The sequence below is a fragment of the Nicotiana sylvestris genome, chromosome 12 (genome assembly GCF_000393655.2).
Source record: "Nicotiana sylvestris chromosome 12, ASM39365v2, whole genome shotgun sequence".
NCBI classification, from domain to species: Eukaryota; Viridiplantae; Streptophyta; class Magnoliopsida; order Solanales; family Solanaceae; genus Nicotiana; species Nicotiana sylvestris.
Window position 1 is genome coordinate 19,748,089 of NC_091068.1, and position 72,089 is coordinate 19,820,177.

At 39.3% G+C, this 72,089-nt stretch overlaps 2 protein-coding genes across 2 annotated transcripts; both read left to right on the plus strand.

The window, feature by feature from the left end:
* The first annotated feature begins 5,979 nt into the window (after positions 1-5,979).
* LOC104229444 (putative late blight resistance protein homolog R1B-14) lies at positions 5,980-8,677 on the plus strand. Its single transcript, XM_070165135.1, has 2 exons — positions 5,980-7,168; positions 7,270-8,677. Exon 1 carries the CDS (start codon positions 6,136-6,138, stop codon positions 7,150-7,152), a length of 1,017 nt encoding a protein of 338 aa, XP_070021236.1. The 5' UTR covers positions 5,980-6,135; the 3' UTR covers positions 7,153-7,168; positions 7,270-8,677.
* A 32,156-nt stretch (positions 8,678-40,833) lies between these two features.
* On the plus strand, positions 40,834-42,053 carry LOC138882761 (uncharacterized). Its single transcript, XM_070163391.1, has 2 exons — positions 40,834-41,299; positions 41,344-42,053. Exons 1-2 carry the CDS (start codon positions 40,834-40,836, stop codon positions 42,051-42,053), a joined length of 1,176 nt encoding a protein of 391 aa, XP_070019492.1.
* The last annotated feature ends 30,036 nt before the right edge of the window (positions 42,054-72,089 follow it).

Below are 72,089 nucleotides of genomic sequence, written 5' to 3' on the forward strand. Positions count from 1 at the left end.
ATTTATAGCTCTATTCAGGGAGACAAGATCCCCAAATCAAGCTCCTCTTGAATGAGAATAAAACTAACATTGATGGTTGCATAACGGTTGGCTATAAATGCAGATATTCTCTATAACGGTTGCTTATTGAATATTACCCGATGCTAATACTTTGAACCTTTGTCGTCGACTACTCTATCTTCGGGACTCATCCAGCACTGGTCACATGCTGGCAACTGCTATTGACTATTTGCTGACTCGCATCTTACCCGTCTTCAGCTCCACGTGTCATCTCTTCATTCGTCTAATTGTTACTAACCAATTTTACCGTATACAATTTTTGGCTTTGAGAGAAAGCACCACTCATTATCTATAAATAGAGCAACCTTGGAGAATTGTTCTATGCTCATTGCCACTGGTATAAGCCTTTGAAAGACTTTAGCACATAAAAGTGGTTTTTGATAAAGCTTTTATCAAGAGAGAAGAGAGAAGAAAAAAGTGCTTGTTTTGCTGCATATTTTGTTCTAACCAGCCAACTTCAAATCATATTTTCTGATTCGTTAACCGTTGGATCGGGGTGAATTGAGTGTTCCCAACATTTCGTTTTTTATTTGAATGGTGGAGATCGGATTTGAAGACCCGTAACATCCGATTTCGAGCCCCAAACAACAACTCTATTTTTGTGATTTCTCCTCTTTATTCAATTGATTTGTTGTTGCTATTATTGCTCCGTATTTGACACTTGTTATGTAGCTAATTTGGAGAACTTTTATAACCCACATATTATTAAAGTGAATCTTTTTTTTATCTTTATGATCCTGTGATTTTACTTTCAATTTAAAAAGTTTTTCACGTTAAAATTTAATATTTTTTATCTTCATTATTTTCGAGTTTATCCGAGACATAATAGAAGAGCATAGCATGGATGTCACTGGTATTGTGGAAAACATAAAGCAACACGATTGCATTAAAAGCCTAATGGAAAGAGAAAAGACAAGAGTGTTGGATTCACTACCTCTTGTCTATTTCGGTACTGTATTTTTCTCCTAACACTAGTATTAATAATTAAACAAAGGGTGAAACAAGTGAATTAATAAGTTGGCAAGTATATTTGTATGTGTTTCATTCTAAAGTGAGAAAATCTTTATATTTTGGTATTGGATTCTCCTTGATTTCACTTTCAGTTTTCATTATTCACCATATATGTATTGCTTCTCCTAAAAAAACAAAAAGAAAACTGTACCAACGATTTTGAAGAAGACACTGAGATGCAACAAACAACAACAACAACAACCCAGTATAATCCCACAAGTGGGGTCTGGGGAGGGTAATATGTACGCAGACCTTACCCCTACCCCGAAGGGTAGAGAGGTTGTTTCCAGGAGACCCTCGGCTCAAAAAAGCAATAGGAGATGATATATTAGTGCCATAAAAATGCGTAATAAAAATAACAACAACAATATATAAGAGATATGAAATATGAAATACAGGATACAAAATACGAAATACGAAATAGATGGCTGGTATAGTACAACTAGAAGGGAAAGCCCTGCATCAATAGACGACCAATGACATTCCTAGTCTAACTCCTAACTGGATAGTCTCCCTCTATTGTGCTGTAGAAATATTCACTCTCCCCTAACCTACAACCTTAATGCTCGACCTCCATAATTCCCTATCAAGGGCCATGTCCTCAGTAATCCTAAGTCGCGTCATGTCCTGTCTGATCACCTCTCCCCAATACTTCTTAGGTCTTCCTCTACCTCTCCGCGTGCCCACTACAGCCAGTCGCTCACACCTCCTCACCGGTGCATCAGTGCTCCTCCTCTGAATGTGCCCGAACCATCTGAGTCTTACTTCCCGCATCTTGTCCTCCATGGGGGCCACACCCACCTTCTCTCGAATATCTTCATTCCTAATCTTATCCATCCTTGTATGCCCGCACATCCACCTCAACATCCTCATCTCTGCTACTTTCATCTTCTGGATGTGTGAGTTCTTTACCGGCCAACATTCAGTTCCATATAACATGGCAGGCCTAACCACTGCTCTATAAAACTTACCTTTTAGTAACGGTGGCACTTTCTTGTCACACAAGACTCCCGACGCTAACCTCCACTTCATCCACCCCACCCCTATACGGTGTGTGACATCCTCGTCAATCTCCCCGATCCCCTGAATAACCGATCCAAGGTACTTGAAACTACCTCTCTTGGGAATGACTTGAGAGTCAAGCCTCACTTCAACTCCCGCTTCCGTCGGCTCAACTCCAAATTTGCACTCGAGGTATTCCGTCTTCGTCCTACTCAACTTGAAACCTTTAGACTCAAGAGCATGTCTCCAAATCTCTAGCCTCTCGTTGACGCCGCCTCTTGTCTCGTCAATTAGAATAATGTCATCAGCAAATAGCATGCACCATGGAACCTCCCCTTGAATATGATGAGTCAGTGCATCCATCACCAGGGCAAATAGGAATGGGCTGAGCGCAGACCCTTGGTGCAACCCCGTAATAACTGGAAAGTGTTCAGAGTCGCCTCCTACTGTCCTAACCCGAGTCTTAGCTCCCTCATACATGTCTTTAATCACCCTAATATAGTTACTCGGGACCCCTTTATCCTCTAAGCAGCTCCACAAGACCTTCCTAGGCACCTTATCGTACGCTTTCTCCAGATCAATAAACACCATGTGGAGATCCTTCTTCTTATCTCTGTACTGTTCCACCATCCTCCTAATAAGGTGGATAGCTTATGTGGTAGATTGTCCCGGCATGAACCCGAACGGGTTGTCTGAAATAGACACCGTCCTTCGCACTCTCATTTCTACCACTCTCTCCCAAACTTTCATGGTATGACTTAATAATTTGATGCCCCTATAGTTGTTACAGCTCTGGACATCACCTTTGTTCTTATACAGCGGGACCATTGTACTCCACCTCCACTCTTCAGGCATTCTATTAGTCTTGAATATAACACTAAACAATGCAGTAAGCCATTCCAAGCCTGCTCTACCCACACACCTCCACAGTTCAACCGGAATTTCGTCTGGCCCGGTAGCTCTGCCCCTTCTCATCTTACGCATTGCCTCCATGACTTCATCGATCTCAATGTCCCTACAATTACTTACTTCATGGTGACTGTCGGCATTCCTCGATTCCCCAAGTATAGTATCCTGATCCCCTTCTTCACTTAGAAGTTTATGAAAATAGGTCTGCCACCTCCTCTTAATCTGGTCATCTCCCATCAAAACTTTGTCGTCATCATCTTTTATGCACCTCACTTGGTCCAGATCCCGAGTTGTCCTCTCTCTCGCCTTAGCGAGTCGGAATAACTTCTTCTCCCCACCTTTGTTCCTTAGTTCCTCATACAGACGAGCAAAAGCTGTCGTCTTAGCCTCCGTCACTGCCATCTTCGCCTCCTTCCTAGCTACCTTATACCTTTGACTGTTCTCTCTCTTCTCCTCCTCGTCAGTGCTCCCTACTAACCTTAGGTAAGCCGCCTTCTTTGCTTCCACTTTACCTTGGACCACTGTATTCCACCACCAATCTCCTTTGTGTCCACCATAGTGGCCCGTAGATATCCCTAACACCTCTCTCGACGCCTTTCTTATACAGTCCGCCGTCGTCGACCATATTGTGTTTGCGTCCCCACTACTTCTCCAAGCTCCCATTGTCGATAGCCTTCCTTCCAACTCTTTAGCCTTATCCTTAGTTAAGGCGCCCCACCTAATCCTGGGGCGTCCTCGTACTGACCTCTTCTTCCTCCTTATCCTAATACAAATGTCCATCACCAAAAGCCTATGCTGCGTTGAGAGGGTCTCACCTGGGATAACCTTGCAGTCCTCGCACAACCTTCTGTCGCATCTCCTGAGGAGGAGATAGTCAATCTGAGTCTTCGCCACCGAACTTTGGTAAGTAACCAAATGTTCATCCCGCTTCGTAAAACTCGAGTTTGCAATGACTAGATCGAAAGCCTTGGCAAAGTCCAACAGCGCAATGCCCCCTCCGTTCCGCTCTCCGAAACCAAATCCGCCATGCACCTCAGTGTACCCACCTGCAGATAACCCAATATGACCATTGAAATCTCCTCCTATGAATAACCTCTCAGAAGGCGGTATACTACGAACAATCTCATCCAACCCCTCCCAAAATTGCCTTTTAATATCCTCATCCAAGCCTGCTTGTGGTGCGTACGCGCTAACGACATTTAAAGTACCCTCACCCACCACCAACTTAATAGTCATTAGCCTATCATTCACTCGTCTGACCTCCACCACGGACTCCCTACGATGGCTATCTACCAGGATACCCACTCCATTCTTACCCCTCAGGACACCAGAGTACCACAACTTATACCCATCCACATTTTTCGCCCTCGATCCGACCCACCTAGTCTCCTGGACACACGCTATATTAATCTTCCTCTTCTGCAGGATTTTTGCCAACTCTATGGATTTACTCGTTAGTGAACCTATGTTCCATGACCCGATTCTCAACTTATAGGCTCCATTGCCCCCTCTACCTCCCCTGCTACCCGACCCACCCCCTGAACCCCACCCCACACTCCGCCCCACCCGAGGACATGCCCTTATTCTATCATCCCAGACTGCAGCCACTACACCTACAACAATCTAGAGAATACTCGCTAGTACACAACGTATACAAATCAAACTAGAAGGAAACACGTGGTAACTAGTATCCTAGTTTAAAGGTTTAACTATTGTGAAGTAAATTAACAGTAATTTAGCTAACACCAAAAGGGAAACAGTAAAACAAGAGGTACCAACTCCCGATAACAAAACCTGTGGCTGATTTGTTGTGCTCGATGTAGTTGTATGCTCCCGCCCACTTCCTACCACCCTTGCTGACACTCGCCCAGGTTGCTCTCCTTAGCCAGTGCTCGTGCGCTCAACTTGTCTCCAATACTCCGAGAATTCCTGAAAACACAGAAAATACCACGACCCAAAAACCAGAAGGAGCTATCGCCGCTACCACTGATTAGCAAAGAAGCAGAGCAAAACGATTGCTCTTTTCAATTAAACAAATTGGAAAAATCAGCTAGATAAATCAAAGTAAAATCAAGTAAGAGAAAAGGATAATAACTTTGATCTGAACAAAGACACAACAGATCTGAACCAACTTCGAATAGATAATATCTTCCCTATGGAAATGGGAAAGTGGGAATTGAAGATCTGTCGGTGCTAAACCAGAGAATCCTTGAATTGCTCTGAAGAAATTCGGAAATGGGAGATCTGTGCTATATCAAGATCTGTCGGTGCTAAACAGATCTGTTGCTACTTGTGCAATAAAGATTCAAAAACAGCCGACTTCAAAACCAAATACACAAATCAAGGAAGTAAAGTTTTATGTATTTAAATTGACACAAAACAGTGCCCAAAAATCGAGAAAAGAAATGGAATGTTTTCTTGTATTTTCTGATTTTTTGATAACAATGGATTGAAATCAGTTTTTTAATAATGTGTAGCTTCACAACTCAAACAACTTTCAAAATTCCAACAAATTAAAGATTTCAGATTTCGGAAATTCAAGACCCAAAAGAGCTGCAATGGTGGTGTATCGATTTCACGGCGGCGAAATGGGGGTGGTTCGGCGGAGCCGCTGCGTGTGAGTGAGCTTTGGTCCAAAAGAAGAAGGGCAAAACTGAGATGCTTTAACTATTTTGACTTATTGTCTATTTGTCCAAACTTTTTCCAGACAAAAGCACTTTCTTTTCAAAAAAAAATATCTTTCTTTCAAAGTTAAGAAAAAAAAAAAGTGATTAGCCGAACATAAACTGTTTTTTACCAAAAATATTTTTGAAATAAGGTGATTGTAGAAATTTGGCCAAACAATCTATTAATTTGGTTAAAACTATGGCCCCGTCACCGGTCTCTGGCTCGTTCCCCCATGGGATGGTTGAGAAAGACATTTGTTGAGAAATTATAACGAAATTGCTGAAGAAATTTGATAAAGTTTGTCGGATAGTATCTATTGAGTATCTCACTCGTGACTTATCACTTTCTTCTTTACAAGCAAAAGGTTCCCTGTTAGACTTTGCCAACCAAAACAAGAAACAAATTCCTGAATTTTCATTCTACCTTCCATTTGTTCCTCATTCCACCATCAGAAAGCACATCAACTTCATCAAAACAAAGGAAGCAATGGTCGATTTTAATGAAGAGATTGAAATGCTTGTAGAGCAACTTGTGACAGGACAACGGCAATTAGATGTGATCTCAATTTTTGGAATGCCAGGACTAGGAAAAACAACTTTGGCTAAGAAGTTGTACGATCATGAAGCTATTTCAAATCGCTTCGATATTCGCTTGTGGTGTTGCTCTTCCCAATCTTATGATAAGAGAGCTCTCTTGTTTGAATTATTGGGTCATATTTGTGAGCTTGATGATATTACCAAAGTAAAAAGTGATGATGAGCTAGCTGAGAAGCTATACAGATATCTGAAGGGAAAGAGGTACCTTATTGTTGTGGATGATGTGTGGAGTTCTAATGCATGGGACGATATAAAGAGACCATTTCCAGATGATAATAAAGGAAGTAGAATTATTTTGACTACTAGACTTGAATCAATCGCCACATATGCCATGATCGATTCGAGTCCTCATCACCTTCGCTTGTTCACGGAAGAAGAAAGTTGGATGCTAATGAAGGAGAAGGTATTCAAAGAAGACAATTACTGTCCTCAAGAACTCGAGGATATAGGTAAGCAAATAGCGATAAAGTGTGGAGGATTACCCCTTGCAATTGTATTGGTAGCTGGTCTTCTTGCAAAAAATGATAAGGAAGTAGTTCACTGGCAAAAAGTAGGGGAAAGTTTGAAGTCAAAAATGCAAGGTTGTATGGATATAGTTGAATCGAGTTACCAGCACTTACCCGTTCATTTGCAAAATTGTTTTCTCTACTTTGCTTCATTTCTAGAGGGTAAAAAAGTTCCCGTTCAAAGGCTGATACGGCTATGGATTGCTGAAAACTTTGTTGAAGCCAGTACTATATCGAAGAGCTTAGAGATGGTTGCAATGGATTACTTGATGGATTTACTTAGGAGCAACCTAGTGATGGTGGCTAAAATAAATTCTTCAGGGGAGCTTAAAGCCGTACATATTCATGATCTAATACACGAATTTAGCTTGATAAAGCTAGAATTGGAAACTTTTTGCTGAGGATAAATGATCAGCTGTAAGTGAAATCAATTTAATTATGTTTCCACCTTGTTTCTGTTATCATGATAATTAATTAATGGCTTGTGGCTCTAACACATGTTCTCCTTGTTGAACCAGTATTTATATATTTCCATCATCTAAAGGTCGTTCTGGACGTCTGAATATCTTGGTAACTTCTGGACGAAATATCAACACCTTACGATTCCTTCCAAGTATAAATTATCCTTTGGTTGATTTAGATTTGGCTAAATCCTGGAAATGCCTGAGAGTATTGGATTTGAGTTTCGTAAAGCTGCATAAGACTCATGTAAATGCATTACAATTTCTGATTCATTTGAAGTACTTAGAGCTGCGGCTGTATTCTGATTACATTCCATATACAATATGCAACCTGAAGGAGCTAGAGACATTTATAGTGACCAGAATCTATCGTAATGCCTGCTTTCCAAATTCTGTTTGGGATATGACAAGCTTGAGACATTTGCATGTAAGTTGTCTATATACCTCTCAACTATTTGAGGATCTTAACAACTTAAGAACATGTTCCGATCTAGTTATTGATCCTGGAGTGTGCAACCAGAATTTTATGAAAAGATTACCCAATCTTGAAAAGCTCAGTTGCCAATTATATGGTTCAAGAACCCCTTCTAACAATTTCTTTCCTAGTTTTGACTCTCTCAGTCAATTGAAATCTCTCAAGATTGGTGTCTTTGGGGAATTGGTAGATCCCTATGGTTTTGAAGACTTTTCATAACCGTCAAACCTCAAGAAATTAACTTTAGCACGTCTTGAACTCCCCTGGAGTAGAATCTTAACCATCAGCAGATTATCCAGCCTTAAAGTTCTGAAACTAGAAAGAAATGCCTTCAAAGGGAGACAATGGGATATTAAGGATGGGGAGTTTCCTAACCTTAAAATTTTGAAATTGAAGAAACTAGGACTCTCAGAATGGACTGCCTCTGATGACTCGTTTCCCAACCTAGAGAAAGTACTAGTGCAATGGTGTTGGAACCTAGAGGAAATCCCCGACAGTTTTGGAAGCAAGTGTACAATGCAACTGATTGAGGTAAGATCATGTCACTACTCCGTTGTAAATTCTGCCCTCAAAAAACACAAATTGAGGAGATGGGGAATTCTCAATTCAAGGTCATCTTCCACAAATCGAGGAGATGGGGAATTCTGAATTCAAGCTCATCTTCCATAAATCGAGGAGATGGGGAATTCTGAATTCAAGCTCATCTTTTTTAAGTGTTAGTCAATTGTCTTGCTCAGAAGGGTTGTTCAGTTAGGCATGCAAGGCCCTCTTGTAACTGGCTTCATCTAAGAGTTTAATCTCTACCATTAGATTTGTCTAATAGAAAAGTTTTCCTTATCAGACCACCTCTTTAAGCTCAGATGTATAGAGGTAAGGATCACTTCTTTTTCCTTTTTTTTTATGTGAAATATTATTCATTTGGTGCTATCATTTTCTTTTTTTGGCCGGATTACCGCTTGTTTGGATGGTTGTTACCTATTGTATTATATCATATTGTTACTTCAAGTACAATGTTTGTTTTGAATGTTACTTAAATTTTATTGTATCGTATCGTTTAAATCGATCGTTACGTAACGACGAAAAGTGCCACTGTATGGAACGGCCGATTTGGTGTGGTCGCATCGTTTCCTTATTTTTTCCCTCATCCTGCCTTTTTAATTATTAAATAATCCTATTTTATCCTTTACCCTGTCTTTTTATATAATAATATTATTTCGTACCTTACTTTTTTTTATAATAATGCAAGTTAATTCTTAATATTGTAGGTGCATGACATCATAAAACGACGACAAACAATACAATCTATCCAAGCATTGTATATATCAAAATAATAAAGTACAATGCAATACAATACAATATAATATTATATGATACATTATGAAACGATACATGATAATAATCCAAACAAGCTGTTAGTAACTTTCACACTTTGTGAAAAAGAGGTACAGAAGAAGGGAAAGACTAGTCGTACAAGCTAATTGAGTTAACATCTTGCCGCTCAGGGGCGGACCCATCTTGACCCATATGAATCCGCTTCATCGAAAATTATATAGGTTATACTATTTTTAGTATTTTATTAGTTTTAGTGTACGTGTGTTGCACATGTTCTTCGCATCGATTAATAAAAACTAAACACAAGAAGAACAAATTAATGATAAATAGCACTTGATACTAAAAGAAAGTAAATGTCACATTTGTATTAGATATAGTTGAAGGTTCATACGCACAACACTAACCGAAAGGTCGTTCAGTCATTAATCAGTTAAATTGTACCTAATTTATAAAATAACAATAATTATGTACCTTAAAATCTAAGAGCAGTTTCAATCTTTGTTAACGTACTCCTTTGTTCTAATATTCTAGATCTTTCATTTAGGAACTGTAACTTGACCCATATTATTTATTAAACTAGTAAATTTATCCGCGCTTTCACGCGGTAGTATAAGATAATATTAATAAATTTGAAAAGGATTTATTTTTATAAATTTAATTGAGATAGAAAATGTAAAAATAAGTTCTTAATATGCATACAAATATTAATTCCTTAAACTTTATTAAGCCACAAACATAAAATATTTTTAAAGTCATGTAAGGGTATGATTCTATAAGAACCACACATATCCGTGCATACGTAAATCTGATACAAGCTGATACATATTTAATCAAAATTAATGAGCTTTCCGGTTTCTTAAAAATTGAAAAGAAGTTTCAACAAAATTTGAACTATTATTGATTTTAGACATAATAAATGTATTTGTCTAACATTTGTTTGACCTGTGCATCCCACAATTATATTTCCATATAGATTTTTCGAAAGTTCCTCCTGTGATCTACTTGTAAGCATGAAACTTAGGTTGTTATTCTCTTCTTTAGCTTTTTTTCTTTTCGATTCTCCTCTCTTTAATAATATTTTATAGCGTTATCTCAAAGAAAAAGTCATCATTTATGGAGTATATGGATGGAGAGATGGTTTTGGTCTAACAATTATTATCATCACTATAAAGAACTGATACATAAAGGTATTATTAAATATAGTAGAATGTTATTTTTTTTTTAAATTTTATCTTTGATTTATTTTAGTTCCTCTAGAGTACTAAAATTTATAGTTTTTCACCTTCTTATTCTTGGAATCAAACGATCATGTTCATATAATATCCTATAATTTCTGCTTTGTTATTCCATGAAATACTCTTTATTTTCTGCAAAAACTTAAAAATGCACTTGTTACTCTAAATAACTTCTAGCAACATGCACCCGATCAGTCCCTTCAAATTGAGGGGGGAATTCTTTTAGAAGGAGATATATAATCCAATTCTTTCTCTCTCCTTCTTCCCTAGTGAAACAACCTCCATTTTTTGTCCAAAACGTTTGCAAAATCCTCAAAATTTTACTTTTTTCCTCTAGTATCTAATCAATACTCCTGAAATGTTTGTATAAAAATTTATATGTATGAAGATAACATGTATTTCGTGATAAATCACACAATATTAATAATTTTTACAAGTAATCACTTGAAAATATTCTCATTAATTACATATCAGGAGTTGTCATGTGTTACTCATTCACGTTCAAAATATCAACAAAATTGTTTGTTACACTATTAAAAATTATTGGGGAAAAAGGGGACAAATTTTTAATAAAGCTAGGAATAGTGGAGGCAATAAAGAATCGAAAGTACTCCATCCACGATATTGAAAATAAACTACTGCTACATCCTAAGAAATTAAAGAATAATAGACGACAACTATTTGATACAAAATTCAATAAACAAAATAAGGCAAAAAAAATCTCCTTTGGTTTGGGATCTGGATACCAAGGAAGAGAAAAAGTTATACTATATGATAACATTAATGCAAAATTCAAAGAAGTTTAAAAGTTCATCTCGGTAATTTTACTTATTGGTCAATGACGAAAGGGATATACATAAAAGCAGAAACACACTTTTTAGAGAAAAAGAAGTTGAGAAGTCGTTGTAGGACAAGAGGGAGAAGAGCAGTTAATTAGCAACTAAACATACATCTGATTTACCAACTAAATTACTCTGATCAAACATCTTTGTCCAGAACATAGAAGTCCTCGTTCTCTTTCTCAAAGCTTTCTTATTTAATTTGTTCTACTCCATTGGGTATCTTCACCGGTTAAAAAAGAATAGTTTCAAGGACAGAAGAAATGTTAAACAAAAGGAAAATACAATTGCACGCAGAAGAGGAACCCAAAAGAAGGGAATATATGGAATTCAGGAAGGCTGCATTTACAAAGAAGAAGAGCAAACTATGAAACGTTTTTAGACGTGGTAACATGTAACGTAAATTTTCTAATATGATTTAAAATAGTTGAAGAAACAACAGTTCTTCACTATAATGCACAATAACTAATAAGTAATTACTTCTTGTAAAGACTTTAATATATGGGAAGTGGAAGAGATATTTTATAATTAGGAAAAGGCAAAAAAAGAAGAAAAAAGATAAATAGGGTGCCAAATCACTTTGTCTGTTCCCGCAATTATATTTATATATAGATATAGATTCATCTTATAAAAATGGATATTAAGATTTTAAAAACAAGGGCATGCGTATTTTTGAATGTTTCTCATCTCGAATGCCAATTTCGAAAATTGGAATAAATTTTTAAAAACCTTAGAAGGATGTTTAATGCTTTTCTTATGACGCCATATAAGAAAATAATGAAGTAGTTTTATTAATTAAAAATTACCTATTCCAATTTTAACCATACACGTATATGATAAATTTCATTAACTAATTATAAGAAGACAAACAATGAATACAATTTTTTTTAACAAAAAAAGACTTCTAAACCTAAAAGGAATACAATATATTAGAAAGTTTTCTAATATGAATTTTTAATGATCCCCCCAATTTTTATTTCTTTTTCTTTTTTCTTTTTTTTTTCCTCTTTGCAATTTTTGGTTCTTTTTATTTTATTTTATATTTGTAACCTTTTTTCTGTGAGAAAAACCCATAAACTGGAGAATAAAGAATCCAAAACCAAAAGGAGTTCAAAATGCTTTTTTACCTAATATATTTATTTAATCTGTCAAAATTTTATTAACAAAAAAAAAAAGCTCCTAAACCTAAAAGGAGTACAAAGTCTTCGAAAGTAAATTTGCAATGTTTTTTAAAGCTGATATCGTTATGAAACTTCCCCTTTTTAATCAGTCTTTCCTTTCCTTTTTACTCTTTGTAATTTTTGTTTCTTTCCTTTTTCGTCTTTGCAATTATTTGGATGAAAAAAACCCACTAAAATGGAGAAATAAGAAATTTATGTGAACTTTAAATTTTAATTCCTTCAATCATTTAATTGCGCATGTCCGACATTTCTTGGAAGTTCTAAATTTATAACAATCCCCATGAACAATAACTCTATATATGATATTGATATCAATGCAATTATTGAGAATAAATACGCACATAATTTTTATACTCCCCCGTTTTACTTTTACTTGTCCACTATTAACTTTGCGCGCCTGTTAAGAAATAATAAATAAAATACATAATTTACCATAATACCAATATTTATTGGTGTATAGTCTTAATGGAATTGAAAAATGATTTGGAATGAATAATTAATGCTAAGGGCAAAACAAAAAAAATAAATTATTTTTCTCTCCGTTATGCAAAAAATGACAAGTAAAAATAAAAATTTATTTTTAGAATACTTGACAACTAAAAGTGAACGGAGGGAGTAAATAGTAAGATATAATGGCAAACCTGCTCAATATAGATATTGCAGAAGCAAGACACTATGAATAAAGAAGACTTAGAACTTGCATAGTATTACAACAAAGACACGATAATAAACCTATGAAATAATAATTATTTTATTGGTAGATGAGACTCCTAAATCTAAAGTACGTACGTTGCGCGTGTATCCTATCTCGATGAATAATATTTTTTATTTCTCAAAAATATTATATTAAAAACTATGATTGACTCATAAAATAAAAAAATTTAAGCTTATGAAATTGATGAACATTGATCCTATATAGGTAACTCAATAAATTATGAAATTCTACCATATAGAAGTCCTCAATCATCATTCCTTATATTCAACTTAAAAAAAAAACTTAAACTAAGTTTTACTTTTATAATTTCATCTGCTCAACTTCACAAGTAACCATGTGTAGACAATAAATTTGCGTCAAGAAAATAAAATCAAGACCGAAAAATATCGCAACACTCGTAGTATTTTATTTCGAATATTTGAGTGTACAATCTCTACGATTCCTCTGATTCTACTTTTCTAGTATAAATTCAAGGGCCTTTGAGCTTGATCTTGAATTGTAATTTGATTTATCTGTCGCGAATACTTTGATTGTTGCCACGAATTTTATCACAAACAAGTAGCCTTGATCTTGAACGCCTTGTATTTGATGTGACTTCGTTCTTGATTCTTGAATACTTGAATTGTTCTTCGTTCTTGAGCTTGAACTTAATTGCTTGAACTTGAACTTGATTTCTTGAACTTGAACTTGGTTGCTTGAAGCCTGAAACTTGTAGAGAAATTTGCGGTGTTTGATCCACGAGCTCTCTCTTGCTTCTTGTTATAACTTCTGGTCCCTTTTCTGAGTTATGAAGACCTCTATTTATAGTTGTGGAAGGGAGGAGTTATGATAAGAACAAACTCTTTCCGACCAATCAAATTGCAGTGTGACATGGCCGCATTCGATTGGCCAGAACATGTCACTTGCACACGTGGCGCGATTTCATTGGCTTTTTAGTGTGACTTGGTATGCCTTGTCATTTTGACACGTAGCATGATCCTATTGGCTCTTCCATTTGACTTGGCGCGCCACGTCATTTGACACGTGGCACCAAACTGGGCCTCTAGGAAGATGTCATCTTGGGCTTAATGAAGTGGACTCATCACTTTAGCCCAATTAAATGGGCTAGTCCAATAGATTAAGACCTATTTATTTAATCCATATATATTTGATTTATATAACTAATTCAATTATATTAGCCTATAATATTTATTTGGACCAATATTATCTTGAATTTAAAATATAATCCAAATTATTTTATGGATTTAATTTTAAGTAAAATTCATATGCCTACAAATGTCCCCTACTTCAAGACTTGTCGGGCATAAATATGTCGAGTTTCGAAGACCAGACTTGAAGTATCACGAACTAATATATTATACATAATTTAAAGTTCACTGTAGATGTACTCATGCATTACTTCAAAAGAATTGAGACAGTAGATTCTGCATGAATGAGCTTTCAATACATATGGCCAAATATCCAAACACTTGGTTCGTTTCTAGAAGGGTTCACGTAGACTTTGGCAGAATGTCAATAAAAGTCATGTTCTGACTTGTAGGCCAATGTAGAAATCACAATCCATCTAGCCAAAGATATTGCATTCCTTATTTAAGGAAGTATATACTTATAAAGCTATATTCACGCACAGTGTCTCGTGAAAACATGGAAAGCCGAATCGTTTGCTAGCAGCAACCAATTAAATTGGAGATAGAGAGCCAAATCATATTCCAATTGAAATTATAACAAGAAAAGGATTCTACTCTGCCTAGGAAAAGGAGAACCGCCTCAATAGACTTCACATTCGTTTCGGGGATGGATTACTAATATCCCACATCGAAACAAATCCTTGATTGCCGACCTCCGTCATCTATAAATACCATACACCTTTCATTCCATCAATATCAATTTCAGCGTTTGCAAATTGGTTTGAGTCTACTTTTGATGATTTAGAGGCACTGACGCGAAGGTAATTTCTTCTTCCTTTCTTGTGCTTTTCTTCCTTTGTTATTCTTTTTTTTGTAGGTCAAGCGATAAAGATATGCTCTTGTTCAACAAGATGATCTACGCATGAAGAAGACAATCTTGGGGTATGAGGGGATGGGTACTCATCCTTGCCCGATTCTTGGAGAGATTACTCTCAATGTGGCCCCAATTCATGGAGAGATTACTCTCAAAATGGCCCGATTCTTGGAGAGATTACTCTCAATGTGACCCAATTCTTGGAGAGATTACTCTCAATGTGGCCCAATTCTTGGAGAGATTACTCTCAAAATGGCCAGATTCTTGGAGAGATTACTTTGAACGTGGCCCAATTCTTGGAGAGATTACTCTCAAAATGGCCCGATTCTTGGAGCGATTACTCTCAAAATGACCCGATTCTTGGAGAGATTACTCTCAATGTGGCCCGATTCTTGGAGAGATTACTCTCAAAATAGCCCGATTCTTGGAGAGATTACTCTCAATGTGGCCCGATTCTTGGAGAGATTACTCTCAAAATGGTCAGATTCTTGGAGAGATTACTCTCAACGTGGCCCGATTCTTGGAGAGATTACCCTCAAAATGACCCGATTCTTGGAGAGATTACTCTCAATGTGGCCCAATTCTTGGAGAGATTACTCTCAAAATGGCCCGATTCTTAGAGAGATTACTCTCAATGCGACTCAATTCTTGGAGAGATTACTCTCAAAATGGCCCAACTACTGGAGAGATTACTCTCAATGTGGCCCAATTCTTGGAGAGATTACTCTCAAAATGGCCCCACTACCGGAGAGATTACTCTCAATCTGACCCAAACTATCGGCGAGGCCAACTTAAGGTGCAAAGGAACTCATATGTCCACCTTAAGATCGGAAAGTTATAGTCCCTTTTAAGGACAAACCCACGAAGAAGCCAACTTAAGGTGCAAAGGGACTTATATGTCCACCTTAAGATTGGAAAGTTATAGTTCCTTTTAAGGACAAACCCACGAAGAGGCCAACTTAAAGTGCAAAGGGACTTATATGTCCACCTTAAGATTGGAAAGTTATAAAGCTTCAACTTGAAGACGACATCGACTTGAACACTTGGAAAAGTTTGAAGATTTGGCGGACTTTACAGACTTCCACTCGAAGATTCAGAGGGCTTAAACAATTCAACCTTAAGATCGGCGAATTTGAAGACTGAAACTTGAAGACCGACGAACTTGAAGACTTCAACTTGGGGGGTTAAATATTTTAACTTTAAGACCGGCGAATTTGAAGACTTCAACTTGAAGAGCGACGGACTTGAAGACTTCAAGTTTGAGACTTGGAGGGCCTAAATATTTCAACTTGAAGATCGGCGAATTTGAAGACTTCAACTTGAAGACCGACGGAGTTGAAGATTTCAACTTGGGGACTTCAACTTGAGCACCGAAGGACTTGAAGATATCAATTTACCATGGAGGGTTGCTCTTTTTAAATCAAATGAGATCAAAGTTCCACAAGAGGATGGCATTTCAGCTTGATTTTGCATTCCTCCATACTTCACTCGGACAACAATTGGGACAATATGTATCTTTTGAACTTGTGCGACTGAACTTAGAATGAAACTTTAAGCTGCCTACGTACCTCGGTGAAGAGGATCAAGTCATTCCGTAGTTCAGACTGGGTGATTTTTTTATGTCCTAACTTTTGCCTAGGCCACCTCTTTCGAAGTTTTCAACCTAGCGGACTTTTTTTTTTAATTCCTAACTTTTGCCTAGGCTGCCTCTTTCGAGATTTTCAACCTAGCGGACTTTTTTTTTTTTAACGTCCTAACTTTTGCCTAGGTCGCCTCTTTCAAGATTTTCAACCTAGCGGACTTTTTTTTTTTGGGTCGTACACAGTTTATACTCTTGTGGGCCAGGAGTGTAGCAACATGCAGTTTAGGCTCGTGTGTCGAGGAGTATCATGACTTGCATTTTAGGCTCGTACATCGAGGAGCGTCATGACTTGCAGTTTAGGCTCGTACGTCGAGGAGCATCATGACTTGCAGTTTAGGCTCGTACGTCGAGGAGCGTCATGATTTGCAGTTTAGGCTCATATGTCGAGGAGCATCATGACTTGCATTTTAGGCTTGTACGTCGAGGAGCGTCATGACTTGTAGTTTAGGCTCGTACGTCGAGGAGCGTCATGACTTGCAGTTTAGGCTCGTACCTCGTGGAGCGTCATGACTTGCAACTTCATGGATAATACTTCTTCAAAAACTTGCCGTTGATAGGGCCGATTCTCATACCATCTGCATCAACCAGCTTGTAAGCCCCACTTGAATAAGATTCTTGTACAACATATGGCCCATCTCATTTTGAAGTGAACTTCCCTACAGGTTTATGGGAAGTAATTATGGGTCTTCGTACGACAAGGACTTGATCTCTTACTTGAAAGGATCTCGGACGAACTCTTTTATTGAAGGTGCGAGACAATCGAGCTTGATAACATTCAAGACTTTGTTGAGCTTCCAATCTCTTTTCATCAAGAGCTTCCAACTCTGCTAATCGAAGTCGAGCATTTTCTTCATCAGTGATCCCTTCTTGAATAGCCAGTCATAATGAAGGTATTTGACGCTCAAGTAGCAAGACGGCTTCAACTCCATAAATGAGTGAATAAGGAGTCGCTTGTGTTGGCGTGCGGTGAGTCGTCCTATATGCCCATAGAGCTTCTTCCATACATTCATTCCAATCTCGTTTGGATTTGGAGACGACTTTCTTTAACAAGTTGCATAGAGTTTTGTTGAATGCCTCAGCTAGACCATTGGCGGCAGCATTGTACATCGAAGAGTTACGTTGCTTGAAGTCAAAGAGCTCACAAATCTTATTCATCAGCCTGTTGTCGAACGGCTTGCCATTATCCGTTATTATGTAACGGGGAATGCCAAAGCGATAGATGATGTTTACTCGGATGAAACTTGCAACATTTTCCTTCTTTACCTCTTTAAGAGCAACAACTTCAGCCCATTTTGAGAAGTAATCAGTTGCAGCCAAGATGTATAAGTGGCCACCAGAGGACTTTGGTAGTGGTCCAACAACATCCAATCCCCAAGCGTCAAATGGCCAGGATGCAACAGTCGGGTGCAACACTTCAGGAGGTTGATGAATAAAATTCGCATGGAATTGACAAGCCTTGCATCTTCGGGCGTAGTCCAAGCAATCGTTTACCATCGTTGGCCAATAATATCCCATCCTTTTTATATGAAAGTGGAGCTTTGGTCCAGACTGGTGTCACCCACATACTCCAGAATGTTCCTCTTGCAAAGCTTGGAGTGCTTCGTCTTCTCCTAGGCATCGCAAGAGTACTCCCTCGAATGACCTTCTGTATAGAGTATCCTTGTAGTGAAGGAAGCGAGGTGCGCGACGACGGATTTCAGTCCTTTTCCTCGAATTTTCTGGAAGTATCCCATAACATAAGTAGTCGATAATGGGTTGTTGCCATTCTTCTTTCTCAACTTCAGAAATAGCAACAAGATGCTTGAGTTCGTTTTCTTCACCTTCAGCCTCATTTGGTGGCGGTACTACCCATTTTTGGCAGACGGTAACTTGCGCTTGGTCAGGCAAGGCTAATGATGAAGCTAGAGTAGCTAAAGCATCAGCCTTCTTATTTTCTTTCCTTGGCACATGCTGAATAGTTACATCACCGAGCCACCCCATCAACTTTTTATCGTAATCATGATATAGGCGTAGTTCAGGCTTCTTGACCTCGTAACTACCCAAAAGCTGATTGACCACTAACTAGGAGTCACCAAAGACTTGCAATTGCAATTGCTTCATATCAACAACAACATTGTTGGAACAGAGTTGTGTCAAGGTGAAAGAGTAGGGAAAGACTTCACCTTGAGGAGTGACAAATACTACGCCAGCCCCGACTCCTCCCACGATGCGCAGCACCATCAAAGTACATCTTCCATGGAGGTTGAACTTCAATGACCATTGCGTCCTCATCAGGTAGTTCATCAGTTAGCTCCCAGTCATCAGGTATCGGATGATCTGCCAAGAAGTCCGCTAATGCTTGTCCTTTTATAGCCTTTTGAGGAATGTACACGATTTTAAATTGTTGAAACTGGAGGTACCACCTTGCTAGTCGATCACTAAGGACAGGTTTTGACATCACGAACTTGATGGGATTTGCTCTAGAAACCAAACGAACGACATGAACTTGAAAGTAGTGCTTCAACTTTTGAATTGAGAATACTAGCGCCAAACATAACTTTTCAATTGGTGAATAATTCAGCTCATTTGGTGTCATCATCCTGATCAAGTAGTAAAGAGAGATTTCTTTTCCCTCACTATTTTCTTGGGCCAACAGTGCTCCAACAGACCTTTCCTGCGCCGCAATGTATAGTATCAACGACTTTCCAGGTATAGGAGCTGCTAAAATTGGAGGCTTCATCAAGTAGGTTTTGATACTTTCGAAGGCATTGCTACAAGCTTGGTCCCACTTGAAAGGAACGCCTTTCTTCATGAGGTGACTAAATGATTGACACCTCCCAGCCAGGTTTGATATGAATCTTCTAAGGTATGCTAGCTTTCCTTGCAGACTTTTCAATTCATGGATATCTCGAGGCTCAGGCATTTTCAAAATGGCATCCACTTTGGCTTGATCAATTTTGATCGCTCGATGTCGGACAATGAAACCAAGGAACTTTCCAGAAGTAACTCCAAAGGCACATTTCAATGGATTCATCCTAAGTTGGTACCTCCGGAGCAATTCAAATACCATCCTCAAGTCTTTCATGTGGTCGCCCTTCTCTCTTGATTTCACCACCAAGTCATCAACATAGCATTCGACATTCTTGTGGAGAAGATCGTCGAAAATATTCTACATAGCCCTTTGGTAAGTAGCACCAGCATTCTTCAAGCCAAAAGGCATTACCTTGTAGCAATAAATACCCTTGGGGGTGCGAAACGCAGTAAGCTCTTCATCTTTTGGTGCCATGCAAATTTGGTTATAGCCCAACGAACCATCCATGAAAGACATTGCCTCGTAACCAGTAGTAGCATCGATCATCAGCTCTGGAATAGGAAGCGGGAATTCATCTTTGGGACATGCATTATTGAGGTCCCTGAAGTCAATGCATACTCGAATCTGACCATTCTTCTTCCTTATAGGGACAATACTTGAAACCCATGTCGGGTATTTAACTTCCCGAATAAATCCAGCTTCAATGAGCTTGTTAACTTCAGTTTCAATCAGGGGAACCAAGTCCGGCCTAAAACGCCTTTGAGCTTGTTTAATAGGGCGAGCACCATTTTTGACTGCAAGGTGATGGACTGCTACTTTCGGGTCCAAGCCAGGCATCTCTTTGTAACTCCAAGCAAAGACATCCCTGAATTCTTTGAGTAACTCAATATAAGTGTTCTCTTCATCCGCTTCTAGTAAAGCACTTAGGTAGGTGGGTCTTGGTTCCTCATCGGTGCCAAGGTTAACTTCTTTTAAGGCATCAACTGTCGTCTTCACTCCTTCTTCAAGTTTAGGTGGAGCATCTTTCGCATCTTCATCTTCTTGAGGGTCCCCATCATTGAAGGATATGTGATAACACGGCGAAACATCCTCCAATTTCGCATTATCTTCCATCGAAGACGAAACACCATTCTCGCCTTGTACAGTGACATGATACGAAGAACCTACACTTTCTTCATCTTCGTCACATTCCTTAGTATAGACCACAGTATATGGCTTTACCTTCAGTACTTCTTCACATGAAACCACCAGTTTTGTTTGTCGCCTCATTCTAGAAGGAACCAAACTTTGGAAATCCTTAGAGATCTCCTAGATTTTGGGTGAAGCGGGTGTTCTTATGCTTTGAAAGTTTCTCTGGAACTTGTTCCCCTTCTTTAGTGGACCCAATCTTTCAAACACAGAGGTCCTCACAGGTGATTTTCTAAGTCGATCAAAGACAGAAGGCTTGTTAGAACAGGCTGATTCATCTTCTACAGTGATATAATTGATGCTCGCCCTTCTTATTGAGATGCGCACTGGTGACGGTTGCTTATATCCCAAACCTTTATGTGGTTGCCTCGTTGCAGCTTCTGATGGGAGCTTCCCTAACTTTGATGGCTCATTGGGATTGTATCCAGCTTTTGCAAATAGCTTGTAAGTGTTAGGGTCAAAACCTTCATCTGTTCCCTTTGTAGGGAGTGCCACATTCTGCAAACGATTTTGGGCTACAAACCCTGAAAGCGGTATTGAGGACGACTTTACTGCCTCAATTCGTTTGACCGGAAACGTTAACTCCTTTAGCATGTTGGATTGGCGATTAGATGATTCACTTTCATCTTTCTTCCTTTTAGGAATATATTGGAGTGCCAGACTCACTTTCTTGCCATAAGACGTAACATTCCCTCTATAAGACTTATTCGCGTTGGGTTGTACCTCCTTACTAGCAGCTTTGGCTTCACCAGTAGTCACATCTTCTATTTTAGTTGAAGTATTTTTATTCTTGCTTTTCATGCCATCATCAGCTTTCAGCTCCTTCACAATACGATTCTTCAAGTAGAACTTTGCATCGGCGAAGTGTGACTCAGCCTCGGTGAATGGCTCATTATCAGCAACTACCTTCTTCTCGACTTTACCCTCGTAGTATTTTAAACATTGATGGTAGGTAGATGGAACTACTTTATTCTCATGTATCCAAGGCCTCCCAAGTAAAACATTGTATGAAGTCTTCGCGTCGATCACATACAGCCATGCACTTGATTGCATATCTTTAATAGTGATTCTCAGCCTGATCGCACCTATGGTTCTTTGCCCCCCTTGGTTGAATCCTTGGATCATCACATGACTTTCTGAGAGTTCGTTCATGGGAATACCAAGTTCTTTCACAGTGTGGATTGGCAAAATGTTCACTGAGGATCCTCCATCAACCAAAATTCAATTTACCCTTTCATCGCGCATATAGCAAACCAGGTACAATGGGCGGTTATGAGGAGTGTCACCTAGCAAAAGATCGTCATTTGTGAACGTGAACTTTTCCTCACAAGCATTAAATTCTTGAGGAGTAGACTCGATGGGCTTTTCCGAAGGTGGTGCCACCGGTAGGTCATCACTCTTTTCTTCCCCTTTGTCAGCATGGCAACAAGAGGTATCAATGCCCTCATGGGAAATCTTCGTGCGGAACCAACTTGGTAAAAACTCCTCCAAGGTCACTGGATTTCGTGGCTTTTGAGAATGGTGCATCTCCACTTTTGCTTTCTTCAAATGCCTAACTGGATTCTTTTTCGTTGGTCTTTTTACCATAATCTTCCTTGTCAGTTGTTCTATTGATTCTTTTCGTGGGCTCCTTTTGTGGTGCCTACGACGAGTCACCTGTGTCCAACCTTCATCATCATCAGGTTGATTGACTTCATCTTTGTCTCTCTCCAGTAATTCTTCATCTTTACTTTCTTTAAAACCACATAAGTCATCCTGACTGAATGAGCCAAAGGTGATAGAGACTTGGTTTGCGCTTGCTTTCTTATCTTCAAGCACGATCTTCTTTTCGCGAGCCAAATCCATGACTTTACCCTTGAAGACAAAGCACTTCTCCAGAGGGTGGCTTACAAGTCGGTGATATTTGCAGTAGTTTGGGTCATTTGTTTTCCCAGCTTCATTTGGTCGCTTTATCTCCGGAAGCTCAATGAGATTTAACTCGAGGAGTTCTTCGAAAATGGCTGGCACATCAGAATCCAGGAATGGGTACTCTTTTTCCTGCATTTCTTTTAGAGTCAACTTTCCACTTGGCTTGTCTTGAAAAGAAGTGGGTTTCATACTCTGCTTCTTGCTCACCTTCGTCGTGAACTTCATAGGTGACGTGTTGACATTCATAGCTTCTTTGCTTTCAAACTTGGGTACGAACTTGTTCCACTTCCTGACTTCTTGCTTGTCATTCGCATTGCAAGGTTCATAGATGGGTAGCCTTTCATTTCCAGCGGAGGCCATGCTCAATTCCATGTCATGGGCATGAGTTGCAAGTTCTTCAAATGCGCTAGGCTTGATACCTTGCAAGATCGCAATCCCCAATGCATGCCTTGTATGCACATCTCTATGCCTGAAGCTTCACTAAGCCTGTCTTTGCAGTTGAGGCTTGCGTTCCTCCAACGATTGATAAAGTCGATGATTGGTTCCTCCTTTCGTTGACGAGTATTTGTAAGCTCTATCATACTCACCGTGCGTCTTGTGCTATAAAGGTAATTGAGGAATTCTTGCTCTAGTTGATCCCAGCTGTCGATAGATCCAGCCTTGAGGTCCGTGTACCAGTCAAAAGCATTTCCTTTTAGCGAGCGGACAAACTACTTGATGAGGTAATCTCCATAAGTCCCAAAATTGTTGCATGTCTCCACAAAGTGCGCAATATGTTGCTTTGGATTACTTTTACCATCAAACTGTTGAAACTTCGGAGGTTGATAGCCAGCAGGCATCTTCAACATATCGACCCTTGCAGTGTACGACTTTGCATACGTAAGGGAGGATTTGGCAGCAACTTCATATTTGTTCTTAATGGTTCCTTCGATGAACTCCTTCAGTTGATCGATTGGAATCATCCCTTCAGATGAGACAGGGATAGCCTTAGTGGATGCTGCTTGTCTTGGGGGAGAGTCACTCTCTATAACTTCTGGGAACTTGCCGGGTGCATGGGTAGATTCTTCTTCCATCAAGATTCCCACCCTGTCTGTTAGCTTGTCAATTCTAGCCTCTTGATTTTGCATGCATTTGGTCAAGCCAGCGATTGCTTCCGTCAAGTTTGCCAACTGCTCCTCTACGGATGAAGTATTTGTTACCATAGCTTGCATGATTGTCGTGGACGACGGAGAGTAGCATGTATTTTCACACACATTGATCCTTGATCGGCTTACGCTATGTGGTGTAAGTGGGGAGGATCCATCACTTGAAGCATCATCATCTTCCTTCATAGTAGAGTGCTTGGATCCGGAGAGGTCAAGCAGAACAAGAGTTTTCTTGATCTTTTCAGCAACATTGCTTCCTCCTTCAGATGCGTTTGTGGAAGATCTTGCTCCTTTTGAGGATGAAAATCCGAAAACAGGGGTTGATGCGGACGGCACATGGGGTGCTTGTTGTCCTAAAGAGCTTGCTTTTCTCCTCGTAACTGGTCCGAAGCTTCCAAAGGTGACATCGAGGATGCTTTCCACATCAACATAGAACCTGGAGTTAGCAGTCTTGGTGGATGTTGATCTGGAGTTGATTTTCTTCGAAGCCATTTCAATGTTCTTGAATTTTGGTGATTGAAAAGTTGAGATGAGAGGTAGAGATTGTCCCACTGGGCGTGCCAGAATTTGTAGACAATAAATTTGCGTCAAGAAAATAAAATCAAGACCGAAAAATATCGCAACAATCGTAGTATTTTATTTCGAATATTTGAGTGTACAATCTCTACGATTCCTCTGATTCTACTTTTCTAGTATAAATTCAAGGGTCTTTGAGCTTGATCTTGAATTGTAATTTGATTTATCCATCGCGAACACTTTGATTGTTGCCACGAATTTTATCACAAACAAGTAGCCTTGATCTTGAACGCCTTGTATTTGATTTGACTTCGTTCTTGATTCTTGAATACTTGAATTGTTCTTCGTTCTTGAGCTTGAACTTAATTGCTTGAACTTGAACTTGATTTCTTGAACTTGAACTTGGTTGCTTGAAGCCTGAAACTTGTAGAGAAATTTGCTGCGTTTGATCCACGAGCTCTCTCTTGCTTCTTGTTATAACTTCTGGTCCTTTTTCTGAGTTATGAAGACCCCTATTTATAGTTGTGAAAGGGAGGAGTTATGATAAGAACAAACTCTTTCCGACCAATCAAATTGCAGTGTGACATGGCCGCATTCGATTGGCCAGAACATGTCACTTGCACACGTGGCGCGATTTCATTGGCCTTTTAGTGTGACTTGGTATGCCTTGTCATTTTGACACGTGGCATGATCCTATTGGCTCTTCCATTTGACTTGGCGCGCCACGTCATTTGACACGTGGCACCAAACTGGGCCTCTAGGAAGATGTCATCTTGGGCTTAATGAAGTGGTCTCATCACTTTAGCCCAATTAAATGGGCTAGTCCAATGGATTAAGACCTATTTATTTAATCCATATATATTTGATTTATATAATTAATTCAATTATATTAGCCCATAATATTTATTTGGACCAATATTATCTTGAATTTAAAATATAATCCAAATTATTTTATGGATTTAATTTTAAGTAAAATTCATATGCCTACACCATGCTTCCCTTTTAGTTTCAGCATTAACATTATATTATTTGAAATATCTCACAAAAGTTATTGTTGTTTAACTAATCTAATTTTGAATTCAAAACTATCGCATTTTGTTTGAACTTATTTTTTGAAAACTACATTTAGTTAAATATTTTGTGTGACATACTTTTATTGCAAATATTCAAAGATTTGTCAAATAATATGAATAAAGAAATCGATAATTTTGGCGTTTTAGAAATTTAAAAGTGAAGGTTGGTCCTACAACTCCTTGAAAAATAAAATCAATTTTTTTAATTATGAATCAATATTATACCAAATAATTTGATATTAGACACATCTAATAAAAAAATCCAATAAAATAGTTGATGAGAACTTTAAACTTATCTAAGTAATGGTTAAAATATTATTTGGCTTTACAATAAAAAAGGTATTGTTACACAAACAGCTATCCAAATTCATCAATTACTTTTTCTAGCCGATACATAAATTATACATTTATTATATATAGTTATACACATATTGTACATTAATTATATATATATATATTGTACATCCTTCGGGCTATTTTTAGTTGAAGAGATTAGGTAGACAACTATTTGTGTTAATTCTTCATTGCAAAAATGCTCACGTTTAAAAATTCACAAATAACAATATTAGTTAATCTAAGAAGTCTCGTATAATGCAAAGAGTTTAACATCTAATATTACTTTTAACATGGTTAATATTATGTGTTTTAAATCATTTAACTTAAAAGTTCAACTTTTAACGTAGTTTACTTTGCAAAGTTATTGCTAAGGAAAGTATTTTTATAAGGATAATTTTAAGTTCCTACATTTTATTCAAATAAGGAAAGATTTAATAGCTAAAATTTTAGTTGATTTTAAACAACTCAATTTTAAGAAAATAATTAAATGACTATTTTATTTTATGTGAACTATATTTTAAAATGGTAAAAAAGATGAACGACATTTCGCTAAAGGCTTTCGTGTTTTTAATATAGTATAGATAGATATAGGTTATATTCTACAAATTTTATATTGCTATTATTGAACCCTCTTGCTATTTGGACAAGAGGAGCTGCTCTAATGGTAAGCAACCTCCACTTCTAATTAAGTGGTTGTGAGTTAGGGAAGGATGTCGAAGGTCTATTGGAAATAGCCTCTCTACTCTAGGGCAAGAGTAAGGTCTGCGTACACACACCCTCCCCATACCCACTAAGTAGGATTATACTGAGTTGTTGTTGTTGTATTATTGAACCCTCTTGAACAAAGTTCAAACCTTGTAAAAATTGTTCAACGGGTTCAAAGTTTATTGGAGGTCGAGTGTTCGAATCTCCCAACTGCAGCTGTTGTTCGTTCTTGATTCTGTATATTTTTTCACATATATTTTCCACATGGAGACGTACAACCATCAATACTAACACAAGCGCCGTTAATTTATTTCCCTCCTACTTCATGTGTTTCTTTTTCTAATAATCTTTGTTTTCTATTTTAGTTTAAATTTGATGTTTTAACTCAAATCAAATAGTAAGAATTATATTATACCGTCTATTTACTTCAAGAAACCAAAATTATCTAGAAAGTTCTTACCATAAATTTTGATAAAATATGTAATTGAAACATTTGATATTATTTTTTTGTCAGTTAATCTTAAATTAGTTTATACTAAATAATTTATTGTCTTATACTATAATTGTTAGTTTATTTTATTAGTCCTCTTATCTTATACTTAGTTTCTATTAGTTTATATGTATCTCTTTTTCTTGTTGTCTTTTTTTTTTTTTGTAAATACAACTTTATCAAAATAAGATTTTTCGTAAATTCTCTCCGATACTTTATTTAACTTTAACAAAATTTTAAATTCTCTGAGGTAAAATTATTAGATTAAATAGATAAAATCTAAATATTTTTAGTTAAAGCAAATTAATATTTTAAAAATTCTAAATTTTTTGCCCAAATAATTTTTTATATTTTAAATAAATACTTTATTAGGCCCACGGCCGGGCCGGGCCAGCCCAGTCTAGCCCTAGTCAAGCCTTACAGGCCACGGGCTTACTCGTGCCGTGCTTAATTAAAAACTTTATTTTTAAATGAGCTCTAAAAATTCTAGCCCAATCTTACTAAATCACAGGCTGGGCTGGCCCAACATGCCAAATCCATATTGACTAGTCTACTGCCAGATGAACTTTGAATTTAGAATTCCCCATCTCCTCCTTTTGTTGTTCTTAATTGTGTCGACAGCACGTGCAGCAGACAAGTGGCAAGAGTGGTGGACCCAAAATTTTATACAAGCGGGTTCAGTAAATAAAGATATTAAATGACAATTGAAATATTAGAATATTACCCGGCACAACAAGAGAGATTTATGCAACACTTTTTTTTCCTTTTTGTTTTATAATGCTGCCACTAAATGAAAATTTTATGAAAGTTGAGGTCGATACCTTTTTTTAAAAAAATATAGCATCGGAATCAACATTTAGCATTGATGTACGCGTTCTTACCAAGTATAGAAGTTGCATCCATCCTGAAAATGTCTAAACACTTGTTACTACTCAAAATTGGTTGCACGACTTTTCCCAAACTCAAATTGGTAATATTTTTTATGTGAATTTGAATATTATTAGTTTTTAAAATTTAATTATTCTTAATATTTAACTGATTAATATTGCATATAGATTGTAGATATAGATAAAAGTGAAGATGTAAGACAACCTTATCACAAGCGGATTCAAATTTGTTTGATGAAGATTATGTGTTGGATATCCCATAAGCATTATGGATATTCTTTTGAATAGTTTATTTTGAGTTTTGACTTTTAGTGAATGAAATATAGTCTTGTCTTTTACCTTTTTATTGTGATATATTGGAGCAATATAAAAAATTATTATGTTTTAGCAAAATTTTTCTGATATGATATTTTTTAACTTTTAAATATTTATCTTTTTTTAGGTTAGTACTTAAAGAAATAATATAAAATTATACTTTAAAATATAACAGGTCGGCCCGTGGGGGCCCACGGCTCACATAGGATTGGGGTAGGATGACCATTATAAGGCTCATCAAAATGGTGGGCTAGCCCAGTTCAACACATCAATTGCTAAAGCCCACATGGACTTGGCTAGGCTAACCTGACCCAAACCATATTGACAACTCTAGCTGGCAGTGCAAGCCATAAGTCTTGATCAGAAGGTGTTCAGACATATAGATGCAATCCAAGCCATGAGTCTTGTCGGATTCTGAGATGTGGGCCCGGGGGCCGGGTTTGACTGAATTTTGGGATTTTGATTTGAATTGATAATTTTTCATTTGGAATTGATTAATTGGCCTATATTGATTGTGTTGCATTGCTTCTGGTTAGATTCGGGACGTTTGGAGGCCGATTCCAGAGGCAAAGGCGTAGCAGAGTAGGATTTGGCTTGGTTTGAGGTAAGTAACGCTTCCAAACTTGGTTATGAGGGTTCGAAACCCCGAACGTTGTGCTATATGATTTGTATTGAGGTTACGCAAATGCCAAGTGATGGGCGTGTGGGCGTGCACCGTGAGAATTGTGGTATGTTCATTCTATGGCACCACTTAGTGACTCTTTCTTGCTGATATCCGTGTTGTGATTAAGGGATTAAGTAATAGAACTATAAATCTTGCTAATTATCATATTAGGGATTCACGTTAATACTATTGAAACCCGAGTGGTCGCTTCATGCTGTCATTTCATTACTTTCATTGATATTTTGTACTCATTCTTGTTCATGCATATCATATTATGTCTTAGTCTCGGTTATTATCATTTGGCACATCATATTATTATTTTGGGCTAGTATTATGGCATTGTGAACCCGTGTATGTGAGACTGGAGAGTGATGACTGAGCAAGGCCGAGAGCTTGATTATGAGTGACAGTTATGGGATCGGGCTACACGCTGCAACAGATTATTGATTATGCCTTCGTTGGCTTGTTATAGCTCTTGGGCTGAAAGAAGCCCCCCCGGAGTTTACACACCCCCCAGTGAGCGCAGTTGATATTATTGAGGGATGGATCTTCCCTAGACATGGATCTTGTCTGAAGTACTTATACCTGGAGATGAATCTTCTCCATAGGGCTGAAATGGCATCCTCGGTACTGGGTGACTGTTGTCAGTGATGTGTATATATTCCGGGATGGATCTTCCCTGGGTCGGATGGCCATATATAGTACCAAGTGCTTGAGCACTTGAGAGTGGAGGTACATGGTATATTTTCATGCTTTCTGTACATTGGTACATAAGATTTGCTGATCTTTATACTTCACATTGTTCATATTTGTATCTACTTACTGTTGAGCTGAATACTTGAACTGCAAGCATGCCTACTTTACTGTACAGTTTAATTGTGCTTACTTGTTGAGGTTTAGTTCGTCACTACCTGTCAGTCCATAGTTTGGACTTGTTACTTACTTAATTGGTGTACTCACGTTACCCCCTGAACCATGTATGTAGATCCAGGTATCTCAGGCCACAGTAGCGGCTGTTGACTATTCCAGACGCAAATTTCACTGGAGATAGCGAGGTAGTTGCATGACGTTCGCAATCCCGCCTTTCCCCTTCTTTATCTTCCTTCTAGTATACTTTGGCTATTTTCAGACTATTTTGGTCTTCTTATGTTTTTGGAACAAGCGTAGTATTACTCATGACTTAGTGACACCCGGGTCGGGCTTTTATTTTCTGCATTTTGGTTTTCGATTTTATATATTATATGGAATTTCAGTTGAAAAAGGTTGTTATTAAGTTTTTAATGAAATGTTGAATTGTTTTGGGAATGTGTCGGCTGACCTAGTTCCATGATAGGCGCCATCACGACCGGGTTGGTTTTGGGGGTCGTGACAGTGGTAATAATTAATAATGATAGATGGTGGTAGTAGTTGTGGTTGTGATTGAGGAAAGTGATGGTAGTTTATAATGGTGGACAATGCCGGTCTATGGTTGTTGATGTTGATGGGATGGTTAGTTTTGGTAGTCGAGGTGGATGAGTTTGTGGTTGTATGGTTGAGAATCATGGTGGTGGGGGTAGTGGGGATGGTTAAGTGTTAGCCCCTAATAATGAGACTTGACGACTGCGGACAGAATTCGTGTCAAGGGCTTGTACATTGCCCCTTGACATGGGTTTGTGGGAATGTTGGCAAAGCAATGTGCAAAGCTGGGTGTGTGTCTAAGTTGGTGATGGACTTAGACAAGTCAGCTAGGCAAGGCACCTTGAGTGTTGGCAAGGCAGCCTTGGTTCGTGGGCATCGGCAAAGGCAACGAAGGCGCATGGCACTTGACAAAGGCATGCGTGGATCAGTGGGACGACTAAGTTTGTGGCAAGGCATGGCTATGAACTATGGGCGAGGCATGGTCCAAAATGAGGCAAGGCAGGAGTCTAAGTATGGGCAAAAGCTGGAAGGCAAGTGTGCAAAGCATGTGACGGAAGAGGTGTGCAAGGCATGTGCTTTGAAGTGTGCAAAGCACATGTGCAACTGACTCAAATGCTGAAGACAAGTCCAATTTCGTGGGAAGAGTTTGAATTTGAATTCAAACAGATTGGTTATGCTTGTTTGTAGGAATGTCATGTGCATGGCACATTGTCTTAACTGCCCCAACTGCCCCTTTGTAAAACTGCCATAGGCAGGCCCCTTTTTGTATGTGCATTCGTTTTGGGAAGAAGGCAAGTAGCATATTGTGAGCCTTTCCTAACGAGAGTCCTTTTTGTATTCTGCGAGAATAATAAAGGTTGGGTCATTTTACCCGTAATACTGTGTGTGTGTTAGATTGGCTAAGTCTGAATAATTCTAAGTGTCAGGCTGTGTGCGTGTATGCGAAAAACGTAAGGCTGAGTGGCTGTGTGATTAGCTACTGCCGCGCAGTGTCAATAGTGCGAAAATTGGCCCTGTGACAACTGGTATCAGAGCTTTGGTCGTGATTTGTGGCCATGGCTGCTGGATCAACGTCTGATTTGCGGGATCGAGTGCAAAGGCTAGAGGCGCTGATCGGTGTTACTGATGATCCTTTAGACTTGGCAGATCTTATTACAGAGATTTACCGTTTAAAGGATGGCATGGACCAGTTTCGTGAAGATATCCAGCAATCCTGCGAGGCTACGAATGGTCAAGTTGAAGAACTGAAGAAGGAGATCGAAACTTTGAACACTGAAATTACTGTTCTTCGAAGGGCATTGGCTGCTCCAGTCCAAGGCAATGAAGAACGTTCAAAAGTTAAGATCCCTGACCCTAAAGCGTTTGGTGGAGCGCGCAGTGCTAAGGAATTGGAAAACTTTCTGTGGGATATGGAACAATACTTTATTGCTGCCAAAGTTCCGGACGGAGAGAAAGTCACAATTACAAGCATGTACCTAACGGGAGATGCTAAATTGTGGTGGAGAACCCGCATGGCTGATGATGAAAGTGCGGGCAGACCCAAGATCGATACATGGGTAAAACTTCGAAAGGAAATGAAAGATCAATTCCTGCCTAGCAACGCATCTTGGCTTGCTAGGGATCGTTTGAAGCGCTTGCGGCAAACAGGTTCAATTCGTGACTATATTAAGGAATTTTCTTCCTTAATGCTGGATATACAGAACATGTCGGAGGATGATAAATTGCATAACTTTATTTCTGGAATGCAAGCATGGGCACAAAACGAACTTAGGAGACAGAATGTGAAAGATCTCCCGAGTGCGATTGCTGCAGCGGATTCTTTGGTGGATTATCGCAGTACCCGTAGTCTTTCTGAAATTCCTTCTACTTCGAAACCTAAGAAAAGGGTGGAGAAGAAAGGGGAATGGAGGAAGGAAATTCGAAAAGAAGTTGTGGAAAAGGGCAAGGCTGTTGAAGGACCTGCTAGAAACAAAGAGGCATCGCAAACAAAAAGAGCGATGGGTGCTGGACGTGCGGAGGACCTCATCTTGCCAAAAACTGTCCGAATCGAGAAAGGGTCAATGCATTGCTTGCTACAGAAAATAATCGGGATGGAGAAGGTCAAGAAGTTGCTGCTGCCTTAGTAAATCCTTTGCAATTGTTGAATGTTATCTCGTTGGTGAATGCCACAAGCAACGAGACTAATCCTCATTCCTTGCTGATTCACATCGAAATGAGAATTGGTGACAAAAGTGTGATAGCTATGGTGGATACTGGCGCTACTCACACCTTTGTTTCAGCCAATTTGGTGCATAAGTATGGATTGAAGGTAACTAAATGCCCCTCTTACATGAAAACTGTGAATGCCAAAGCACAAGCCATTGTGGGTATGGCTTATGATGTTCCTATGTCTGTGGGGAACTGGAAAGGGAAAGTCAATCTGATGGTGATTCCTCTCGAAGAATTTGAGATTATTCTCGGGATTGACTTTATGCGGAAACATCGCTTCGTTCCAATGCCTCATTTGGACGGGGTGATGATCATGAATGAAATGTCTCCTGGTTTTGTAAAGGTTGTTCATCCTTATGGAAGAGAAGAAACTCAACGGAAGGCTTCATTGATTTCTGCCATGATGGTCGAAAAAGGGTTGAAAAGGGGAGATGATACTTTCCTTGCTGCTATGGTTGAGGTGAAGCCAGATGTGAAGGTTGAAGTGCCGGACTGCGTTGCTCAAATTTTGAGTGACTTTGCTGATGTGATGCCATCGGAGTTGCCTAAGAATCTGCCACCACGGAGAAATATTGACCACAGGATAGAACTGATGCCGGGTTCGATGCCTCCTGCACAACCTCCTTATCGTATGGCGCCGAAAGAGTTGGTCGAATTGCGGAAACAATTGAACGAGTTACTTGATGCAGGACTTGTTCAGCCATCAAAAGCTCCCTTTGGTGCACCTGTTTTATTTCAAAAGAAACAGGATGGTACGCTTAGGATGTGTGTTGATTATAGGGCATTGAATAAGGTGACTGTGAAGAACAAATATCCGGTTCCTTTGGTGCAAGATCTGATGGACAGATTGAGCAAGGCTTGTTGGTTCACAAAGCTTGATTTACGGTCTGGGTATTGGCAGGTACGGATAGCTGAAGGTGATGAGTCTAAAACTACTTGTGTTACAAGGTATGGCTCATACGAGTTCCTTGTTATGCCGTTCGGATTGACAAATGCCCCTGCTACGTTTTGCAACCTGATGAATGATGTGTTGTATGAATACTTAGATGACTTTGTCGTTGTCTATTTAGATGACATTGTTATCTATAGTCGGACATTGGAGGAACACTTGTTTCACTTGATAAAGGTACTGTCTCGTTTGAGGGAGTACAAGCTTTATGTGAAGATGGAAAAATGCGAATTTGCTAGACAGGAGATCAAATTTCTTGGGCACTTGGTCAGCAAAAATCAAGTGCGAATGGACCCGAACAAGGTGCAAGTCATTGTGGAGTGGCAAGCACCTAATTGTGTGAAAGAATTGAGGTCTTTCCTCGGGTTGTCCAATTATTACAGGAAATTCATTGCGGGTTACTCAAAGAAAGCTGCTCCTTTGACAGATTTGTTGAAGAAGAATGTTAGGTGGGATTGGTCAGAAAAATGCAGTGTCGCATTTGATGTGTTAAAAGAAGCCATTGCCTCAGAACCTATCTTGCGGCTTGCTGATTTTGAGTTGCCATTTGAAGTTCATACTGATGCATCCGACAAGGCTGTCGGAGGCGTGTTGGTTCAAGAAGGCCATCCTGTGGCCTTTGAAAGTAGAAAGCTGAATGAAGCGGAGCAGAGATATTCTACTCATGAAAAGGAGATGGTTGCTGTTGTTCATTGCTTGCAAATCTGGCGTGTTTACTTGCTAGGAACAAAATTTGTCGTGAGAACGGACAATGTGGCTAATACTTTTTTCAAAACACAGAAAAAGTTGAGTCCAAAACAAGCACGTTGGCAAGAATTTCTAGCGGAATATGATTTTGTGTGGGAGCACAAGCCAGGAAAACACAACCAGGTTGCGGATGCATTGAGTCGTAAGGAAGTCTTTGCTGCTGTTTATTCCATTACACGACTTGAGTCTGATTTTCTTGATAAGATCAAGTCAGTTGCTGTGAATGATCCATTGTACATAAAAACAATGAATCACGTGAGAGAAGGTACTGTGAGGAGGTACTGGATCGAGGACGATCTTCTCCATTTTAAAGGGGGGAGAATCGTTGTACCACTTGGTGATGGACTGCGTCGTGAATTACTGCATGAGACGCATGATACACTTTGGGCTGGTCATCCAGGCATTGAGAGGATGATGGCACTGTTGTCACGATATTATTTCTGGCCAAAGATGGAACAAGACGTAGAAGCTTATGTGAAAAGCTGTCTTATATGTCAACTTGATAAAACAGAACGGAAGAAAGAGGCAGGTTTGTTGCAACCTCTGCCAATTCCTGAAGAAACATGGCAATCCGTTTCAATGGATTTTATCAGTGGATTCCCCAAAGTCAATGGGTTGGCTTCGATTATGGTAGTGGTTGACAGATTCTCTAAATATGCTGTTTTTATAGCTGCTCCAACGGAATGTCCCTCTAAAGTCGCTGCAGAACTATTCTTCAAAAATGTGGTGAAGCATTTCGGGATGCCAGAGGATGTTGTGAGTGATAGGGATGCACGGTTCACAGGCAAATTCTGGACGTACTTGTTCAATTTGCTAGGCACAAACTTGAAGTTTTCGACGGCGAACCATCCCCAAACTGATGGCCAAACCGAACGAATCAACCACTTGCTAGAAGAGTACTTGAGGCATTTCGTGACTGCAAGTCAACGAAATTGGACTGAGTTGTTAGACTGTGCACAATTCTCTTACAATTTGCATAAGTCTTCGGCTACAGAAAAGAGTCCATTTGAGATCGTTTTGGGAAAGCAGCCAAGGCTACCAACAAAGATGGTGCAACAGAAGACTGGTGGGAAATGTCCAGCTGCATATCGTTATGGGTTTGATAGGCAGACTATGATGGATGAAGCAGCAGACAGTTTGAAAGTGGCTCAGAAACGCATGAAAAAATATGCTGATCAGAACAGGCGTCCATTGGAGTTCAAAGTGGGCGACAAAGTGTTGTTGAAGCTTACTCCTCAAATCTGGAAGAAGATTGATAGCAGGGTAAGGCATAGAGCATTGGTTTCAAGATATGATGGTCCGTTTGAAGTTGTTGAAAAGGTGGGTGAAGTTGCTTACCGTTTGAAGCTGCCGGAAAGAATGAAAATACACCCAACTTTCCATGTGAGTTATTTGAGGCCTTATGTGGAAGATCCTGAAGATCCGGATAGGCACAAAATCAAGAAAGCTCCTCCTGAAGTGCGCAATCAGATTGAGGACGAGATTGAGAAAATTCTGGACCACCGGGTACTTGGGATGCACAAAAAGAATAGGCGGACAGAATTTTTAATTCAATGGAAAGGCAAGCCCGAGGCTGATGCAACTTGGGAGAAGGGTAATTCATTATGGCAATTCCAAGATCAAATTGAGGACTATCTGAAATCAACCTCGACGAGGGCGTCGAGTTCAACAAGTGGGGGTGGTTTGTTAGCCCCTAATAATGAGACTTGACGACTGCGGGCAGAATTCGTGTCAAGGGCTTGTACATTGCCCCTTGACATGGGTTTGTGGGAATGTTGGCAAAGCAATGTGCAAAGCTGGGTGTGTGTCTAAGTTGGTGATGGACTTAGACAAGTCAGCTAGGCAAGGCACCTTGAGTGTTGGCAAGGCAGCCTTGGTTCGTGGGCATCGGCAAAGGCAACGAAGGCGCATGGCACTTGACAAAGGCATGCGTGGATCAGTGGGACGACTAAGTTTGTGGCAAGGCATGGCTATGAACTATGAGCGAGGCATGGTCCAAAATGAGGCAAGGCAGGAGTCTAAGTATGGGCAAAAGCTGGAAGGCAAGTGTGCAAAGCATGTGACGGAAGAGGTGTGCAAGGCATGTGCTTTGAAGTGTGCAAAGCACATGTGCAACTGACTCAAATGCTGAAGACAAGTCCAATTTCGTGGGAAGAGTTTGAATTTGAATTCAAACAGATTGGTTATGCTTGTTTGTAGGAATGTCATGTGCATGGCACATTGTCTTAACTGCCCCAACTGCCCCTTTGTAAAACTGCCATAGGCAGGCCCCTTTTTGTATGTGCATTCGTTTTGGGAAGAAGGCAAGTAGCATATTGTGAGCCTTTCCTAACGAGAGTCCTTTTTGTATTCTGCGAGAATAATAAAGGTTGGGTCATTTTACCCGTAATACTGTGTGTGTGTTAGATTGGCTAAGTCTGAATAATTCTAAGTGTCAGGCTGTGTGCGTGTATGCGAAAAACGTAAGGCTGAGTGGCTGTGTGATTAGCTACTGCCGCGCAGTGTCAATAGTGCGAAAATTGGCCCTGTGACATTAAGTATGGTGGTGGTGGGTGGCATGGTGATAGTTGATAATGGTAAGTGGTGACGATAATTAATAATGAATGTGGATGATAGCATCTTAATGAATTAAGTCTTTGTTATAGATCTTAATCATACAGACTTATTCAGACCTATTAAGTGGTTGTAAAGTAAAAAAAAAAAGCAAACACATTTAATGATTATGATTCAGACTTAAAAAATAAACGCAATTAATGTGTGAGATCTGAATGATTAAGATTCAGACATCTATTAAGTGCAAATAAATGAGGCCTTAGCCTAGGGCCGTAGCCGTAGCTTGCACCATACCTACACCCAGGGTGCTCTTTCTTGGCGAAATTTGAGAGTCTACTAGTTGTATACGGTTAAAATAGGGCTTGCCCGATTTTGCCATTTAATCGAGACCAGAGAATCACGTCGAGGTTTAGTCTCATAATGGGTCAGGTTAGAGCACGAAGATAAGGTATCGAGCTCGAGAATAGAGGTGCTCGCCGAGATCGAGGCCAACGACGATCGAGACCATATATGACCGACTTCGAACGAAGCGCAATAACAGAAAGGTGAGGTACCCGTAACAGCAGAAAACCATAACGGAAATTCCGGAACAGATCAAATCAAGGGCGGTTATTTAGGCTAATCATGTGATTTACTTCTGTAATTAGAGTTATACCTTAATTATGAATCCTCTACTATATAAAGAGGGGTCCTCATCATTTGTAGACACCTTACATTCACACAGATCAAATCAATATAATATTCTCTCTTTAATTTACATTCTCTTGTTTATCAGTTTGCTGCTTTTTAACTGTTCTACTAAGCTCGAGGGTATTCCAACTTGAGTGCTCTACTCTAACATTGGTTTGCTTTACATTATCATCAATTTTCATTACTTATCTTTACGTCTCTCAATTGGTATTAAGTGAAATCACATATCTTTAAAACTACAATACAAGTTTAATTGTTATTCAATTTTTAGGGTAAATACTAGTACGTGTGGGCACATAGCCTACGACACAGTCTACACATGGCCATGTAGCGTTCCACATAGCCTACGTCCCGTTGTTGGGCGCGTAGCTGCTTTTTCACTCTTTAGTAAAAGGTCATAATTTATTGTAAAATGTACAAATGAAGAACAGTTTAAAACGTTGAAAATTAGACTCGCGGAACTTTCATTTTATGGATCATGCACCATGCAAGTCTTCGTATCTTGGGAGTTATACTCATTTGAAATTAGATCTTGTGCAAACTCGTTTGAAACTTTAGTCCATTGTGTAATTTCCGACTTGGCTAAGTCTTAAGGCTCTCCGTAGACCCTAAATCACTTCCAATACACTTCTTACACTTTATCATCATAATCATATGATTTGGTGCTAGTCCATAGTCTCTTTTGGTATGCAAAATGCTACTTCTAATCGCCGTTGGCTCACTTTAAAGTCTTATACTTATAGGAAAATTTTAAGGGGCCTTACAGTCCAGACATGTCAGAATTTTGTAAAGTATATATGTAACTTTCTACACTATTACAGTAGCACGATCCTCAAAGTAAAAAGTTGAGAGATAAATAACATTATATGCTTAGGGATTTTATTACCTTTAAGCCAATCAAGTTAATTCCCAGGTCTCTTAGACGTAACTGGAATTAGGATCAGGAGTTATATAGGAAGGACTTATTCAATATTTTGTTTCATTACTAACATAATTATAAGTCAAATAAATATTTTAAATTTCATATCTAGTCAAACATTAATATGTAAAGTGACACAGAGCAAGTATAAATCTTCTGCATCTCATGAGTCATTATTAACAACTGCGTTTGTTCCAAACATTTTGAGCTGCCAACTAATTAGTTTATTATAGTTGTCGGAATGGTTTTGAAATAGAAGTTGAGTTCTTGCGTACAATTCATCGTCTGAAATTGTCACGATCCAAGTCCATGGCACATATTGTCTGCTTTGGACCTAGCCCCACCGATTTATTTTTATAGACTACGTCATCTCGAGCCTTAAAAGTGCGTGTACTATATGAACTTATTTCATACCTTATATAACTATTCACTTTCTTCTCCAATATGCGATTCGCCTAAAGTGACATGTTTAGACGATTGCCGGTCTTGCTTGCCTGCCCTCATCAGCTCGCCTCCTATTCCAAGTTGTTGACTGGTCAATTAATTTTCTTCTCCTCCTCAGTTGTGCAGATGCAAAAGTTGAAGAAAAAAATGGATCCAAATTGCAACTGCGCATATAAAATACAAATTTAATACAAGATTTAACACATATATACAACAAAATGCCTACTCTAGAAAGTGGGGAAGGCCAAAAGCCAAGGGAATCAAGTGGTACTATATCAACCTTATCATGTTCAATTAATTTAAGAAAAGGTATTAGAAAAGTAAAAGATGACAAAACTGTTTTCTGTAGCTAATAGAACTTTTCGTTTTCCTTTGGTAGGTGGTAATAATTTAACTAAAGATTTCTGCACTTCCCTTACTGGAGCTCATCAGTACTGACTTTTCATCCCTCTTCCATTTCCCTCCACCATTAGAAAGAACATCAAGTTCATTAAAGCAAAGGAAACGATGGTCGGCTTTGAGAGAGAGACTGATATGTGATGGGTTTACAATGTCTTAACCTTATGTTTTGATGTTCTAATAAATTTACTGTCAAAGAACGAGATAAGGAACCTGACACACATGATACACATCGCAAATCAGCGGACTCCAGCTAATGTGAACTGCTACAACATCAGAAGATAGAGAATCAACGCAGGGACCTGATACCCTTGTGTTTCCCTGACAACAGTATGAAGTCAACTGTGTACAGCTGGAAAGTGACTACCTGCACTGTACACAGAAACAGTGCAGCACAGTTCTGCAGTCACTTGTCCTTTGACCAATCAAGTGATTACATCATTCAAGTGATGTCATCCAAGTTGTATTAACTAAAGTATTACAACAAAATATCACTTGAACACTTGAGAATTCATCCCAAGCATTCAAGCCATCTAATATTCGAGCATTCAATTCTCAAGTGCATCAAGAATAAAGTTTAACACTAATACGGACTAGTTCCTAAATCTAGTATCTTGTTGTCTTTAGTTGAGTTGTAACTTTGTAATTGTTCTTCATTGTAATTCCTACTTTGTTTATCTAGAAGCGTTGCTTAGGAACCCCTTGTAAAACCATAAATCCTTAGTGTTTGTGTCGTGACTAGAGTTAGTCATGAGTTGAAGTCTTTGTAATAGGTGTATTGCAAAGTGGCTTGTAATAGGTGTATTGCAAGTTAATAAGGGATTAAGAGTTTAATTCCTAGATTGCATAGGCTGTAATCTAAAGTTGCTCGTAGTAAAGTTGAAATCCTACTAGTGTAGGTCGTTGTTTTTTATCCCTTTGAGCGTGGATTTTCCCACGTAAAACTCCATGTTTTACTTACTTACTATTTCATTAGCATTCTCAGTGGAAACTCTTAATATGACCTGGTCTCTCTATAGTTTGGTGGACTCATATAAACTATCAATTGATATCAGAGCGGGTTCCTCCTATCAGGCTAACACCTAGGAAGGATCCTTATGGCTGCTCCACCAAATTTTGAAGAAGGCCAGTCTATGTATAGACCACCCAGGTTCAATGGGCAATAATATGAGTGGTGGAAGACAAGAATACATGATTTTATCATGGCTGAAGATTCTGAGTTGTGGGATGTTATATATGATGGTCCTTATGTCCCAACAAAGAATGTCGGAGATATTCCATTGACGATTCCAAAAACCAAGAAAGAATACACCGATGCAGATAGGAAAGCTGTGGAGAAATTTTCGTGCCAAGAAAATTTTAGTGTGTGACATAGGGTCTGATAAATACAACAGGATCTCAGCTTGTCAATCCGCCAAGGAGATATGGGAAGCTTTGCGAAAAGCACATGATGGAACCACTCAAGTAAAGCAATCTAAGATTGATATGCTTACCACTGAGTATAAGCTCTTTAGGATGAAAGACTATGAATCTATTCAAGACATGCAAACAAGATTCACCTCCATCATAAATGAGTTACACTCACTTGGTGAAGTCATTCCCAGGAACAAGCTCGTGAGAAAAATTCTTAGTATCTTGCCTAGTTCATGGGAGAGTAAAGTGAATGTTATTACTGAAGCAAAGGACTTGCAGGATCTGACCATAGATGAGCTAGTTGGAAATCTGAAAACCTACGAAATGAAGAGGAAGATAAACAATGAAAGAAGAGAACCAAAGAAGGAAAAGAACCTAGTACTCAAAGCTAAAAGCAATGACTCAAAGCTGAAAGTAATGACTCAAAGCTGAAAGCAATGACTCAAGTGACGAGGACAGTGACATGGCTTACTTAACCAAAAGGTTTCAGAAGGTGGTCAGAAGAAATAGAGGAATACTAAAAAAGGGCAACTCCAGCAGACCAAAGAATTATGACCTCTTTCATAAATGTGGAAAGCCAGGGCATTTCATCAAAGATAGCCCTCTCATGAAGCAAGAATACTTCAAATACAACCCTGATAAAGTAGAAAAGAGGAACCTGGTTCCTGACAAACACTTCAAAAGGAAGAGATCTACTGACAATGTGGTGAAGCAAGCTCTTGCAGCATGGGGAGATTCCTCCAGTGAGTCTGAAGAAGAAACTGATACATGTGACAATTCCATGATGGCAGTTGACAGTGAAGGAAATGAATATGATTTAATATTTGTTTTGATAGCTCAATCAAACGATAATGAAGATGATGACAATGATGAGGTAAACTTCATGGATGTTCAGAGAAATTTGAAATCCTACTCCCCTAAAAACTCATGTTATTAGAAAATGTATTAATTGATGACTATCATAGTCTTGTAGATGCTAAAGATGTCTTGACCATAGAACTAGAAGCTGAACAAACTAGAGATGATTTGGTAGTGTGTGTAGTTGATCTTAAGGAAAGAATAAGTAATCTGGAGAATGAAAAGGTGGTTCTAACTGAAAAAATTGTTAGTGTAGAACATGAAAGAGATGATTTGGTGATTGTAGCTGTTGACTTAAAGGAAACCATTGAGAATTTCAGTAAAGAAAAAGAAGACTTAGTGGAAAAAGTGAATGCTATTGAGCAGGAGAGACATGACCTTTTAGTAGTGATTATAGACTTAAGGAAAACAATAGAGGAACTTGGAGCTGAGTGTAGGCCTGGAAATTCTGAAAAAGGGAAAGAGATAGATAGTGAGGCACACATTAAGTTTGAAAAAGAGTTAATTGTTGTGAGAACTAGTTTGTGTGTTGAACTTGAGAAAAATAGGCAGCCCCAAGAAGAACTAGAAAGAGCAAAGAATGATCTTAAGAAGTCCCTTATATGGACCTGGTCCTCGGAAGCTATTACTGCCATGTATGTTAATAATAGTGGTAACAGGCAAGAAATAGGGTTTCAAAAGGAGAGAACTCCTTATAATCCGCATAGCAAATATGTTACTGTACTCGATAATTGGTTGTGCAACTATTGTGGGAACAATGGGCATTTCAAGGAAAATTACCAAACCAGGGTTCAGTCTCTGCAGAAAAACAAAGCTTTTGCTTAGAGAGTAACTGCTGAAAGGGACCAGGTGCCACTCATAAAAAAATGAATGTTACATGCATAGACCGAAAGAGCACTTATTCATCCTCTTGCTTATTACAAGGGACCCAAACTTGTTTGGGTTCCTAAATCTAACCAGTGATCTCCTTGTGCAGGGAACAGTGAAAGGAAGTAGTCAACAATGATTCATGGACAGTGGTTGCTTAAAGTACATGACTGGAAATACTATAGACTTTCTTTCACTAAAAGCCCTGCAAGGAGGAAATGTATCCTTTGGAAATGGAAAAAGGGGTACATTCTTGGTGTTGGAAAAATTGAAAAGTCACTCACTCGCTCAATTGGGAATGTGTACTATGTGAATGGTCTTAAGTACAGTCTCTTGAGTATTTCACAGATTTGTGATAAAGGAAACAAGTTGGAGTTCTTGTCCAAGATATGCACAGTTACAAATCTGGTAACCAGTAAAGTGGTACTTGTGGCCAAAAGATACAAAAACATCTATGTTGCTGATTTTGAGTCTCTACAAAGTGGAGATCTGAGTTGCTTGAAAGCTATTGATGATGATGCTGAAGTGTGGAACAGAAGACTAGGGCACACAAGCTTCTCTCTTTTGAATAAACTGCTTCAGAAGGGCCTGGTTCGTGGTCTGCCCATGTCAAAGTTCAAAGAACACAAAGTTTGTGATGTTTGTGCTAGAGGGAAGCATGTGAAGTCCTCATTCAAGTCAAAGAAAGAAGTGAGCACCTCAAAATCACTCGATCTCCTTCATATGGATCTGTGTGGCCCTAAGCGAGTGCAAAGCAGGGGAGGAAAAAGATACATCTTTGTGATAATGGATGACTACTCCAGATTCACTTGTACTTTGTTTTTGAGAACAAAAGATGAAACCTTTGAAGTATTCGTAGCCTTTGTGAAGAAAATCCAAGTGAAGATGGAATCGAAAGTAGCATGCATTAGATCAGATCATGGAACAGAGTTTGACAATGCCAATTTTGATGAATTCTGTTATGAGAATGGCATTACTCACAACTTCTCATCCCCAAAACTCCCTAGTAAAATAGAGTTATGAAAAGGAAGAACAGAACTCTTGAGGAAATGGCAAGAACAATGTTGATCAACGGTGGGATTGCTAAGAACTGCTGGGCTGAAGCTGTCAACACTGCCTGCTACTTGGTGAACAGGTGCATGATCAAATCTCTCCTGAATAAAACCACCTATGAGTTGCTGAATGGAAGGAAACCCAAACTGACTCACCTAAGAACATTTGGGTGCAAATGTTATGTTCTCAATAATGGAAAGGATCAGCTTGGAAAATTTGATGCCAAAAGTGATGAAGGAATCATTTTGGGGTACTCTTCTCAAAGCAAAACATACAAGATATACAACAAGCAGACTCAGTGTGTTGAGGAAAGTATTCACATAATCTTTGACGAGTCCTATCCCTCTTGTGAGAAAATCAACAAGGATGATCAAGATGGGGAGCCCTTGCGGGTTCCAGGTGAAATCATTAACATAACAAATGGAAAGGCAGATATGATGAGTCAAGTAAAAGAGCCAAGTGGATTTAATGCAACTTCTTCCTCAAGGGAACTAGGTACCACAATTACAACTATTGAAGTTGAAGAAAGAGTGGTTGATGCAGTGCAAAGTACTCCACATGTAGCTGAGAGGAGAATACAAGGGAACCGGTTAGATCTACCCAACTCCTCTACAAATGAGGGTCAAGTGCCCAACTGAAAACACAAAATTTCTCATCCTCTTGACAACATAATTACCCCTCTAGATTTGGGTGTGCAAACCTGATCAAAAGCCAGAAATTCACTTGCCTTCTTAGCATTTCTTTCCCAAATAGAACCCAAAAACATCAAGGAATCCTTCAAAGATGCAGACTGGATCACAGCCATGCAAGATGAGTTGCATCAGCTCGAAAGGAATAATGTATGGCACCTGGTACCTAGACCCTCAGATCGAACCATCATAGGAACTAGATGGGTATTTAGGAATAAACTTGATGAACATGGAAACACTACAAGGAACAAGGCTAGGCTAGTAGTTCAAGGTTACAATCAGGAGGAAGGAATCGATTATGATGAGACATTTGCTCCGATTGCTCGCATGGAAGCTATTAGAATCCTAATTTCTTTTGCATCACATATGGAATTCACTCTGTTCCAAATGGATGTCAAAAGTACATTTATGAATGAATTTCTTAAGGAAGAAGTCTATGTAAAGCAACCTCTAGGGTTTGAATGTCATGAACAACCTGAATATGTGTTTAAATTGGACAAGGCATTATATGGGTTGAAGCAGGCTCCTCGAGCTTGGTATGTGATAACTAGGGATTATGATGCAATTTACACTCCTTCTTGCTTAAGTTTTGATTAGAAATGTGTACAAAATAGTCCCAAAGGCTCACATGTTGTACTTGATTGCAGGGTTTGGTCAACAAGGTGACAATTTATCAAAAACAAGGCCAAGCTCAGTCTAACAGGATCAGTGCGGCCGCACACCATTCTGTGCGGTCCGCAAATATGAAGTTTAGAGAGAATGCAATTCAGGCAGCCAGGCAATGTGGCCGTAGAGTATTTTGTGCGGACCTCATTGACTTCATTGCGGCCGCACTTGACTTTGTGCGGTCCGCAAAGCTTAAGTTCAGAGAGGTGCTATTTTGGAGGAACCTGGCCAATGCGGTCCGCGGTCCATTTTATGCGGATCGTAATAGAAGCCACCGCGGCCACAGAGCATTTTTTACAGTTCGCGGGAGGAAACTTCAGAGAGCAGATTATTTAGCCAAGAGCCTTGGTGCGGCCGCACTCGATTTTGTGCGGTCTGCACTAGCACTGCAGGGGTATTTTTGTCCAGAATTTTCAGCCTTGTATAAATAGTTTCTTTTCCCATTTTTAGGTCATCAGTTGTATTTTGAGACAGAGCTGCGCTCGTGAACACTTCTTCTTTTCCATTTTGAGTAATTTTAGCTTAATTTCATCATTGAATCTTCAAGTTTTATCTAGTAATTAATTATTATGGGCTTTTCTTCATCTATTTCTTTGTTTTCTTCTATAATTATGAGTAGCTAGATCCATTAGCTAGGGTTGTGGCTCAACCCTAGTGTGGGTAATTGATGGGTCTTGTGTCTTGATGCTTGATTGTCTATGGGTGTTTGATATTTGGACTAATTTAGGGTTTTAATATTGAATTAGTGGTTACAAACACTAGTTTATGCCTAGTTGACTTTGACTCTTCTTGAGAAAGAGAGCCTAAGTCTATGAAATTGGTCCAACAAGGAATTAGGGCATATTCAGGAGATTGATGGCCCCAATTAAAGGGTTTAACCTAGAGATAGTAATACCCGACTTGAATATTAATTGCTTGTACAAATTATCATACCCAATTGGTATTGAGAAAGTCAATTCGAGCAAAATCACTCAAACTACCGAGAGGTATAAAGTGAGTAGAATCGTGCAATGGTTATATCATACTCCCCAAATGTGACAATCTAGCCTTAGACTCGAGAATTCGTCAATTAACCATCTAGGAGAAAGTCACTACCCTAGTGCCTTTTACCTATTTGGACAACTTTTATTAGTTTGATCTTAGCTTTACTTAGCTTAATTTAGCATCTTAGTAGTATAAAATTAGAAGTAAAATCAAAACCAACAATGTTTAGAAGTGCAATTAGGAACAATTACACAACTCCAATTTAGATAGAAACTCAACTCCAATCTCTAGCTCCCTATGGAAATCGATCCCGATCTTCTCAGGTAAAAGATGCTTCGACCTCTCTTGCTACTTTGTAGTAGTACAGGGTTGGCCTCGATCACTTTTTGGCGCCGTTTCCGGGGAGCTAATGCTTTTGGCTATCTATCTAAATAGTTTTGTGTATTGTTCTTCTTTCCTTCTATGTTACTAATTTGTGTGTGTCACAACTTCAGGTACAAAATGGAAGCAAACAACAATGACCCTCTTTGAAATGTGATTGCGAGGGAGGAGGTAGATGATGTCGGAGATGATGAGGTACCTCTTGTGCCTCAAGGACAATGTAGAGGCCGCTAGGCCAATGCTAATGCCAAAGAAAATATTCCAGACCCTCCTTCGCCACCTTCAAGAGTGGCTCTTCGAGTGATTCCAAACCAAGGCTATGCAAGTGCAATTGTCCCACCCCGAATTCGGGCAGGCAATTTTCAAATTACCAATGTGATGCTGACATTGCTGGAGCAGCGTGGGTATTTCACGGGCGCTGCCAATCAAAATGCTTACAAATATCTCAAGGGTTTTGTGGATACCTGTTGGGGGAGCAAGCAAACAAATGTGTCCGAGGATGAACTTCGGTTGAGACTTTTCTCATTTTCACTTAGAGGGAAGGCATTGGATTGGCTTGAGCGAATTCCCAACCATTCCATCACTACCTGGGATGAGTTGGTGGACAAGTTCATTGCAAAAATTTTCTCATCGGGGCATATGGCAGCATTAAGAGATGAGATCTTGGCTTTCAAGCAGGAGCCCACTGAACCATTGCATGAGATTTGGGAGCGCTATAGAACAATGGTAAAGGAATACCCCAATAATAATATGATTGAGGCGATGATCCAATAGACTTTCTACCAAGGCATTAACACAACAAACTAGTGCATAGTGAACCAACTTGCTGGGGGCAACTTCATGAAGTTGTCTTATGATGAGGCTTGTGACATTCTTGACGAGATGGCTGCAACTTCTTCTGCTTGGCAAAGTAGAGCCAATATGCCCCAGGGTGACCCTATAGTCACTCATTTGCACAAGGAGTTATATGATCATGGGCAGACTATAGCTGAGTTGACAACTACGATGAACCAACTATCAAAGGTACAGTTGCAACAAGTTCAAAATCCTCGCCAAGTGAATGCCATGGAGGGTGTCAACATGCTAGTAAACAAAAAAAGACAAATAGGTCAACAGAACTAAGGGAATTCGGAGCAATTTGATAATGACTGTGATAGATTCCAAGATGACAGTTATGATGGGCAAAATAAAGAGGTGCAATACGTAAACAATTATCAAGGACAAAGGGACAATTCTTCCAACCAAAAACAATAGAGACCCCAAGGTAATTGGGGCAATCAACAACAACAAGGCAATGGTAATTGGGGCAGCAACAACCAAAATTTCAACTGGGGCAATCAGAATAACAATCAGAACAATCAGGGTAATTGGAATGGGAATAACAACAACTGGGGTGGAAACAACAATCAAGGTGTGTGGAACAATGGCAATCAAGGAAACCGGGGGCAAGGCTTTCAAAGGCCCCTAATGTACCAACAACCGAACAATCTGCTCCTATTTCCATCCCAAGGTCCTAGTTCTTCTAACAATGATATGGGGAGAATTGAAATGATGTTCGAACAGATATTGAAAAAGAGTGCGGATTTCGATGCTCAGTTGTCTTCCCACAATACTTCAATTAGAAATTTGGAGGTGCAATTAGGCCAAATCTCACAGTCTTTGAATACTCGCCCTAAGGGGGCTCTACCAAGTGATATGGTAGTAAACCTGAAGGGTGGGAACAACCATATTATGGCGGTAACTACTAGGAGTGGGCGAGGCGGTGATATGAATGCCTCCAAACAAAAGCAAATTTTGAGTGATGAAGTTTAGTTGCAAGAAGATGAAGTTCCTTTGGTGGTTGAAAATGTGATTGATGAGAATGTGAATGAAGAAGTGAGGATTGGTATTCAAGATGCCGAGGTGGAAACTCAAAATGACATGAACCCATCTAGGGAACACATAATAGACATGCCAGAGCCGATTGTGCCTAAAGCAAAGGCTCCTTTGCCAAGGCCACCTCCACCTTATACTCAAAGGCTCGCGAAGCATAAAAATGAGAATCAGTTTTAAAAGTTCATTGATATGATGAAGAGCTTATCCATCAATGTGCCTTTGGTGGAGGCTTTTGAACAAATGTCGGGCTATGCTAAATTCATGAAGGACTTGGTGACAAAGAAATGGTCCATAGATTGTGAAACTATAAAGATGACCCACCAAGTTAGTGCAATAGTGCACTCAATGGCCCTGAAGCTTGAAGATCCCGGTGCTTTTACCATTCCTTGCACCATTGGGAGTGCAGACTTTGCTAAGGCTCTCTGTGACTTAGGGAAAAGCATTAACTTAATGCCCTACTCAATTTTCAAGACTTTGGGTATTGGGTAACCGAGGCTAACTTCCATGAAATTGCAAATGGCGGATAGAACGATGAATAGACTATTGAGTATTATTGATAATGTGCTTGTCCGGGTGGACAAATTTATCTTGCCAGCTAATTTTGTGATCTTGGATTGTGAGATGGATTATGAAGTTCCAATCATATTGGGGAGACCTTTCCTTGCTACTGGGAAAGCCTTAGTTGATGTGGAAGCGGGGGAACTCACCTTTCAGGTGGGTGATGAACAAATGGTCTTTCATGTGTGCAAGTCAATGAAGCAGCCCAACAGTTGCAAGGTGTGCTCTTTTGTGGACCTTGTCACAACAATAATAGTTGATGATACCAGTGCAATAATCAATGTGGAGGACCCTCTAGAGGCTATATTGTTGAATCTTGATGTCAATGATGATGAGGGCCGAGTGGAGTATGTGAATGCTTTACATGGGATGGGCTCTTACTCTTATCAACCTAGAAAACTATCTTTGGACCTTGAGAATAGGAAGACTCCACCAACAAAACCTTCAATTGAGGAATCTCCGGTGTTGGAGTTGAAATCATTGCCTCCACATCTCAGGTATGAGTTCTTAGGCCCTAGTTCTACTTTGCCAGTTATTTTTTCCTCTTGTCTTACTAACATGTAGGTTGATGCCACATTGGCGGTGCTTCAAAAGCGGAAAAAGGCAATTGGATGGACTTTACCTGATATTCGGGGGATAAGCTCCACATTCTATATGCACAAGATTATTTTGGAAGATGATGCAAAGCCCTCCTTGGAACATCAAAGGAGGTTGAACGAGGCAATGCAAGAAGTTATGAAAAAGGAGGTGATCAAGTGGTTGGATGCCAGGGTTGTGTACCCCTCTTTGATAGCTCTTGGACTTCGCCGGTATAATGTGTACCGAAGAAGGGTGGTATGACCATGGTTGTAAATTCTCAAAATAAGTTGATTCCTACCAGAACCGTCACAGGTTGGATGGTATGCATGGACTACCACAAGTTGAATAAGCTGACCCGCAAAGATCACTTTCCATTGCCTTTTCTTGATCAGATGTTAGACTGACTTGCTGGGCATACCTTCTACTATTTCTTGGATGGGTATTCTGGGTACAACCAAATCTTGATTGCTCCAGAAGATCAGGAGAAGACCACATTCACTTGTCCATATGGCACCTTTGCCTTTTCTTGGATGCCTTTTGGGTTGTGTAATGCACCAGCTACATTTCAATGGTGTATGATGGCCATTTTCACCGATATGGTGGAATATATTTTGGAGGTGTTTATGGACGACATCAGTGTTGTGGGTGATTCATTTGATAAGTGTTTGAAAAATCTTGATAGAGTTTTGGCCCGTTGTGAAGAAACCAATCTTGTTCTTAATTGGGAGAAATGTCACTTCATGGTGGAAGAGGGCATAGTTCTTGGGCATAAAATTTCAAAGCATGGTATTGAGGTAGACAAAGCAAAAATTGATGTAATTTCAAGGCTCCCTCTCCTACCTCTGTCAAGGGAGTTAGAAGTTTTCTTGGGCATGCGGGGTTCTACCGGAGATTTATCAAAGACTTTTCGAAGGTAGTGAACCCTTTATGCAAGCTATTGGAAAAGGATACCAAGTTTGTGTTCGATAAGAGATGTATGCAAACCTTTGAACTTCTCAAGCACAAGTTGACCACCACTCCTATCATTACCGCACCTAATTGGAGCTTGCCCTTTGAGCTCATATGTGATGCGAGCAATGTTGCAGTTGGGGCAGTTTTAGGTCAAAGAGTGAACAAAATGTTTCATCTGGTGTATTATGCGAGCAAGACAATGAATTATGCTTAAGTGAACTACACGGTAACCGAGAAAGAACTTTTGGCTATTCTGTATGCAATGGAGAAATTTTGGTCGTATCTCATGGGTGCCAAGGTCATAATCCATGTTGATCATGCCGCACTCCGGTACCTGATTACGAAGAAGGATTCCAAAGCTAGACTCATGTGATGGGTATTGTTACTTCAAGAGTTTGATTTGGAGATTGTGGACTGGAAGGGTAGTGAAAACCAAGTGGCGGACCACTTGTCCCGCTTGGAGGAGGAGGGGAGGACTCGTGATGGCCTAGAGATCAATGATTCATTCCATGACGAACAACTCCTTTCGGTGTCGGTGAATGGTATGTCATGGTTTGCGGACGTTGCTAATTTCCTTGTAACTGGTATAATCCTGTGTGAGCTCTCTTCTAACCAAAAGAAGAAGCTCAAATGGGATAGTTTGGATTTCTACTGGGATGAGCCGTACTTGTTCAAGATTTGCATGGATGGTGTGATCTGAAGGTGTGTCCCGGAGGAAGAGCAATTGAGTATCTTGGAGGCTTGTCATTCCTCTCCCTATGGTGGCCATCATGGCGGGGCGAGGACGGCTTCAAAAGTTCTTAGTTGTGGGTTTTATTGGCCAACTTGGTACAAAGATGCAAATGAACTTGTGAAGAGGTGTGATGAATGTCAAAGAGCGGGTGGAATTTCGAAGAAAGAAGAGATGCCTCTCAATACCATTCTTGAGGTTGACATTTTTGATGTATGGGGCATTGATTTTATGGGCCCGTTTGTTAGCTCGTGTGGGAACACATACATTTTTATGGCGATTTACTATGATTCAAAGTGGGTTGAGGTCGTGGCTCTACCCAGTAATGAGGCCCGGAGTGTTGTTGCATTTCTCAAGAAGAGCATTTTTACAAGGTTTGGCACTCCTTGTGCAATCATAAGTGATGAGGGTCGCATTTTTATAATAGAGCTTTTGACAATTTGCTTGCAAAGTATGGTGCCAACCACAAAGTTTCTACTCCTTATCATCCTCAAGCGAGTGGCCAAATTGAAGTCTCAAACAGGGAAATCAAGAGTATATTGTCAAAGATGGTCAATGCAAATATGACCGATTAGTCAAAGAAGTTGGATGATGCTCTATGGGCTTATAGGACTGCTTACAAGACTCTGATTGGTATGTCTCCGTATCGGTTGATGTTTGGGAAAGCTTGCCATCTACCGGTTGAGTTAGAGCACAAGGCCATGTGGGCTTTGAGGAAGTTAAATCTTGAATGGGATGTGGCAGCAAATCTTCGTGTGGAGCAGCTTAATGAACTTGATGAATTCTGATTCCATACCTACTCCATTTCAGCCGTGTACAAGGACAAGATGAAGTACCTTCATGACAAATATGCTCGTGACAAGGAGTTCAAAGTGGGTGATTTGGTTCTCTTGTTCAACTCTCGGTTACGTCTATTTTCGGGTAAGCTTAAGTCAAAATGGAGTGTACCTTTTGAAGTAGTATTTGTGACCCTGTTTGGTGCACTTGACTTGAAGAATAAAAATGGGGAAGTTTTCAAAGTGAATGGGCATATGTTCAAGCATTACTTCCACGTGGTGACACTTCTTCATCTCAAATGATTTGATGGTAACCTGCGTCGTGCCACGACGTTAAATCAGGCGCTTCTTGGGAGGCAACCCATGTGTTTTTCTTCTTGTTTTTCTTTGATTTTCATTGTAGTGTAGGATTTATTATTGAACTGACTGGTTGTGAGATGTTGTAGGATTGTGTTGATGCAGTGCAGGAAAAAGTTGGAAAATGCTCACTCTCTGAAAATGGCAATGCGGACCGCACTCATTTTGTGCGGCCGCAAAGGCCTTTGTGCGGGGGCAAGAAATCAATGCGGACCGCACTGGTGATTTGACAAAAGTTGGGGTTCTCTGAAGTTTACCACCGCAGCCGCATTGCATTTTGTGTAGTCCGGGTGGTCCACTGCGGCCGCATTGCATTTTGTGCGGTCCGCAGTGGTCAATTTGTCAGTGCCTTGTAGTTTTGAGCACCGCAGACTGCAATGCAATTTTGTGCAGTCTGCGGTGGGTAGGTGAGCTGGGGCCCAGGACCTTTTTCTATAAATAGGACCTGATGCCCTCCTTTTGAACATTTTGAACTTTCTCATCTCAGAAGTAAAAAATTCACTGCTCATCTCTCTAATCTGCACGTTTTTAACTGCTAAAGTTCACTAATCAACTCTGCACCTCATTTCTGGTAATGTTAACTTCTTCTTAATATTTCAATTTTATCATTTTCTTTGAATTTTTGTTTTTTCTTATTTCTTCTTCTTTCCCTGTCCATTTTCTTTCAAGTTTTTAGCATAGGTTAGTTAAACTACTGTGTTAGTTAGGGCTAGGTAGTTAAAACATTGTACCAACACTTAGGGAAGCATTAATAGGTGCATAATTGGACAAAAATCGAGAAAAACATGAACCCTAGGTTGGTATTGCTACTGGGCATTCAGTGCGGACCACGGTGGATTTTATGCAGTCCGCAGTGTCCCTGTGCGGTCCGCAATGCTATTTTGTGCGGATCACAATGACACTGAAGGCTGACTATTAAGGATCGCGGCCGCAATGGATTTTGTGCGGTCCGCGGTGCCTCAATGCGGATCACAATTCCATTTTGTGCGGTCTGCAGTTCATAGATTCAGAGAGTGGGTAGTCTAAACCCCACCTCTGTATGGACCGCAATAGATTTTGTGCAGTCCGCAGTAGCTCCTTTGTGGCCGTATTGCATTTTGTGCGGTCCGCACTCTACAATTTTAAACTGTCTGCAACATATTTTTTCTGCAAACTTTGCATTTCATTGTTTCTATTGATACTAACAAAGCATAACTGTCGCACCTACTTTTTCCGCCCCCGCGAGGGTGCGTAGGAGTTTTCTCCAATTGAAGGACAGTCGAAACTGGATTTATTTAATTATTTCAGAGTCGCCACCTGGGAATTTTAAGGCGTCCCAAGTCACCAATTTTAATCCCTGAATCGAGGAGAATATGACTCTGTTTGTTATTCTGCGAATCAGAAATCCTGAGTAAGGAATTCTGTTAATCCGGAAGAAGGTGTTAGGCATTTCCGAATTCCGTGGTTCTAGCACGGTCGCTTAACTATTTTTATTATTGGCTTAATTATCTTGATTTTACTAAATACGTTTTTATTGCATGATTTTACTACCGCTTTTTACTTATTGTTTACAATTATATGGACGAATTACGCGTACGGATATTCGTATTATATATTTTTTATAAGTACCAGGGATTGTGCCACGCGTACGTGTACACAATAAAATTATCCATGTTATAGTTTTTTTTTATATAAAAAAAAATATATATTCGAAAATCAAAAATAAAATCAGGAACATCATCACCCCTTTTATTTAGATAATGAACTGCACACCTCGGGCTATATGAAATTATTTTAACACCTTTGGAAAAATCCTTTAAATATTCGCTCGAAATTGCGCGAACGCATCCCTAATTGCGCAGAACACTTGTAATGGTATATGGATTTTCCACAAATTGTTTATTTTATTCATATATTTTTTTTATATGTGAAAAATCATGAGAATTCCCATTTTAGAGGCCTTTAAATTCTTTGAAAAGAATTCACAATCTATTAAAGGTTGCCCGTCGATTATAGTTTCCGAGTTTATATTCATTCCAACTATTCAAATTCAAAGAAGAGAATAAAAATATGATTAATACTATTTTTAACAAATATAACATATATATATACCAAAGAATGAATTGTATATGAAACTGAAAATGAATTATAAAGGAAAGAATATTTTTTCAAGAACTTTTATTATTTTCATTTAGTGCAAGTTCTATTCCTAATTACCATTGATATAAAGTTTTGCAATTTATGTTCGTACATCTCATATATTTACTTTTAATCTAACATGCCTAATTATTTTGTTGATTCTGCTTATGGTTAAATGTAAGATATATATATATATATATAATCAATCCGATTAGATTCTCAATTTATGAGAACCCTTGTTGCTAACTTTCACATTATAACATTCCTAGGCCATTTGTTATTTTAAGAAAGAGAACAAATTTACCTAATTGACTTAATAAGTAATTTTGCATACAATATTATTCGCCCTATTTTTGACGTTTGCAAACATAGCGGAGGATACTAATGCAACTTCCAACTATTGATGTTAACCATAATCATTATTACACCATATATGAATAAAATGCAACCCATCATTAACTAGATTTGAACAAGAACTAATTAACTAACAGAATAAACTAATAGCATATTTTCCTTTATATGTCCATATTATGCTATACCTAGCTAAGAATACCATAAAGTTTAAATAATGGCCAACTTTACGCCAAGTTTCCTATCTTAACCATTCAATCATAACTATACTTTAATGAAAATTTAGAAATTTAACCTTGTTACAACACTTATACAGACTGCAATAAAGGACATTTAACTTACAGTCATCCTGTCGACATATACTACTTATTTGATCAAGAAACAAAACTGAATTTTTAGCTAAAGAGCTCAAATGAATAGAAAGTAATATTACAACTCAAACTGTATTTATTGTCATGTTGAAACCCATCACAACATAAGTTTAAAAGATGTGTACCTGGCAATGAAGGAAGGAGTTAAAATTTCAGCAATAGCAGCAGTAATAAATTCAGCAGAATAGCAGTATTTCTACAGATTTGAGCAATAATACGACCCGAGGAAACCAGATGCACAGTACAGTATTTTTTAAAGACACTTCAGATTTTAACTGAACAGTGGAATCAAATAAAGTTGAACAGATTCAACAAAAGAACAATATTTCAGATTTCAGTTTCTTTTCAGTTTCAAATTCCCATTTTTCTGATTTTCTGTTTCTGCTGCTGTATCTGTGTGTGTGTGTGTGACTGTTCTCTTTTGTTTCTTTTCTGTTTCTTTTTCCTCTTCAGATTTTCATTTTTGATTTCCTGCTTGATTTTCCATACTCAAATCTGACTTTTCACTCTTTTAAAATCTGCTAAATCAGATTTTTCTTTTGAACTACTGATTTTCTCTCTTTCCTTTCTTTTCTGTCTGAAAACTCCTCTTTCAAAATCTCTCTAAAAAAAAACTGATCCAGTCTCTTTCTGAAAACTCTTTTTCTTCAGATTTTTTCTTCCTCTCTAAATCTCTTAAAGTCTGTCCCCATTAAGCTGTCCAGCTCCCTGTATTTATACAGGGCTGGTCCTATACTTTAAGTGCTTCTTGGACCCCGTTTTTCTTTTAAAATCAGAAAGTTCCATTACAAACTACTTTTTCATACTTTAAATGATCCTATCCTGATTTTAAGCAGCCCCATTACCCTTTGTTTCCCATTATCACTTTAAATAATAGCCACTAACTTTTCACTTTCAGCCCATTATGCTATAATGTTACCTTACTGTTCTGTCCCAAAAATGTCCCAGAAATCCTACTGTGATTACTATTATTACTGCTGTCAAATTTAAAAATACAGATTTTTAAAATCTGTTCAAACCTGATTATTAATCTGATTTAAGACAGCTACAACTAATCCTAAAGTTTGGACTGAATCCTAACTAAGAATGTAACCTTCTAACACAATTACATCTAATCAACATTTGTAAAATCACACTGAATTTAGAACTAACATCATAACAACATATCAATGAAATCATTATAACAATTCAGACTGGACTTAAACATTGAATCAAGATCAAACATACACAGGAGCATTGTCAATATACTGACAATGCCCTGTTCAGAAAACAATATATACATATCATACATTTGCATTTACTGATTTGCAAACAAACATGATTTAATTGACAAATATTAATCAGTAGACTATTTACAACATTTGTCCATAACCAGTCTAAAACAATAGAGGCAGACTGTTTCCATTAGCATTATCATAAATGAGAATTCACAATATAACTAATCGACGAACTTAATCGAGTCGATTACTCACATTGTAAATAATCATGAACAACAGAAACAATTTCATATTTTGAGCATATAGACGGGTATGAGACAAAAAATGACAGAATTAATCAAAACAAAAAATGTAGAAAATTAACAAGTTATTAAAACAAACGAAAATACATACAGAATACACAAACAGAAATAGAACAGTACCTCTGGATTTTAATCAAACTCGAATTCAACTTGGCTTCGGATTTTGTTTGAAATCAAACAGACCTTAGTCGAAGTATTTTCCACTGAAAATACTTTGACTAAGGTCGATTAAACCTCAATCTTTCGTCTGAAGTGAACAGAATCCAAAAATCTGGTATTTCTAGGGTTCTTGAAGGTTCGATTTTGGACTTAACCATTTCTGGTCAGATTCGAGGGGGACCAAATATGACACAAGGGTGAGGGTAGCCTAGGGGTCATTTGGTGTCAGTTTAGAACGGATCTGAGTTTGTTCTTGTTTGGTCCGAATCTTCAAAAGAAGATTCGAAAAGCTCAGAACTGATTCGAGCCAAACAAACATCAGATCCATAACAAGGCATGCTAGGGGGTACTATGGTGTCAACTAGGGGTTGTTTCGTTTAGATCTAAACTCGGCTCGAATCTTCAAATGAAGATTCGAGAACCTTCAAGCAGATTCGAGCCAAGTGGCTAGCATATCTGGATAGAGGATTTTCAGGGGGTTCTAGGGTGTTATTTTGGTGACCGGCAGCGTTGTTGCCGCCGGGTTTCAGACGGTGGGATTCTAGGGCGGCTAGGGTTAGGAGTGGGGTTTGGGGACGATGATGAACAGTGAGAGGAGGGGGGTGTTTAGTTAGGGGCCGGGGTATGGGCTTGGGCCTTATATAGGGGTGGGGTGGATTGATCTCATCCGTTGGATCAATTAAGATTCACGGTTGAGATCAATCCACTTAACCAAACGTTGTCGTTTGGTCTTAGTTCAGGGTCAGCCTGGATCGGGTCATTGGGTCGGGTAAGGGCTATGGGTTACGGTTCGTGGGATCGCAGCCGTTGGTTGGCTTTGATCCAACGGTCTTGATAAAGTGTGACCAAACGTCATCGTTTGGTCTTGGCTTTGAATTGGACCGGATAGGCTGTGTTGGGATAAGGCTGTGGAGGGTTAAAATAGTTTGGGCCTGATTTTTTTGTTTAAGATTTTTGGCCCAAATCCGTTTTACCCACTTAATTTCCACTTCTTTTAATTTCTTAATTAAATTCCTAATTATTAAATTCCTAATAAAAACAAAATTACCATTACAAAGATAAATTACCTATTAATACACAGACAAAACATTAATCACATAGTGAAATATTAAAACTAGAACAGACACATATTTTTGTGATTTTATTATTTATCTTTTCAAATATATAATTAAATCCTATATGCATGCAACATGTATTTTATTTTAATTTTCATTTTATTATGACAAAGTAAACATTTACGGACATAAAACAAATATTTAACACCATGCAAATTCAAAAATTACACAGTAAAAGAAATTTATTTTATTTTTTGATTTATTTTGGGAGTAGTTTTCGTGAGGCAAAAATCACGTGCTCACAGCTGCCCCTCTTTGTGCGGAAACTCGAAGCGTTTTCGTGCAAAGATAAAGTGAGCGAATACGAGCAATTTTTACCCGTTCAAATATTCCGTGGGAAGCATTTTTTGAAAGATTTGACCGAACCTCTGCTTCAAAGGTTTCCTACATATCCTTGGCTATAAAGGAATCAGGTCATTGTAGTTCGGGAAGTTGGGTAGCTGGGACTACCGTGGGACTGTGATGTTACTGCTGCTTCGTGCTGTTTTTACTGCTTGCTGACCTCCTTGTTACACCTTACTTCAAAGGTAATACAAAAAAAAAAAAAAACTAAACTAGACTATGGTACATAAATTATAAAATCTTATCTAGATCATGCCCTTGCATTTCTTGTTGTCTTGATATCTTGGTGACTCTTGGGCATTTGACTTATTTCGTATTCCTTTCATTGTGTCCCGTATTTTCTTCATCTGTTTGGGACTCTTGTTGTTTCTTGCTGGGGATTTTGTTGGACTCCTCTGCTTTATTGATTCTAAATGTGCTCCTTTATCATATGAGCGGGCTTTTGATTTCAACACTTCAATTGTATTCCCTCGTTCTCCAGGTGGGTGCCTGACTGCTTCTTTTCTTTCTTCATCCTCATTCTCCAGGTGGACGCCTGACTTCTTTTAATTCTTCATCCTCATTCTCCAGGTGGACGCCTGACTTCTTCTTTTCTCATCCTCATTCTCCAGGTGGACGCCTGACTTCTTTAATTCTTCATCCTCATTCTCCAGGTGGACGCCTGACTTCTTTAATTCTTCATCCTCATTCTCCAGGTGGACGCCTGACTTCTTCTTTTCTCATCCTCATTCTCCAGGTGGACGCCTGACTTCTTCTTTTCTCATCCTCATTCTCCAGGTGGACGCCTGACTTCTTCTTTTCTCATCCTCATTCTCCAGGTGGACGCCTGACTTCTTTAATTCTTATCCTCATTCTCCAGGTGGACGCCTGACTTCTTTAATTCTCATCCTCATTCTCCAGGTGGACGCCTGACTTCTTTAATTCTTCATCCTCATTCTCCAGGTGGACGCCTGACTTCTTCTTTTCTCATCCTCATTCTCCAGGTGGACGCCTGACTTCTTTAATTCTCATCCTCATTCTCCAGGTGGACGCCTGACTTCTTTAATTCTTCATCCTCATTCTCCAGGTGGACGCCTGACTTCTTCTTTTCTCATCCTCATTCTCCAGGTGGACGCCTGACTTCTTTAATTCTCATCCTCATTCTCCAGGTGGACGCCTGACTTCTTTAATTCTTCATCCTCATTCTCCAGGTGGACGCCTGACTTCTTCTTTTCTCATCCTCATTCTCCAGGTGGACGCCTGACTTCTTTAATTCTCATCCTCATTCTCCAGGTGGACGCCTGACTTCTTTAATTCTTCATCCTCATTCTCCAGGTGGACGCCTGACTTCTTCTTTTCTCATCCTCATTCTCCAGGTGGACGCCTGACTTCTTTAATTCTCATCCTCATTCTCCAGGTGGACGCCTGACTTCTTTAATTCTTCATCCTCATTCTCCAGGTGGACGCCTGACTTCTTCTTTTCTCATCCTCATTCTCCAGGTGGACGCCTGACTTCTTCTTTTCTTTACCAGGTATTTCCTGACACAAATATTGTATTTGCCCCTGTTTTTTAAATCAAAGAAAACTTCATTAGTTTAAAACAGGGTGGTTAACTGGGGTATTCTTGCCGATGATGAGGTTTCTCTTCGTCTCTCTTTTATTGCCTTGGAATGGTTGAAAAAGACTGTTTTGTCTTTGTAATTGATCTTTGACTATAGGATTCCCCTCTGTATGTTTTCCTTCAAACCCTTTTAACTGTAATCATATGTCCCTTCTGACTTTGCTGATCCACTTTTGATTTTACCTTTCTTACACCTATATCTTTTATCTCCCACCTTTCGTGGCCGTATTTTGCATCATGTAACCTTGAATCTTGGTAGTATACCTTGACATTCCTTCTTATTTGTTTGGAATAAAACTTATCTCAAAGCTTTTAGAAAAGTAAAATTATTAGTGACGAAACACGCTAATTTCGACAATTATAGAATGAAAAGAAAAATCCAAGTTTGGATGACTGTTGGAGAAAGAATAAAAACTTATCTGATTGGAGTTACTGGCACCAATGATCAGGGTATGCATTTCGGATTAATCAACCCAGTCTTTTAATCAATCTCCTTTCAATTGTCTCATTTTTGTTTTCGCCAAAATTTCCATAATCCAACTTTATTTTTCATTTCACAGACCTGTTGGACTTGCAATGTCTCAAAGAGTTTTCACCGATAAACCTTCCTCATTTGTTCATTTCTCACTTCCTTTTCGCCTTATGGTGCCTACGAAGGTTTTCACCAATAAGACTCTCTCATTTTACTTTTCTCTCAACTTCCGTCGCCTTATGGTGCCCGTGTGGGTTTTCACCTATAAGACTCTCTCATTTTTACTTTCTTTTCTTGTTTGTACCAGAGTGTTATGAACCATCTTCATTTGCTTGACTCAATATTTTTCTAATATTGATCGAAAGGTCTTTTTGGTATGGGGTTAGAAATGGAAAAAGTATTAAAAGCTAAATAGCTTTGGTATGGGTTTAAAATTACAACTCTTGGAATCTTTCTTATTTCCAATACAATTCCTGCTCCAGTCTCTTGATTGGGGTCTCTTAATGTTTCTTTTCGTGCACATTGTATATGTCGTGCACCCTATGACCGAGCCGTGAGGCGCCTACGTATCCTTCTTTGAGGAATCAGGTCAAACGTAGTTCACTACATGATAGTGATTTTATATATATATATATATATATATATATATATATATACAAATAATAGTGATGTTTTTTTTATTTGATTTTCATTGCTTCCAAGAGGGGGTAGGAAAGAAACAAGTATGGCTCAAAGGGGGAAACAAAGGGTATAGTGTTTGGATAGCAGAATAAATTGCCTTTGTCATTCCAATCTTCGAAATAATGCTAAATACAAACATTCAAAAATTTATGCATAATATCTCTTTACCGCGTCAGAATTGATCGCCATGTCTATGCATTTGCCTTCAATATCTGTTAAACATAGTGCACCATTCGATAATACTCTGGTCACAATGAATGGTCCTTGCCAATTCGGGGCAAATTTGCCTTTTGCCTCAACCTGATGTGGAAGAATACGTTTCAGCACATGCTGACCCACTTCAAACTTCCGTGGACGCACCTTTTTGTTGTATGCTCTTTCTATTCTTCTTTGATATAATTGACCATGACATACTGCGGCCAATCGTTTTTCATCAATCAAGTTTAACTGTTCCAGACGGGTTTTGACCCATTCATCATCATCAATCTTTGCTTCGGCGATGATCCGAAGGGAAGGAATCTCAACTTCTGCAGGAATTACTGCTTCAGTGCCATATACCAACAAATAAGGAGTTGCTCCTACTGAAGTGCGAACAGTAGTGCGGTATCCCAATAATGCAAATGGTAATTTTTCATGCCATTGTTTTGAACCTTCTACCATTTTCCGAAGTATCTTCTTTATGTTTTTGTTGGCTGCTTCTACTGCTCCATTCGCCTTGGGCCGATATGGGGTAGAGTTGCGATGTGTAATCTTAAACTGTTGACATACTTCCTTCATTAAGTTGCTGTTAAGATTAGCACCGTTATCTGTGATGATCACCTTCGGGATTCCGAATCGACATATGATATTTGAGTGGACAAAATCGACCACAGCTTTCTTGGTCACTGATTTGAATGTCTTGGCCTCAACCCATTTGGTAAAATAATCAATAGCTACCAGAATGAACCTGTGCCCATTGGATGCTGCCGGCTCAATTGGTCCGATCACATCCATGCCCCAGGCAACGAAGGGCCATGGTGCCGACATTGTGTGCAACTCGGATGGTGGAGAATGAATCAAATCTCCGTGTATTTGGCATTGATGACACTTGCGCACAAAACTGATACAATCTCGCTCCATGGTAAGCCAATAGTAACCAGCTCGGAGGATTTTCTTTGCCAACACATATCCACTCATGTGGGGTCCGCAAACTCCTGAATGTACTTCAGACATGACAGCTGTAGCTTGTCTGGCATCTATGCATCTTAATAATCCAAGATCTGGTGTTCTTTTATACAAAACTCCTCCGCTTAAGAAGAATCCATTTGCCAATCGCCTAATGGTCCTCTTTTGATCTCCTGTGGCTTGTGCGGGATATATCCCCATCCTGATATACTCCTTGATGTCGTGGAACCATGGTTCACCATCAAATTCTTCTTCAACCATATTGCAATAAGCGTGCTGATCGTGGACTTGAATATGTATCGGATCTACATAAGCTTTGTCCGGATGGTGCAACATTGATGCCAGGGTAGCCAATGCATCGGCAACCTCATTATGGATTCTTGGAATATGTTGGAATTCCACTGATTGAAACCGCTGACAAAGATCATGTAGACATTGTCGGTATGGTATGAGCTTCAAGTCTCGGGTTTCCCATTCTCCTTGAATTTGATGTACCAAAAGATCCGAATCTCCCATGACTAAGATTTCTTGGATACCCATGTTCGCGGCTAGCCTTAACCCTAAAATGCAAGCTTCATATTCAGCCATATTATTGGTGCAATAAAATCTCAATTGAGCCGTAACAGGATAGTGATGCCCTGTTTCAGAAATGATTACAGCTCCTATCCCGACTCCTTTCATGTTAGCAGCTCCATCAAAGAAAAGTTTCCAGCCAGGCTTTTCAATTCGTTCCACCTCATCGATATGCATTGTTTCTTCATCAGGAAAATAAGTTTTCAACGGCTCATATTCCTTATCGACCGGGTTTTCGGCCAAATGATCGGCCAGTGCTTGAGCCTTCATTGCAGTTCGAGTCACATAGATGATGTCAAATTCTGTGAGCAATATCTGCCACTTTGCGAGTCTTCCCGTTGGCATAGGCTTTTGAAAAATGTATTTCAATGGATCCAACCGAGAAATAAGGTAAGTAGTGTAGGATGACAAATAGTGTTTCAATTTTTGAGCTACCCATGTTAGGGCGCAACATGTCTTTTCCAGATGAGTATACTTAACCTCATAAGCTGTGAACTTCTTGCTAAGGTAGTAGATGGCCTGTTCTTTTCTGCCAGTGAGGTCATGTTGCCCCAATACGCAACCAAATGAATTTTCCAAAACCGTCAAGTAAAGAATCAAAGGTCTTCCTGGCTCTGGCGGGACCAACACGGGTGGGTTCGACAAGTACCCTTTTATCTTATCGAACGCTTCTTGACACTCATCGGTCCATTTGACCGCAGCATCCTTTTTCAACAATTTGAAAATTGGCTCACAGGTTGTTGTGAGCTGAGCAATAAACCTGCTGATGTAATTTAACCTTCCCAACAAACTCATTACTTCAGTTTTGTTTCTTGGAGGTGACAGTTCTTGGATGGCTTTGATCTTTGATGGGTCTAGCTCGATGCCTCGTCGACTGACTATGAATCCCAGCAACTTTCCAGATGGAACTCCAAATGCGCACTTGGCAGGGTTAAGCTTGAGGTTGTACCTGCGAAGTCTTAAGAAGAACTTCCTCAAATCCCCAACGTGGTTGGCCTGATGCTTTGATTTTATGATCACATCGTCCACGTATACCTCAATCTCCTTGTGTATCATATCATGAAACACTGTGGTCATTGCTCTCATATAGGTTGCTCCGGCGTTCTTTAAACCGAATGGCATTACCCGGTAGCAATAAGTTCCCCATGGTGTGATGAATGCCGTCTTTTCTGCATCTTCTTCATCCATTAGAATTTGATGATACCCGGCATAACAATCCACGAAAGACCCTATATCATGCTTGGCACAATTATCGATCAAAATATGGATATTGGGTAATGGGAAATTATCCTTTGGAATTGCTTTGTTGAGATTGCGATAGTCGACGCATACTCTAATTTTGCCGTCTTTCTTTGGCACAGGAACGACATTAGCTAACCAAACAGGATATCAAGTGACTCGAATGACCTTTGCTTCCAATTGTTTGGTGATTTCTTCCTTAATTCTCACACTCATATCGGGCTTGAATTTTCTCAACCTCTTCTTGACAGGAGGCACCGTTGGATCGGTGGGTAATTTGTGAACCACTAAGCCAATGCTCAATCCCGGCATGTCGTCATACGACCATGCAAAAACATCTTTGAATTCTATGAGTGTTTTAATTAACTCCTCTCGGATCTTTGGTTCCAGATGGACACTTATTTTAGTTTCTCGGATATTACTCGTGTCCCCTATATTGATGTCCTCGGTATCACTTAAGTTAGGTTTGATTTTTTCCTCAAAGTGAATTAACTCTTTACTAATCTCTTCAAAAACCTCATCTTCATCATATTCTGATTCATAATCACAATATATTTCTTGAATTATTACTTCGGAACCAGATTGATTTTTAAGACTGGGCTGAGGATTCCTCATGCATGCCATATCACTAGAGCCAGCGTAAAAGGAACTGTACAGGAAAGAAGAAAAAGAAAGAAAACTATCAGGAATGATAATAAAAAGGAAACTGCTTTTTATTGGATGATGAAAGATAACAAGGTTTGCACACTTCAAACAAACTGTAAGATAAGCTTTGGGATTACAACCCTGAAGTAACCCAAACAAACTGAAAGAAAATCAAAATAAACTACCAAGACTCCTTTCGAATTGGGAGAGGAGTGGCTTTCCAATTATTGAGCTTTGTTTCTGGCCCAACGAATTGAACTTCTGCGTTGCTACACCCTTCTCCGCTTTCCAACATATTCACATCACTAAACAATTTCTCGAACCTTTCAATTAATTCCTCCTCAGGATTGACCCGGGATTTAGGAATTGTTGTTATCGGGCGATTTTTAACACCGGTCTTGACAAAAGACTTTGACAGACGTGGGACTGGTTTTGGAAGAACCCATGCTTGGTGTTTCAACTTCCTGGCCTTTATTACGTCATTTACAGTGGGTGTGAACCCCAAACCGAATGTTCCCCAGTTCTCGGGGAGAGATACTGGTTGTATAATTCCTTGCAAAGATAAGCCCAGACCTTTGCCGGGTATAAAGCCATTCTTTAACATTTCATAAGCTACCATGACTGATGCAGAGGATATCTTTGGATTCGGAAGGTATTTCCCCTCTGGAATTTTCTCTATCGACACTGCGTCGGACACTTGGTATACCCATGGTCCCTGGTCATTTTCTGTTCCCTCGACCGGTATAATGGTACTACTGTGAGCATTTAAACTTTCTTCTCCATACACGACTATTTCTTGATGATCCCATTCAAACTTGACAGCCTGATGTAGTGTTGACGGGACTGCTTTAGCAGCATGGATCCATGGTCGACCCAACAAAAAGTTGTAAGAAACAGTTATGTCCAACACTTGGAATTCCATTGTGAATTCAACTGGCCCTATGGTTAGTTCCAACACTATGTCGCCAAATGAATCTCTGCTTCCACCGTCAAACCCCCGTACGCAGATACTATTCTTCTGGATCCTCTCCTCTTTAATTTTTAATTTGTTTAAAGTGGAGAGAGGGCATATGTTTGCACTTGACCCATTGTCAACCAATACCCGGGTTACTACGGAGTTTTCACATTTCACGGTGAGGTAAAGAGCTCTGTTGTGCTCGGTACCTTCCACAGGTAATTCATCATCAGCAAATGTAATTCTGTTTGTCTCAAAGATTCTGTTGGCTATTTTTCCCAAATGATTTACAGAGATCTTTTCAGGAACATGAGCCTCATTCAGGATTTTCATCAAAGCCAGACGGTGCTCCTCTGAATGGATCAGTAATGACAACAATGAAATTTGAGCGGGGGTCTTCTTTAATTGATCCACAACAGAATAATCATGGAGTTTCATTTTTCTTAAAAACTCCTCCGCCTCTTCTTCCGTCACAGCTCTCTTTGTTGGCGTTGGATTGTTTTTAGTTTTTCTTAACTCTTCGGGCGTAAAACATCTTCCCGAACGAGTCAAGCCTTGCACCTCACACACTTCTTCCTTGACTTCTTTTCCTTTGTACATTACAGTCACCCGTTCGTAGTTCCATGGGATGGCTTTGTTGTTGATGACCGGCAGCTGGATTACAGGTGCGATAATAACCCGATCTGTACGGGCTCCTTCCACGAATACAATGGGTTTGTTAGCAACCCCTGGTACTATCACTTTCGGCCTTTCTTGTTTTGCGGCAACTTTGCTCGATGATCCCTCCTCGATTATCATAGATGGTCCATCACCATTTCTGTTCTGCTTAGATACCGGCTTCTCCTCTGTTAACTGCTTATCTGGCTTGGCTTCATGAGACTTGATCATCATGACAGTTTGTGACGACTTCTTTGTCTCCCCATCAGCTTGTATGATTTCTATCATATTAGCCTCTTGATGGGCTGGCATTGGATTTCTATTGATATTTGGGGCTTCGGGGGTTTGAACCTCGATTTTATTAGTATCAATCAGCTTTTGTATTGCATTTTTCAAATGCCAGCATTTCTCCGTATCATGGCCTGGTGCACCGGAGCAATATTCACAGCTAATGGTGTAATCCAGATTCTTTGGAGGAGGATTGGGTAGCTTGGATTGTATTGGTCTTAGCATGTCTAGCTGTCTCAGCCTGTGGAACAGACTAGTGTAAGACTCTCCCAATGGAGTGTAAGTTTTCTTTTTCTGTTCCCTTTCTCCCCTGAATGCTGGCCTAGGCCTGAAACCTGGTCCGGGATAGGCTCGTGGGTAAGTATTTGGTGTGACAGGAGCACGCCAATTGGTGTGAACAGGTGGCTGATTGTATGCTTGAGCATGGTTAATGGAAAAATGAGGCTCTGAAGGGTGATAGTAGTGTTGGGATGAATCATGGTGGTAAGCTGATTGGCGAGGTCGTTGTTGATTATAGTAAAGCGGTGAACCTCTGGGTCCCGACCAAATTCCTGAATCAACTACTGCTGCTTCCTCCCTCTTCTTTCTTCCGATTCCTCCTACCCCGCCTTGAATAGCTTGAGTAGTTGCCTTAATTGCTGAATAGCTCATGATTTTATTTGTCTTGAGGCCTTCTTCCACCATACCTCCCATCTTCACTACTTCGTTGAATGATTTCCCAACCGCTGAAACCAAGTGGGCATAGTAAGTCGGTTCCAAGGCTTGGAGGAAGTAGTCTACCATTTCGCTCTCCTTCATAGGAGGATCCACTCTTGCTGCCTGTTCTCTCCACCGAAAACCATACTCTCTGAAACTTTCATTGTGTTTCTTCTCAAATTTTGTCAAAGATAATCGATCTGGGATGATTTCCAGATTGTATTGGAAATGGTATGCGAATGCCTGTGCCAGGTCATCCCAGGTGTACCATCTCCCATGGTCCTGGCGTGTATACCACTCCAAAGCTGATCCGCTTAAACTTTGACTAAAGTAAGCCATCAATAATTCATCCTTTCCCCCAGCTCCTCGCATCTTGCTACAGAAACCCCTTAAGTGGGCTACTGGGTCGCCGTGCCCGTTGTATAAGTCAAATTTGGGCATCTTGAAACCAACTGGTAATTGTACGTTTGGGAACAAGCACAAATCCTTGTAGGCTACACTGACTTGCCCACCTAATCCCCGCATGTCTCGGAACGATTGTTCTAGACTTTTGACCTTCCTGAACATCTCTTCTTGTTCAGCATTTTTGGCTGGCTTGTCAATTTCGGTTGGGAGATCAAAACGAGGAGCAGTTGAATTAATTTCGGAGGCTTTGAGGGTGGGCTCCGGGGGTAATATTGGTTGTCTTGGGCCTGGAATGTAGGCTCACTAGGATATTTGTGAAATGTAGCAGGGGGAGGTGCTACGAAAACGTGAGTCATAGGTGGAGGAAAGTACGAAACTGGTTTTGGGGGTGGAGACTGTGGTGTCTGAGAGGTGGTGCCTCGGTAGTGCTGGTAAATGGGGAAATTTGGGGATAATTCAGTGGTAATATTATCCTGTGTTTGGGTCATTGATGGAGCAGGGTTATTTGGGTAAGATGGGGGTAGCTGTCCTGTAGACCAAGCTTGGTACATCTCAGCCATTTGCTGCTTGAGTTTAAACATCTCTTCTTTCATCTTCCCGACATCCATCTCCTCTAGCTCCATACCCGTGTCAACATCTGGGATAGACATACTTTCGGGTATTGGTCCTTTTGATCTTGTGTGATAGTGATAATATGCCAGTATACTCTTTAGAGAAACCAACTGCTTGAATTCTGGCAATGAACAATCTTGTTAGTTTTGAGAGTTTAACAAATATATAATCACACGTTGAGATGCAATGTTCCTAGACAAATAATCCCTTTCTATTATGCATTTGCTCGGCTGCTTGTGTCGTCCCAGCTTTCTTGAAATTTTTATTGTTATTCACTTTTATTTATTATATATATCTTTTATCGTGGTGGTCGAATCTTAGAGATTGCCTACGTATCATGCCCTTACATGAATCAGACCTTGCGTAGTTCGGACTAAAGGCAATCACTTTTATTCATTACACAAAGATGGAATTACATTTGAAAACTTTAAGAAAATGGCTTGAAACACACACACTTAAATCAAAATAAAAGATACAATTCTTAACATCTCACAACGTGCCCCACTTTCCACTTGTGTTGTATATTATTAGACTATTTGCTCAATGTGGAGCTTGACCTGGATGACCTCCCAGCGTACGATACATCCTTTCCAATTCCAATGCTAGATGACGGGCAAAAGTGGGTGCATGTTCTGTAAACCTTTCATAGTCCATTCCCTGACAGTTTACATAATCCTGAGAAGTGTAGACTGCCAAGTCGTGGATTTGTGCCCTGAAATCTTGGAGACGTTGGTCTTGGTTCTGCAATTGCTGCTGACGAGTGGTGGCTATATCTCTGACACGATTTTCCCGATCTAGAGCTGATTCTAATAGAGCTCGGAGTCTGGCCTGCTCTAATCTTGCTTGCGCTCTTTCCCTGTCGAGGTCTGCTTGTTGATGTTCTCTGTTGCATCTTCTCGCCTCTTCTAGTTGTGCACGAAGCTGGTCTTCTGATTGCATCCAATAGTCTTTTTCCTTCTTGAATTGTGCCTTGTCTTTTTCGGATTGCCTATCTTGGCGTTCTTTGTTAGATCTGGCTTCCTCGTTTAATTGTTGGATCCTTTCTTTTGCTTTGCTCAATGCCCTCGCAAGAATGGAATCATAATCTTGCATTTTTTCAAAGAGATTGGCGATGGTTTTTTTGATCCTTCCAGCTCTTTTTTGGCGTTTCAGAAACTCTTTTCATTTTTTGGAATCGAGCATGAAGATTTTCATTCTCACAGGCTAGACTCTTCTTCTCGCCTTCGGCTTCTTGTGCTTGCAAATCTTTCTCCAAACTGAGGCTTCTCAGATTTTCTTTTAGGGCATGGATAGTTGCTTTGTACCCTTTTTCTTTTTCTCCCTAGATCAACCGCTCTTGGATTTTATCATTGAAGTTTTGAACATGGGGTCTTTTTGTTGGCCTTCTTAGCTCAGGTTCTGGTACATCATCCACGCGAGACCGTTTTTCGAACCACCTTGCATATCCAGGATTTGTCTCACCCTTTGTAGCGTCTAGGACTTGAGTATCACTTTTCAAGTATCGGCACCCATTCCACATCTGCTGAAGTAGAGCCTCGGGAATAGTGGCTTCTGGGTGTAATTCGATTACTTGCACACTCAAATCTTCATCATCAGGAACTATTTGATATCTCCCTAGTTGCCTTAGGACTCTTAGTGGCGCATATGGTTGAATGCTTCTCAATCTCAATAGTAGTAGATAACTATTTGAGGTTGACATGTGTATTACTTCCCTCATCGGGAGCCATCCCAGAGTCCAGTCAATTTGATTTGCCGTTAAAGCCTTTAGATGAGATACCCATGCTTCTATTCCTTTTGGAGCCTGATAATTTTTTGTTCTTCCCTCATAGCTCTTGATGCAATTATCATTGTTTGACCCATACTGTATGATCTTAGGCTGTTGTTGGAGATGCTCCATCACCCACATTTGCAACAAAATTTTGCATCCTTCGAAGACCTTTGCTCCTGATTTACATAAAGTCAAAGCCCGATAAATGTCTAATAGAATGATGGGGATAAGGGTGTGATTTTCTTTGGTGGTGAGGATTTGCACAACTTTCGCGGTGCGAATATCAATTGTTCGCTCTTTGTTTGGGAAGACCATGACTCCTAGAAAAGCCACCATGAAGGCAAAGCGACGGTGAATCTGCCAAGTGTCTTTGTTTTGCTTGTTAGTAAGGCCTTTCTCATGAATTTCGAACCCATCTGACTTTCCGAACCTTGAATACAAAAAGTTGAAGGAACAACATCCATTGATGACATTGTTTTTCCTGATTTGACTGCTGATGTTCAGAAGACCGAAGAATCGATGTACCGAAGGAGCCTTTGTGAATATCAAGCTTTGATTTCTTAGACTTCCGTCAAAACCAGCATATCCAGCTATCTCCTCTAATGTAGGAGTAAGCTCGAAGTCAGAGAAACGAAAGACATTGTGAACAGGGTCCCAAAAAGTTACTAACGCCGCAATCAGATCATCACGGGGTTTAACTTTCATAATGTCCGTGAGATTTCCCAAATGCTTGACGACCCATTTTTGACCATCTTCGCCTAAATCATACCACCACATTTGAAGCTGAAATAGAAATTCTTCTGTACTCGTGGATGAGGGGCTTTGTGTGGTGCTCATTTTGTATCTGAAATTTAATTTTAATAAAGTCAAAATTCATTTTGAAAATTTATACTAAAAAAAATCATTTTCGAAATTTTTTTATTTATTAAATACCTTTATTTCAAGATTTAAAACTATTTTTTTTTGAAATTTTTAAAACAACCCATTTTATTCCTCTCTTCTCACCATGATTTCATTTAAGCTGGTCAACAAGCATGTTCGAGGCAAATGAATGCACAAGTAACAAGTAGGATGCATCATGATGGTCTTTTTATTTTGGGTTCACCTGTCCTAGACAGACCCAACCCCTGTGTTGAGTCTCCAAGGCCAAATGCATATGATGCAAATATTCGTTCCTACTAGGGATCCGGTACATGGCTGAGTTATTCTAAGTGTAAAACCTTAGGTTGATTGTTCTAAACCTGGCTTACCCAAACGGACAGTTTGAGCCGAAGCGGGGGCAACGTACCGGGAGCACGAAAGTCTGCCCGGCCTAGTTACTTGTCCCAACTCCATCTTATTTGGTATGACTTTAACAGAAAGGTGGGTCACGCGCACGTGTACACCATAAATTCAGAAGACTCAGAAAGAAGGGGGTTTCGTAGCAGTTGTATATATTCACAATTCAAATAATATTAAAGCGGTAAAAAGCAACATTTAGCATATTAGCATATAAACAGTTGAAAATCATATAGTAAATAAAGCCAATTAACACAGATATTTTAAGCTCGAATTCTTTAAACCCTGAACCAATGGTTCTGGGTTACAGTTTTATATTCCCCAGCAGAGTCGCCAGAGCTGTCGCACCTACTTTTTCCGCCCCCGCGAGGGTGCGTGGGAGTTTTCTCCAATTGAAGGACAGTCGAAATGGGATTTATTTAATTATTTCAGAGTCGCCACCTGGGAATTTTAAGGCGTCCCAAGTCACCAATTTTAATCCCTGAATCGAGGAGAATATGACTCTGTTTGTTATTCTGCGAATCAGAAATCCTGAGTAAGGAATTTTGTTAATCCGGAAGAAGGTGTTAGGCATTTCCGAATTCCGTGGTTCTAGCACGGTCGCTTAACTGTTTTTTATTATTGGCTTAATTATCTTGATTTTACTAAATACGTTTTTATTGCATGATTTTACTACCGCTTTTTACTTATTGTTTACAATTATATGGACGAATTACGCGTACGGATATTCGTATTATATATTTTTTATAAGTACCAGGGATTGTGCCACGCGTACGTGTACACAATAAAATTATCCATGTTATAGTTTTTTTTTATATAAAAAAAATATATATTCGAAAATCAAAAATAAAATCAGGAACATCATCACCCCTTTTATTTAGATAATGAACTGCACACCTCGGGCTATATGAAATTATTTTAACACCTTTGGAAAAATCCTTTAAATATTCGTTCGAAATTGCGCGTACGCATAATCCGAATTTGCTTTTAAAAATATAATCAGGGTACGCGAACGCATCCCTAATTGCGCAGAACACTTGTAATGGTATATGGATTTTCCACAAATTGTTTATTTTATTCATATATTTTTTTTATATGTGAAAAATCATGAGAATTCCCATTTTAGAGGCCTTTAAATTCTTTAAAAAGAATTCACAATCTATTAAAGGTTGCCCGTCGATTATAGTTTCCGAGTTTATATTCATTCCAACTATTCAAATTCAAAGAAGAGAATAAAAATATGATTAATACTATTTTTAACAAATATAACATATATATATATACCAAAGAATGAATTGTATATGAAACTGAAAATGAATTATAAAGGAAAGAATATTTTTTCAAGAACTTTTATTATTTTCATTTAGTGCAAGTTCTATTCCTAATT

Excerpts from the sequence above, each read along its gene's own strand:
- LOC138882761 (XM_070163391.1), top strand. The coding sequence starts at position 40,834 with ATGGCTTACTTAACCAAAAGGTTTCAGAAGGTGGTCAGAAGAAATAGA. Across the intron at positions 41,300-41,343 it reads CTACTCCCCTAAAAACTCAT|ATGCTAAAGATGTCTTGACC; the intron begins GTTATTAGAAAA and ends ATAGTCTTGTAG.
- LOC104229444 (XM_070165135.1), top strand. The coding sequence starts at position 6,136 with ATGGTCGATTTTAATGAAGAGATTGAAATGCTTGTAGAGCAACTTGTG.